General features: G+C 45.0%; 1 protein-coding gene across 1 annotated transcript; it reads right to left on the bottom strand.

Moving 5' to 3' along the window:
• Positions 1–19261: 19261 nt before the first annotated feature.
• LOC137418744 (tissue factor pathway inhibitor 2) lies at positions 19262–52624 on the bottom strand. The gene is made up of 5 exons (XM_078786539.1): positions 52309–52624; positions 48194–48391; positions 38351–38533; positions 26179–26352; positions 19262–19869 (listed from the first exon to the last, which is right to left on the bottom strand). The coding sequence occupies exons 1-5, from the start codon at positions 52385–52387 to the stop codon at positions 19763–19765; spliced, it is 741 nt and encodes a 246-aa protein (XP_078642665.1). The 5' UTR covers positions 52388–52624; the 3' UTR covers positions 19262–19762.
• Between the last annotated feature and the right edge of the window lie 19465 nt (positions 52625–72089).

Below are 72089 nucleotides of genomic sequence, written 5' to 3'. Positions count from 1 at the left end.
TCATCTGCTGCCATTTCTCTAGGCTCATCCTGACATCGGAGTTTTCCAGCAGGACACCGCTCGACTCCATGCTGCTCGCCTGACCACCAACACCCTCCAGGAACAGGGTGTTGAAGTGATGCCTTGGATGCTTTATTCCCTGACCTCAATCCCATTGAGCATTTATGGGATGAGCTTGGTCGACTGTCTTGCATCGAGGAGATCAACGGCTGTCAATCGGCAAATGCTCATTTAAGGCTTTCAGGAGGAGTGGGACAGACTTCCCCAGGACTGCATCAGATGCCTGGTACAGAGCATGCGTCGGAGGTGTACAGCGTGCATCACAGCTCAGGGAGGACACACACGATATTGAGGACTGCTGTCATTCTGTCCTTGACTGTTTGGAGTGTTCTGTCCATTCCTGTGTCATTTTGTTTTGACTGTATTCAGGTGCGTGCCTTTGTATTGCAGTGCTATGACTTTTGTTGCACCACCTCTTGTGATGTTCATGCTTTTTGTTTTTTGTGATTGAGGCAACCTCTTGTTGCTCCCGCCAGGGAGTAATGCATTCGATCGTGTCCGTCCGTGTGTGTGTGTGTGTGTGTGTGTGTGTGTGTGTGTGTGTGTGCGTGCGTATGTGTGTTCGAATGTTTGTGTGTTCGTGTATTTGTGAACAAGATATCTGGAAAAGTTCTGAACGGATTTGGATGAAAGTTGGTGGGATGATTGCCCTTGGGATAAGGAAGAATTGATTAGTTTTTGGTGAAGCTCAGGATATTATTCCGGATCCAGGAATTTTTTGAAGGATTTTTTTACCATTGGAAGATAGGGCTCCAACTTGACCCACGGCGGGAGTATGCGCTCTACTGAGTGGCGTTCTAGTTTATTGACATGTGTTTATTAAAAATAGCTGAACTTTATCTCTGTGTTGAAATATTTTTTCAGCTTCCTAGTTCAAAGGATGGCTGAGATATCACCCAGAAAAACAAGAAAACAAACAAGTACAGATACATTCAAAGTACACCGTCCCCATGCCAAATAATTAAATAGTCTCTAGCGCGGCAATACTGCCGTGCATCTCATAGAGACTGTATTTGGAGGGGGAGGTGTACAATAATTAATTGATTAATTGCATAATTACAATCAATAAAAGATTGTCATAAAATATTTTCTTAATCAATTGGCTAATAGCATAACTAAACCACTTGTGCTTAATCCGAAGATGTAACTTTTAGAAATTTAATTAAATAAGTCATTAATAAAAAATAAAAAAAATTAAGTAATTAATAAAAAAATAATTATTAATCGATTAATTGATTAATCAACAAATCAAAAATACCCTTTACAGCCAAATCACTTGGTCACTGTCATGTCCAAATATCAGCGTCCTAGCTCGAATGGTGCCTAAGATATTGCCCAGATGAGAAAGAAAAATAAATAAATGATTAAGAATGAAAATAAATAAATAATAATCATAAATAAATAAAAAATAGTTAATCAATTGGCTAATAGAATACATAAACCACCAACATTAGAATTTCCAACCAACATTAGAATTTCATTAGAATCTGTAACTTAAAAAAAATAAAAATAATTTAGTCATTAATGTAATAATTAAATAATTTATTGATTAATTGATTAATCAATAAATCAAAAATAGCCTTTACAGCCAAAATCACTTGGTCATTGGCATGTCCAAATATCAGCTTCCTAACTCAAAAGGTGCCTGAGATATTGCCCAGAAGAGAAAGGAAATGTATAAGTACTTAATAAATCGATAATAATTAAGATACTTATCAATTAATTGTTCATCAAAAAACAAAAAATACTGTTTTTGACAAAGTACTTGCTCACTATTGTGCCCCAATTTCAACTTCCGAGCTCAAATGATGGCTGAGATATTGCATGGACAAACAAGAAAACAAACAAACAAACAACAAGAGTGAAAACTGAGGACTCCCTTTCAGCGTGCATCATTGCCGAGCTCCCTTTGGTGCCCGGCGATGACGTCATGCAGAGCTTGGAGATGGAATAGGAAAGGAGCGGTGCACAACAAGAAACCGGAGTGAAAACGGAATACTCCCTTTCAGCACTCGTCATCGCCGGGCTCCCTTTGGTGCCTGGCGATGACGTCATGCAGAGCCTTTTGATGCAATAGGAAAGGAGAGCAATAGCTAGTAATTAAGTTCACTTGCCTGAACCATTGTATGGAGGGTCTCCAATGACCTTGTTGTAGCATTGGTATTGAGCCAAATATTGTTCATAGCTCATGGTCGTTCCAAGCAGGAACTACTAAACAAACATCATAACATGAGTTCTCAGCTCAGTCAAACAAATCTGTAATTGATGTCAGTTTTTATTGAATGCAGACAATGAGTTTACTCGCAAACATCCAATTTCAATCAACATTTGAGGGACAATATAACATTTTATTTCAGGCAAATGTCATTGAAGTCCTAGATTTAAGTGATTTCCATTAGATCTTACCTTATTAGATAGAGGAGCAAACAGGAAAATTGAATATGCACACATCTCTTTGGTGATCAGGTGCAGGACAACCACACCATGTATTCACAAACTTTGAACCCGCAGGGCAGTTGAAAATTCAACATGGTTACATACATGAAGCAGTACTGCAAATCACATGTCGGTTTAACTGAGAGCCAATTCAGAGAGGTGGTGGCTGAACCCTTACAATCCAGGGTGGCCCATAAGTCTGGAACCATCCCATAATGAATATATGAATGATCGTTTTGAGGCCATTTTTCCCCACTAAAGCAGAGGTTAGCCTTGCGGGCCCCATGACAATCATGGTTCCCTGTTTGAGGCAATGTTTTTATGGCCGGATGCCCTTCCTGACGCCAACCCTTGGTCATGCTCTTACGATGCGCAGGGATACGGTGTACCTATTCTTAGTTGGGGTACACACCCTGATCATTCATCCCAGTAAGCTGGTACTAAATTTGCCGACCTCGGAAGGGTGACAGGCTGAGTGAACCCCCCTGGCGTTAATTCAGCGATCGATCAGGTTCGAACCCAGAATCCTAGGATCCCAAGCCGGCACCCCAACCGCTAAGCCAACACCAGGCTATATCCCATAATCATGAATCATAATCATGAATCATGATCACAAAATCATGAATCGCTTATTTTGCCCTATGGTTGGTTGCAGACTTATGGGACACCCTATATATTTAGTATCAGGTTGTGTGCGCTAGTCATCGGGGGACACGGTAGTTAAGAAAGGTGGCCGAACACGAGCTTTGCAGGTGATGAGATTCGTATTTTTTATTTACATATGTATACAAATATTGCACACACACACACACACACACACACACACACACACACACACACACACACACACACTTATATACACACACAAACACACACACACACACACATGCACACACACACATACACACACAAGCACACACACAAGCACACACGCACAAACACACACACACACACACACACACATACACACACACACACAAACACACAAGCACACACACAAGCACACACGCACAAACACACACACACACACACACACACACACACACACACACACACACACACACACACTTATATACACACACAAACACGCACACGCGCACACACACACACACACACACACACACACACACACACACACACACACACTTATATACACACACAAACGCACACACACACACACACACAAACACACACACACACACACAAGCACATATATACACATACACACCCACACCCACACATGAAGGTGGATATTTGGACACCTGGGAGTGCTCTGTTCCACCTTCTGAAACCCGCATTTGGAAATGACAACCAAAGGGAAACCACGTACGCTTCACGGTTCTAATTACTCCTGTACAGGTGGCCACTCCATAACATGCCACTTCATCCATTCAGGGTACAGGAATTTCTGCGAATCGGCCATGAAAATTGAACTCACTCGAGTAAGAGAAATGAAATACGACATTGCACACTCGACCGGAAAGCCACACGATTGGCTTATACACGTATTGGGCCTCCTCATGCGATGGCGCAGCTCTGCTGTTACATTAATGGTTAAGTTGCTCGCTGAAGATCTCAAGGTCCTGAGTTCGAGCCCCTGTGACGCCGTTGAATAAACACCAGGTGGGTTGACTCAGCCTGTCACCCTTCCGAGGTTGGCAAAATGAGCACCAGCTTCCTGGGATGAATGAGCCATTTGAGTATCCTGCGTCGGAGTGGCGAACCGTCCAGGATTGTGAGCAATAGCCTAGAAACTGCTTCGGCAGCTCCTACGCGCCTCACAGTGTGAAAATTAGCCGCCATTTGGATCAAGGTGAGAACATTTTAAGTGACGTCACTGGCAAAATCGAAAAACGACACTCAGGGGGAAGAATGGTGTGTTATTTATTATAGGATGGTGTGGCCTTGTCTTATAAACTTTGAAAAGCTGTGAAGATATGAAACTAGACATTGCTTGCTTGTGGATCAATCACCATTATGCTATGGCCTATCTTAAAGGTTACACCATTATTGTATCGATAGGCCTAAGTCGTGCCAGGTAAATGTCGGTCACGTGTGGGTCATAATAATGGAGCGTGGCAAATACTATAGATTTGTGGCGCTCGTGAAAAGCTGAAAAAGGCAACATTGTATTCGCCAAATCGAAACAGCCATTCTGCTTATCTTGTTTCAAGGCTTTAAATGAGAAAACAATTCTTGCTGAAAACAAAATCGATGAATGAGATGAATAAAGTGATTCTGCTCGATCTAGAACATTATACTTATAACAACAGAATGCGCTTAGTTTTGCTCTGTTCTACCTGTATCTGTTCTACCAGGATGTCACAAAAACGAAGTAGAACAGACTCCAGTTTAGAGATAGTAAGGTTAATGGGTACAACGGTGATGTTTGTCATCCGTGTTCCTCCCATTCCTAGTAAATGCAGACAAATATTCAATAGTCCATGTATTTCGCCTCGAGATTGGACTTAAAGTAATATCGATACCTAGGAATAACCAGAGTAGCACTCGGTAGAGCATATACCTCTGCAAGGTGAACAGTTTACGTTTTGTAATCCATTGATAGGCCGGATCTGGATTCGGACCTGAACCAAAATCGAATCGGCTTGTTCTTGTCACATAACCAACTCGTCCACCAAGTTTAGCCCAAATCCACCCACAACTTTTTGAGATATTGTGCTATATATCGTTTTTCCCCCTATCTCTCAATGGTAAAGAATCACTTGAAAAATTCTCGGATCCAGATGCGGATCCGGATTGTCACCAAAATCTAATAATTTTGTCTATGTCGCACATCCAACGTTGCCAACAAATTTCGTCCAAATCCGTCCATAACGTTTTGGGATATCGTGTTCACAGACAGACACACAAACAGACAAACAGACAGATGAAAAATCGCTCATAGAGCGACACTTGGCAAAACAGAACAAAGTAGAATGGCACTCCTTTTTACCTCAAAAATAGATGGTGATTGGATTCAGTGACTTGATGTGCAAATCGTCTTCAAAGTTTAAGTTAATCTGATGAAAATTGACAATTTTAGAAATTTGGTCTATGTTGACATTTTGGCCTATGTTGACCTCAAAAATAGTTGGTGGTTGGTTTCACTAACCTCATATGAAAATCCTTTTCAAATTTCAAGTCAATCAGATGAAAATTGAGGATTTTGCAAATTTGAAAAAATTGGTTGACCTTTGGCCTATGTTCAGCTTATGACTTATGTTGATCAAAAAAATAGTTGGTGGTTGAATTCAGTTAGCTGATATGAAAATCCTATTCAAATTTCAAGTGAATCAGATGAAAATTGAGGATTTTAGAAATTCGAAAAAAGTGGTTAACCTTTGGCCTATGTTGACCTTTTGGCCGACATTGATCTCAAAAATAGTAGGTGGTTGAATGCAGTTGGCTGATATGAAAATCCTATTCAAATTTAAAGTGAAACGGATGAAAATTGAGGCTTTTAGAAATTTGAAAAAAGTGGTTAACCTTTGGCCTATGTTGACCTTTTGGCCGACATTGATCTCAAAAATAGTTGGTGGTTGAATTCAGTTAGCTGATATGAAAATCCTATTCAAATTTCAAGTGAATCAGATGAAAATTGAGGATTTTAGAAATTCGAAAAAAGTGGTTAACCTTTGGCCTATGTTGACCTTTTGGCCGACATTGATCTCAAAAATAGTAGGTGGTTGAATGCAGTTGGCTGATATGAAAATCCTATTCAAATTTAAAGTGAAACGGATGAAAATTGAGGCTTTTAGAAATTTGAAAAAAGCCATTGACCTTGGGCCTATGTTGACTTTTTGGCCTATGCTGATCTCAAAAATAGTTGTTGGTTGAATTCAGTTAACTGATGTGTATATCCTATTCAAATTTCAAGTGAATCGTATGAAAATCGAGGATTTTAGAAATTTGAAATTGTTGTTGACTTTGGCCTATGTTGCTCTTTTGGCCGATGGTGATCTCAAAAATAGTTGGTGGTTTAATTCAGTTTGCTGATATGTAAATCCCATTCAAATTTCAAGTCAGTCAGATGAAAATTGAGGATTTTAGAAATTTGAAAAAAGTGGTTGACCTTTGGCCTATGTTGACCTTTTGGCCGAAGCTAATCTCAAAAATAGTAGGTGGTTGAATGCAGTTGGCTGATATGAAAATCCTCTCCAAATTTCAAGTCAATTGGATGAAAATTGAGGATTTTAGAAATTCAATAAAAAGTGGTTAACCTTTGGCCTACGTTTATCTTTTGGCCAACGCTGATCTCAAAAATAGTTGGTGGTTGAATTCAGTTTGCCGATATGTAAATCGTATTCAAATTTCAAGTCAATCGGATGAAAATTGAGGATTTTAGGAATTTGAAATGGTTGTTGACCTTTGGCCTATGTTGACCTTTTGGCCTATGCTGATCTCAAAATAGTTGGTGGTTGAATTCAGTTAGCTGATATGTAAATCCTCTCCAAATTTCAAGTGAATCTGATGAAAATTGAGGATTTTAAAAATTTGAAAAAAGTGGTTGACCTTTGGCCTATGTTGACCTTTTGGCCGAAGCTAATCTCAAAAATAGTAGGTGGTTGAATTCAGTCAGCTGATATGTAAATCCTATTCAAATTTCAAGTCAATCGGATGAAAATTGAGGATTTTAGAAATTTGAAATGGTTGTTGACCTTTGGCCTATGTTGACCTTTTGGCCTATGCTGATCTCAAAATAGTTGGTGGTTGAATTCAGTTAGCTGATATGTAAATCCTCTCCAAATTTCAAGTCAATTGGATGAAAATTGAGGATTTTAGAAATTCAATAAAAAGTGGTTGACCTTTGGCCTTCGTTGACCTCTTGGCCAACGCTAATCTCAAAAATAGTTGGTGGTTGAATTCAGTTCTCCTATATGTATATGCTCTTCAAATTTCAAGTCAATCGGATGAAAATTGATGATTTTAGAAATTTGAAAACATGTGGTTGCCCTTTGGCCTTTATTGATCTTTTGACCTTTTGACCCCAAAAATATATAGAATTTTGACGGACCACGAATTCCACCATTTGGTAAAGTTTCGTGAAGATCCGTTTAAAATTGTGTCCTGTAGGCAAGTATAAGTGAGCGGACAGACAAGCACACACACACACACACACACACACACACACACACACACACACACACACACACACACACACACACACACACACACACACACACACACACACACACACACACACAAAGCGGAGTGATCAACATACTTGGGAATTATTTTATTTTTTTTGCCAAGTAACAAACACAAACACACACACACACACACACACACACACACACACACACACACACACACACACACACACACACACACACACACACACACACACACACACACACACACACACACATAAAGCGGAGTGATCAACATACTTGGAAATTTTTTTTAATTTTTGCCAAGTAACAAACACAAACAAACACACACACACACATACACACAAAAACACACAAACAAACCGGAGTGATCAACATACTTGTCCAAATTTTTTTTGCCAAGTAACACACACACACACACACACACACACACACACACACACACACACACACACACACACACACACACACACACACACACACAAACAAACCGGAGTGATCAACATACTTGTCCAAATTTTTTTTGCCAAGTAATAACACACGCAGCCGAGCAATATACTTGAAAAATATTTTTCTCTCTGGATTAGATCCAAGATGGCTGTCTGGTGGCCATTTTGTAACTTAAATGTATCCCCAACCATTTCTCGTACATGGATGGACCAATCTTGTTCAAACTTGGCACAAAGACAATATATGAGAGTATGCATATGCAGAAGAATTTGTTTTGTAATCCGACCAAAGATGGCCGACTGGCGGCCTTGAACTCCGGACAGCAAAATGAATAAAACCGCGGCGGGGGCTAACATTTTATGGCTTTTTTCTCCTTGTTCAGCAGGAGATTGAATTTGAACCCCTTTCTCTCGGAGTGGACGTTCCAAACATTATGCGCACATTGCGTTTCAATCTGTGTTGCTTTATTTATTCGTATGCAGCCTGGGGCTGTTTGGCTGCATCATTTTTATGGGGGCGTGGCTGTGCCTCTGATGCAGTGCCCCTGTTACCAATGAGCTGGTACTCATTTTGCCGACCTCGGAATGATGACAGACTGAGTCGACCCCTCGGTGTTAATTCAACGGCTCGACAGGGACTCAAACTCAATACTCTAGGATCTCAAGCTAGCCACCTTAACCGGTAAGCAAACACCTTGCGATAGGCTGTTATAGTACGTGTATTTGCTCGCGATAGGCTGTTATAGTACGCGATCTGTGCCTTGTTGATCCACCAAGCTAAGAGTGTTAATACACACACATAAACACGTCACATACACACAGACACACGTCACATATATATATATACACACACGTCACATATACAGACACACGTCACATATACAGACATACGTCACATATACAGACAGACACACACACACACACGCACACCACATACACGAACACACGTGACATACACACACACACACACACGTCACATATACACACACACAGGTCACATACACGCACACACGTCACATATACACACACGTCACATATACACACACGTCACATATACACACACGTCACATATACACACACACACGTCACATGTACACACACGTCACATATACACACACGCGTGCACACACGTCACATACACGAACACACGTGACATACTGTTACGCAACTGTGATTAACACCACAGTTACGGATGGCCGATTTGCGAGACTTTAACTCCCGAGGCGAACACTCAATGGCGGACTCAAGTTCAACACAAACGCGCGGAATGGCGGGACACAGCGAAGGCTCCGCAACCTTACCTATTAAAATCAAACACCCAGGAAAACTGCGTTCAGATATATATATAGAAAATAATATAAGGATTTATTATCGAATAGTAATACAGTGAAAAAGCCGCGCCGGTAAATCTAATAACTCTAAATCGGGACGTCCCCACACGACTGACAGCAAACACGATACGAGGGAGATTATGAATACAAAAATAACACGTCCCGTCGGTCAAATGTACGCGGATGCGGCTTATCTGTCTTTCGTCGTCTTGGTGGCGGCCGTCCAACACCGCTCCTTTTGGCCTGATCGCACACCACCAGGTCCTTCGCTCCAAGCTCCACGAGGCCCCGCTCCAAGCACCACGCGTCCGACGCGTGGCCAGCAGCTTCACACGAGGACGATCTCCACAAGGCCCGTGCACCAATGGTTCAACGGAGGGCTCGACTTGCAACGAACTGCTGCGAACTGCCGCGTGCTCTGTGTGCTTGGTGTGCTAACGAACTCTCCACCAACTGCCTTCGGGGAGCTTTTCCACCAACTGCCTTCGGGGAGCTTTTCCACCAACTGCCTTCGGGGAGCTTTTCCACCAACTGCCTTCGGGGAGCTTTTCCACCAACTGCCGCTTTTGATCGCTCATCGACGTGTGTCCAACTGTGTCAACTGCCTGCTCCAACGAACTCCCTGTGTACTCTCTGGACTGCCTGCGTCTGCCCGCGTCTGCCCGCGTCTGCTCGCGTCTGCCCGCGTCTGCTCGCGTCTGCCACGAAATGGCGTCCGACCGTCCCATATATTGGTCGCCGATCACTCACATTGGCGCACTCCTCAGCCAATCATAGCCTCCCAACTCGCCCAGGTCACGCCCTCTGCGGCATGCGACTCCTGACATCTCCCGTCCGCGACCCCCCCGCGGTCGTTTTGTAACACGGGCCAGCGAGGTTGGTAGGCCTTTGAGGTGCGAACGGCGGCGGCCAACCGTGGCGGTGTTTTTGGCCTGGTTTCCTGTCTATTTATTACGAAGTCAATGTCAGGGAAAGGGAATTATTTAATGTTGCGCTAAGGACCTAACTAATGTTTATGTGGTTTGCAGTGCCATAATGGACAAAGGTTTGACTACCAGGTGAGACTCACAGGGGCGTTACCTTTAATCCCTCACTATTTAACACTCGGACCTCCAGGTAGATCCACAATCATACATCTTACCCCGACAAACGCCTAAACATCGATAACTTATTACATGTAGAGTCCCTGTCACGACAGCCGAATACCTACCTATTCAGATCTACCTAGCTCTAGATATTGCTCTACCAAATTCATAACACAGCCCCCCCCCTGGAACCGTAGCTCCTGCAAGGTTCACCGCAGGCGCTACCATTCCAGCCTTAACACTTACTGTCACACACTTAATTAACCTATGAAATAAATCAGGAGGGCTGTGGGAAGTGAGTCGGACTACCTACCTACACTTCCTTAACATGCTGAACCCCTTAACCATCATGCAAGTATGTACATTTTCTTCATTGTTCCTGTGGAGGGAGGAAACAACCAACACACAACACTAACTTAACCACAAAACTTAACCATCTTTCCAAACTCAAAACTCTAACCTTTGTACATACCCCGGTCTACAGACCGCATCCCCCGGTGGATGCCACAAGACACAACCTTACCTGCGGGGCCATCCCCAATGCATCCCCCTAAATTTCCACGGGCCTGTCCAGATGTTACAGGTGAGTGACACGGCTCGGTGGATTTCGCCCACATTCATGCAACACAGACCCCTTAACCACTCATTCTCATTCCATAGGTCATCAAGGCATTTCAAAAATCAACAAAGCACTTATTTCAATACACCCCCTGCAGGACCATGGCATTGATGTCATTCACGTGTGTGTGCATTCCTCAACTAGGCAGCAGGGAGGTACCGCACAAAAAGATGGTGGGGGCGCATCAGGCTGTGGTGCCCGCAGTCCCAAAAACAAGTCAACCGACTTACAAGTTCATTGCCCCCCCCCCTTTACCTCTTGGCCCCGTGACAGCCCAACAGCCCCTTTCCGCCGTTACCTCGCCGGTGAGGGTCTCCACACACACCAGGCTCCTTTGCCTCCTGCTTTCACGCAGCAACACGGGTCACCGGGGGACTTCCTCACCCCGCGGCGCCCAACCAGACCCTCCACCGACGAGCTCCAATTTCCAGTTACCACCGGCTGCCAGGGGTAATTGCCGCAGAGGGGGGCCTGCAGGCATCGCTCCTCAGAGCTTGCTCTGTACCTGCGGACACACACACCTTCCCCACCCACAAGACCCCAAAACACACTTCCTCCCCCGCTGCCATTCAATTCTCCACACAACTCAGCACAATTCAGTACAATTCATAGATGGTGTAAAAGGTGTTACAAGGCTTGCCATGGCCTGCCAATGTGAAATCCCATTCACAGTTCGAATCATTGAATCCTTACACATTTCCATTAGCACATTTCCAAAAAGCACAATTATCGCCCCTCATTATCTCCAATAATCATCACTCACTCTCCAGGTTCCACTCTCACGACCACATCAAAACACCTAACCACAATACAAAAACATACGCCACCCACAAGACACTGTGGCTCCCATTCCATCCCCTCACCGGCCATGTCATCACTCTCACCCGCCTCCCAACTCCAATTTACATGTCCCCAATTTCCAAAGCAAATCCTGAAGCCTGGGACAGTACTCCTCAAAACACTCACCTCAAGTGCAGGTAGTTGCAGGTTGGTCAGGTCCAAGAGTGTCATCCACCCATACAATTCCCAAAATTTCACATTGGGCCTACCAAATACTTCCAAATTTCTCTTTTGTCCCCACTACACTGGCAGGTATGTGGATCCGCATCCAACGGTGATCATCACTACACAACTACCTGTGGCCACGACAGCTCTGCACCTCTACCGTGCAAGGGTCACCGGGACAAGGTGAGCAGTCAAAACGCCAACATGGCCCATGAGTGTCCATAAGGGCGCGACCCACCATCCATCCTTCGGCCCCCCTGCGAGGAACACAGCTGCAGCAGCCCCAGCTGGCCAATGTGGTGAGCACTTGCTGCCACAACACACACTACCGCACACACAACCTCGGCCCTGGGGGGCACGGTCGCAGTGCGTGGCATCCCTACAGCCACGTCCCCTGCACCTCCCCATCATCCCCCAGTCCGACTACAGAACTGCAGCCCCCCAGTGCTCACCCACACTTAACCACACCAAGGTTCAGTCAACAGCCATGCTCCACCAGGAGACCCACCCAGAAGACATGGTCCACACACCTCGGACACACACAGCACCACGTTGACCCAAAGACCACACAACTGCATCCCCATGATCCCGCGTCCCAAATATCAGCACAGTTGCCCCCGCAACCAGATGAAAGCTGTGTCTTGCTACCCTATTAATTTCATCACAGCCTCCAACACTTTGGTCTACACACCTGGATCAATAATGGCGTCACTGTACAGTGTCCACCATGGCATTTCAAAATCCACCCTTAAATTTCCATCTAACCCACAGATTACCCATGCCAACCATTTGTCACATTTCACTAACCTCACCAAAGAAGGATGCTTTGCCATACACATGCCAGCCGAGCATGGCCCATATGCTCGGCTCGTTACACATCTCCCGATTCACATCCCCATAGCTCTCTTCCCAACCCGAGAGTCCATAAATCATAACGGAGCATCTGTGGAAGGTCACTCACACCATCACGTTCCACAGATGCCCCAATGGTTGTCCGGCAGGCTATCTCCATCCCTGTCCATTCGGTTTGACCCGCGTCCATCGACCAACACGGCATGGCAGGTCATCACATGCCAGTTGTCCCAGAGTCCCTGGAGGAGAGTGCCAGGCCGCATGCCCGGGTGGTCACCACATCAGTCCCAAGTTGGCCGTCCGCAGTGCCACCACCAAAGCGCGACCCACAACACCTCCCCCTAGTGGTCCTCAATATTTGCCATCCCAGGCTTGAGAAACCACCTCGGACCCCCCCTGGAGGTCTTAACCCCCACCAGGGTCCGGTGACCCTGCCGGCCCGAGCCACCAGCTCGGACGGCGCCCCGACGGACAAGGGACGCCACACTCCACCAGACCCCCCGTGGGACCCAGGTCGTACCTCGACACCCAAGGCTGGACCCCACGTCCAAATCTCGCCATCACAGCCCCCCAGCTGGCCGGCATACCCAAATTTTGAAAGGGGCAACTTTTGCCCGAGGTCATCACCCATGACCTCTCCATGTCCAAATCCCGCAGCCCGGGGACCAATCCAAACCATGGCTGCTCCAAATCAAGTTCCCATTGTAATTTTATTTTAAATTTTCTTTTACAAATTTTCATTCCCACTGCCAAACCGCAGCTGCAGGGAACAACCTCTACCACCGGTTGTTCTGCCCCTCCCTGCAGTTGATCCAAATTCCCTACAGGGACCAAATCTCCAGAAGCTCTATCTCCCGATCCTCCAAGATCCAAATCCAGCCCGGAGCCAACACACTCCCCCAACTGGTTGTCCAATTTTGGAGCCTCTGTTTCCAAATAGCAGTGTACAGTGAGCGTCCCCTCGGTCATTCCAACCACCTCCTCGGACCAACTCACCTCATCACCCAGGCTCCTTTGGGCCTGAACAAGCTCTACCTCCATGGGACTGTCACAGGTCTCCAGCCGCTGGATCAAATCATCCTCATCACAAATCATTCCTGGCCCCGCCAGGTTTTGATCAATATCCCCAATAAATACCTGGTCCGGCTCCATTGCACGGACCCCCAAAAACTCTACCCCCTCTTGCTCCGCACCACCGCCCTGGTGCTGCACAATTCCAAATTCATCCCCTGGTTGGGGTGTTGTGACATCCACACGGTCCCGATAAACAACCAGGCCAGAATGTGGGAAACATTCCCCATTACAACTCTCACATTCCAAATTTCCTTCCCCGCTCACCTGTGGACACTCCACGTTTACCTGCAGGCATTCCCCATCTACCTGTACACATTCCCCATCGAACTGTGGACATTCTCCGCTCACCTGTACACTTACCACAATTGCCATTTCCCTTTTTAATCCTTTAATTTGGTCACTCATGTCCTTCAGTCCTTCCCTCCATTCCTTCCCCTGCGACTCCATTTTATTTTCCATCTCTCCCATCTCCTTACTTATTTTATTTTCCAGCCCGTCAATTTTGTCATTCAATTCCCGACTGGCTCGCTCACCCTGAGCATCCATTAATTCCTTAAAAAATTTCATTAAAGCCTGGTCGTCTCTCGGGGCCGTCCCATTTGTTCCCGACTCCCCGGTAGGGGAGGGGCATAAGTTGGTGCTCGGGACGAGGGAAGCTCCAAGGCTCACCTCTACATCAAATTCCCCTATTTCCGGCTCACTCCCGACGCTGACGGAGGCCTCGCTGCGTACTTCCATTTCGTCGACCTCCGACATCCGCTTTTCGGAAGGTCGTTCCCCGCGCGCGTATTTATTTTAATAATTCCTGAAACACAATTTAAATTTGACGAAGACGCGATATCGCGCTCCGTTTGCCCAATTGATTATCAAATTTCTCCGCCTCAACTATAACAATTTTGCGTTCGAACGTCGGGCGCAATGTACGCCCGACCGTGTCGATGTCGCCCCGCGGACAAAAAAATTTGTCCGACCGTGTCGATGTCTCGCCGCGGACAAAAAAAATTTGTCCGACGGGTTCAAATCCTACACTCCCGACACCACTTGTTACGCAACTGTGATTAACACCACAGTTACGGATGGCCGATTTGCGAGACTTTAACTCCCGAGGCGAACACTCAATGGCGGACTCAAGTTCAACACAAACGCGCGGAATGGCGGGACACAGCGAAGGCTCCGCAACCTTACCTATTAAAATCAAACACCCAGGAAAACTGCGTTCAGATATATATATAGAAAATAATATAAGGATTTATTATCGAATAGTAATACAGTGAAAAAGCCGCGCCGGTAAATCTAATAACTCTAAATCGGGACGTCCCCACATGACTGACAGCAAACACGATACGAGGGAGATTATGAATACAAAAATAACACGTCCCGTCGGTCAAATGTACGCGGATGCGGCTTATCTGTCTTTCGTCGTCTTGGTGGCGGCCGTCCAACACCGCTCCTTTTGGCCCGATCGCACACCACCAGGTCCTTCGCTCCAAGCTCCACGAGGCCCCGCTCCAAGCACCACGCGTCTGACGCGTGGCCAGCAGCTTCACACGAGGACGATCTCCACAAGGCCCGTGCACCAATGGTTCAACGGAGGGCTCGACTTGCAACGAACTGCTGCGAACTGCCGCGTGCTCTGTGTGCTTGGTGTGCTAACGAACTCTCCACCAACTGCCTTCGGGGAGCTTTTCCACCAACTGCCTTCGGGGAGCTTTTCCACCAACTGCCTTCGGGGAGCTTTTCCACCAACTGCCGCTTTTGATCGCTCATCGACGTGTGTCCAACTGTGTCAACTGCCTGCTCCAACGAACTCCCTGTGTACTCTCTGGACTGCCTGCGTCTGCCCGCGTCTGCCCGCGTCTGCTCGCGTCTGCCCGCGTCTGCTCGCGTCTGCCACGAAATGGCGTCCGACCGTCCCATATATTGGTCGCCGATCACTCACATTGGCGCACTCCTCAGCCAATCATAGCCTCCCAACTCGCCCAGGTCACGCCCTCTGCGGCATGCGACTCCTGACATCTCCCGTCCGCGACCCCCCCCGCGGTCGTTTTGTAACACGTGCCAGCGAGGTTGGTAGGCCTTTGAGGTGCGAACGGCGGCGGCCAACCGTGGCGGTGTTTTTGGCCTGGTTTCCTGTCTATTTATTACGAAGTCAATGTCAGGGAAAGGGAATTATTTAATGTTGCGCTAAGGACCTAACTAATGTTTATGTGGTTTGCAGTGCCATAATGGACAAAGGTTTGACTACCAGGTGAGACTCACAGGGGCGTTACCTTTAATCCCTCACTATTTAACACTCGGACCTCCAGGTAGATCCACAATCATACATCTTACCCCGACAAACGCCTAAACATCGATAACTTATTACATGTAGAGTCCCTGTCACGACAGCCGAATACCTACCTATTCAGATCTACCTAGCTCTAGATATTGCTCTACCAAATTCATAACAATACTATACACACACACACACACACACGTCACATATACACACACACACGTCACATACACGCACACACGTCACATATACGCACACACGTCACATACACACACACGTCACATGTACACACACGTCACATATACACACAGACACACATGCGTGCACACACGTCACATACACGAACACACGTGACATATACACACACACGCACACGTCACATATACACACACACACGTCACATACACACACACACGTCACATATACACACCGACACACACACGTCACATACACGAACACACGTGACATATACACACACGCACACGTCACATATACACACACACGTCACATATATACACACACACACAGACACAAACACACGCGTGGCTCTGTAAAGCATCAACGCTTTCTAAAGAATTCTGGAAGATCATCAACATCAACATCAATCATCATCATCATCATCATCATCATCATCATCAAACATCAAACTCATCATCAGCATCATCAAACATCAAACTCATCATCATCATCATCATCAAACATCACAATCATCATCATCATAAACATCAAACATCATCTAATGCGATAGCCTAGACCTAGAGGCCAGAGATAAACTCACTCATCTCCGAGGTGTTTCACCCCATCTCCTCCGGTTTGAATCTCGACATAGCGATAGAAAGTCACCCTGATACTTGACGCGATACATCAATGTGTATGTCATCCCTCGGATGGACAATAAGTGGGTCTGGGTGTCCCATTTGCTAGTATTAGTTGGTGGACATTAAAATCCCACGGTGTCCCCCACAACGACGAGGTGAGTTGTTGCCGACACATGAAACAACTTCCAAATTACGATCACGATCGAAAGGCGAGCAAGATGTAAAAGATTTAGCACAAAAACATTCCTTGGCTGATGAAGTTAGAAGTGGAGGTTAGAAAGTTTGCAAAAGAGATCTTGATACCTGCCGATAAATGTAAACAAACAAATCAAGAGTGGCACACAAACATTTACCTGGAGGGAGCAGACAACCATTTACCTGGAGTCGAAGAAACTGAGACTCTTGGTTCTCTCGATCTATTCAGTTGCTTTTCTCATGTTCTGCACCCACAAAGTCTGGGGCATTGAAGGTAGGCAAATATACAGGTGAATGAACCTCGGGACGAGCAAAGGTGAAATGAAATGGGAATATCTGCTGAAATCAAGCATTTGTCAGATTGAAGGTCGAGAGGAAGGAAAAGCTAAAGGGTGGAGCTAAAATAGATAGAGAATAGAGTGTTGGAGCAAAACGAGAAGATGGAGGGAAACAGAATGGTTGAATGACTTTTGGCATCCACAACACAATGCATATCATGGACTCTTAGGCTTTTATTCCAATCAGGTGGCCCTGTCCCGGAAATTGGTATCTATAAATGTATTTATTACAATTTTATGCATGATGGGAAACAAAGGCAATGCCACGCAAAAATATCCATTGGTTCATTATAAAAGGCACATGCAATGCCATGGGAATTAAACTCCGTTGAATCAGTTATCAAAATGTGATTATTGCAATCTGCAAACCATCCACACCCCTACAAAAACCCATACACGATGATATCTATGATATATTCCGTTTCTTTGACGACAAGTCTTCAGCTGTCATTGGAATTTCAGTTCAGTATATATATATATATATATATATATAATATATATATATATGTGTGTGTGTGATTCATTTCAGTCTAAAGGGGTAGTGACTGAGCGCGGAAGAGAAATGGAGGTGTGTGTATGTGTGTTACAGGAGTGGGTGTGGTTTTGCATGAATGTCTTTTTGTTTGAGTGGGCCATGTTCTAAGGGTAGGTGGTCGGTTTTTTTTTTTTTGTGTGTGAGTGAGTGGATGAGGGGCTGTGGATTCTGGGAGTGGAGCTGGCTTTGTTATTGTAGTCAGTGTTCTCACTGGCTGGGGGTGGGGGTATGTACGCATCCAGGTGAAGCTGCTGCATGTGGAGGCATATGTGCCCCTGCTGGCCCACCTTAGCTGACCGTATCGAGGTTGAAGGGCCGAAACGGGATGATGCTGAGGACCTCGACTGAGGACCCGGTCAGTGAGGCACAATTGTGACCAGGTGTGTTTTGAAATTATATATATATATATATATATATTTATATGCAGATTGCTGGGTACATACTCAGGAGAGTCTGTAGGAGGAAGGTGGTGTCGTGTTGCAGAGATGGCTTCTAGGGGTTAAGAATGTATAGCTAGGAATAGTTATTTCCTTTGTTGCATGTTTTAGCGTAAGAGTGAAGTAAATTAATTTCAATAGAATATGCATTGATATTTGTAGAGAAAGCCTGTCGTTTCCCTTCGTACTGTTTGTGTTTAAAATAGCTTCTTCCATAATCCTCCTTTAAAGTTTTGTCCTTTGTAAGCTGTCCTAAATATTCTTTGAATAGTAGTGGCCTTGCAGATCGACTGAGGCACAAGTTTTGGTGCGGTTCCGCCATTTTCAAACCTTCAGGGTGAGCCAAGAAGCTTAGGGGCATGGCCTTGGCTTGATTGACGCTGGGCCCACCGACTAGCACAGAGCAGGCAGGGCCAAGCGATGTCACAGGTGGGGCGAGAGCCGAGGGATTAATACGTGGAGTGGCCAGAAATCTGGTCCGTCTTAATTGGAGTTTGGTGGGAGAGGGACGTGCTGCTCCGTGCATGAAGAAGGTGGAGTATTGCTCAAATATCACACAGGTAGTACAAGGTGGAGGTGGCATTATTTGAATATCACAAACACAAAAAGGAAAAGCGAAATAAACAATAGAGAACGCAATAAGCAGAAAAAAGAACCTTTATAAAAATATCACCTGCAATAAATGTCCAGGTCAAATATTGCAATCCATTCTTATTTTTAACCACCTGGAATAATTAAGGTTCAGGAAATAATACATTGAATGTTGCTATAGCCAAGTTTTCTATGCATCAGATTACTCAAGGACCTTTTCAAGTTATGTCCAAGTGCAATATGATGCTTTCATTATGAACCAGGAGAGCAGGGAGCTGTCAGAACAACAAATAGGAGTTTAACAAATCTTCATCTCCAGTTCGGAAATCAACCTTAACATTTCCAAACTGCGATCATACTCTGACAATCCTCAATGGAGACATAATTGACCGTTCAATCAACGAGGATACACGATACAAGGTAAAGTCGCATTATAATAGCAATAAATGCAAACAGTGATGAAAAATAAAACAAAGTGGAGTGGTGCAACTGAAAGCAATACACTTTTTATCATACGAGTGTTTGAGTGAATAAAAGATGCAACACTCTTCTTATTCCTGTTGCTGCATTCTCCTGAACATGCGCATTCTGTGTTGACGTCTTCGTTGAAGTCTTCGCCCACGTCGAGAAAATAGAGCCATGTTTCCACTGGGAATGTCTGGACAACAAATTAAAAACATACATCACATAAAAAACATTTAAACCACTTATGATGACCACGTTGTCTCTACTCGAGTCTAGAGGAAAATGCTTACTCTGGTCTTTCAATATAAATATGGGGCATTTATGGACCAACAGTGAGAGTGACGTGAAACTGCAAGCAACCTCAAATGAATGGACATAGTTTACGTAAATATTACCTCCAATGGAGTATAACAAATAAAAACATAATAATATGCTGAAATAAAAACAGACCTGGAAACTAAGAAAAAAATCACCGTTTTACACCAGGAGGGGTTGAGATTTTTTTGTAGAGTGATGAAGAATCTCTCTTTTAAAGAGGAAATTGTTGTATAGATCAACAGTGACCCACCCATTCTTCAAACTACCTTTTGGATGACTTATGCGCCGATTTATATTGTCTAGAAAGTCTGCCACATTGTGAAATACCCTCGGACCCTGCTATTCGCGTGGGACACGTTCCTGGAAAATCCGCGAATAGTGAAACCTGCGAATAGTGGGGCATTGTTTCAATGGAAAAAGGGGGGATAGGTTCCAGAGTCACGAAAATCCGTGAATAAAGAGGACTGCACCGCGAATAGGGAGGCAAAATCCGCGAATAGAGAGGCAAAATCCGCGAATGGTGAGGCAAATCCCGCGAATGTCGATGATAATCCACGAAGGTGGCTTTTGCGTTTGCGCAATATTGGAGGTCACGTCTTTTTGAAGCTGTCCATGCGCTCACGCTTTCGAAGTTAGGTAATTTTTCACAATTGTGTTTTTGTCGAAACTGTATCTATCTTTCGGTGTGTGTACCTATAGTGTGTCTTTAGTAAGATTCTCGGTGTTAATTTTTCAAACATGTATACAAAATCATCGGTTAATTCGTGTCGCGTATTCTGAGCCCTAGTAGGCTACTGTGTCCGACCTTGAGGCTTTGTTTTTCTCTCAGCGGTTCGTCGATTGCGCTGCAATTACTTTCGTTCTCTGCCTTTGTCCCAGTCTTTCACCCCATACTTCCTTGTTTAAAATCTCCACAAAAAAATAATAATAATAAGAATTTTTTTCCCCTTCTCTGTTCTTATTCGTTTATTCGTTGTTCTTATTTGTTCGTTCGTTCTTTGATCACGTTGTTCATGATCACGTGATCACGTTGTTAAAAATGTTTAAACTTTCCCCTGAAGAACTGTATTCTGTCGTATATTATAACACCTTTTTCTTCTTCTTCTATAAAAGGATGCTTTCGACTTGCTCACCAAATCTATTCATTCCAAAAAAAAATTCCATCTCTTACAGTTCCTCTTTTCTGCAATCCCGAAACTCTACTGCACTCCACCCCTCCTTCAGCGTCCTCAAACGTATTTTTGACTCGAAGGTCTCAATAAACTCATTTTGCAATAATTGTTCGTTTCCCATTAATCGTACACTTTTCAAAATCCAATCTCACCCCTCCCCTCCAAATCTTCCCCATCACCCCTTCCCTCCAAAACTTCCCCATCACCCCTCCCCTCCAAAACTTCCCCATCACCCCTCACCTCCAAATCTACCCCCTTGCCCCTCCCCTCCAAATCTTCCCCATCACCCATCTCTTTCAAATATTCCCCCTTGCTTCTCCCCTCCAAATCTTCCCCATCACCCATCCCTTTCAAATCTTCCCCTTTGCCCCTCCCCTCCAAATCTTCCCCATCACCCCTTCCCTCCAAAACTTCCCCATCACCCCTCCCCTCCAAAACTTCCCCATCACCCCTCCCCTCCAAATCTACCCCCTTGCCCCTCCCCTCCAAATCTTCCCCATCACCCATCTCTTTCAAATCTTCCCCCTCACCTCCAAATCTTCCCCATCACCCATCCCTTTCAAATCTCCCCCCTTGCCCCTTCTCTCCAAAACTCCCCCCACACCCCTCCCATCTGAGACTCTCCCTCGCTCCTCCCCTCCTAGACTCCCCTCTCACCCCTCCTCCTCAAAGCGTCCTCCCTGCTTCTTCCCCCTTCCAACTTTCACCTTCATCTCTCCCGACCTTCTGCCTCGCTCTTCCCCCTCCTCAAATAACACCTCACTGTGCCTCACCCAATCACCATCAAACCTTTTGTCCGCCCCATTCTTATCTTTCTCCAAGCTATTCTGAAATCTCTAACACACCTTCAACAGCTCTCCCTACCTCTTCCTCCTCTTCCACATCTTACCCTACCCCTCCCACCCCCTGTTCTGTATCCGATGCTCCCCCTTCCTCTTCATTAACGGTATGGACCTCAAACATCCGGGGCCTTCGCTCAAACTTGACTGATCTCTCCATACAGGTTGCTTCTGACAAACCAGACGTGATCTGCTTAACAGAAACTTTCCTCCTTCATGATGTCTCTGATTCCTTGGTATCTCTCCCAGGTAACTCCCTCCTCTGGTATGATAGACCTGAGCCTCGTCCTGGAGGTGGGGTTGCTATCTTTATATAAAACTCTCTTCCTCACTCGCCCTGCACTGCCCTCTCTCCACCTCACCCCCAGGAATATCTCTGGCTACGGCTTCCCCTTCGCTCCCACCTTTTGTTCATATGTGTGTTCTACCGTTCACCAAACAGAGATGACTCCATCTACATCTCGCTGTCTGATAATATGGACCAACTTCTATCTACCCACACCAACTCTCTCTTCCTCATATGTGGTGATTTCAATTGTCACCATGCCAGTTGGCTGGGTGTGGGTACCGCTCTCACCAGCCATGGCGCTTCAGCAAAGGACTTCTGCGACTCACTGGGACTGACACAATCTGTCAATTTCCCGACCCGGATCTCAGTCAACGGAGCATATTCTCTTCTGGACTTGGTTATGACTAACTTCCCTGATAATGTCTGCTGCTCTTCTTCTGCTCCAATCGGCTCATCTGATCATGTGCTTGTTAAAGTGGACGTGCGGACGTGGACCCACCTCTGACCATTCTCAGAGAGCCTCCTCAGCGTCGACGAGTCTGGCATTTCACTCAGGCCAACTGGCACGGTCTTCAAGCAGCCATCAATCATCTGGACTAGTCTCCCATCTCTACCGCCTCTGACATCAACTCATCCTGGGAATTCTTCCAAAGTAAATTGCTCTCTCTCATGCACAGATTTATCCCATCTCGTCTTCAGATGTCATACCCTTCCTCCCATCCATGGTACACGGAATCTTGTGGTGAGGCTGTTGCCCAGAAACAACTTGCTTTCGTCTCCTGGAAAGCAAATCCAAGGGAAGGAAATCTCATTTCCTTGCACAAAGCCCGAAACAAGTGTGTGTCCACCCTCAGGAGAGCCAGGAAAGAATATCTCTCCATTCTCAAGACCGAACTCTCTTATCTGTCTCCCTCTTCCAAGTCCTGGTGGCGTCTGGTCAAATCTGTTTCTGGTGTTTGTTCCCCCTCCATCCCCTCCCTCACCTCAAATGTCTACAGGGCTGACTCCGCACGTGAAAAAGCTGAATGCCTCAACTCTGTGTTTGCCTCTAAATCTTGTGTCCCAAACCCATCCCTCTCTGTACCCACCGTACCCAGTCGTACCCAGCTGCTCCTGGACTCTGTGTCCTTTCCTCCTGACAAGGTGGAAAAGTTTCTGTCAACCCTCGACTCTGATTCTGCAACTGGACCTGATGGCATCAGCCCACGGGTCCTAAAATCCTGTTCTTCCGCTCTTTCACTCCCTCTCTCTGTTCTCTTCACCCTCTCTTTTGCTCAAGGTCATCTGCCATCTGCTTGGAAATCAGCCAACATCACCGCTTTGCACAAAAAAGGTGCAAAAACAGATCCTAGCAACTACAGACCAATCAGCCTTCTCCCAATTATCAGCAAAGTCATGGAATCCATCATTGCTTCAGATATGAAATCTTTCCTCTTCTCCAATGGCTTGATCTCTGATCATCAATTTGGTTTCAGACCTGGTCACTCTACTCTGGACATGCTGCTTCTGCTTTCTCAACAATGGATGGAGGTCCTCAATGCGAAACAGGAAATTAGAGCTGTCTCCCTTGACATATCACGTGCCTTCGATACGGTCTGGCATCCCGCTCTGCTCACCAAACGCTCCTCCTTTGGTATCCATGGAAATCCCCACGCATGGCTGGCGGACTTCCTCTCTAGTCGTAGTCAACGTGTGGCCCTGAATGGGTTTCTATCATCTCCTCTTCCTGTTCAGGCTGGAGTTCCCCAAGGCAGTGTTCTGGGCCCTGTGCTTTTTCTGGTCTTCATCAATGATCTCTCTGACTCTCTTGAAAATTCTCTCTATCTCTTTGCTGATGACTCTACTCTCTGTCGCTCCATTCCTCATCCCTCAGATCGGCAGTCTGCAGCCTCCTCACTCTCTGCAGACCTGGACAAAATCACAGACTGGGCAAACAAGTGGAACATGTCTTTCAATCCGGACAAATCTCACACTCTTACGATGTCTCTCCGAAAAGACCGACTGGACAACCCTCCCATCCACTTTCTGAATAATCCTCTCCAAGAAGTTCTGTCACTCAAGCTTTTGGGTCTCACTATCTGCCATGATCTTTCCTGGGAAAACCACATTTCAAATCTATCCTCCAAAGCCAGTCGCCGACTGGGCATCCTCCGTCTTGCAAAGTCCTTCCTTGGCACACCTGAGCTCCTCACCACATACAAGGCTTTCATCCGCAGCTCAATGGAATACTGCTCTCCCCTTTGGGCTGGTGCTCCTGCCTCACACCTAGCTCGTCTTCACGCTGTTGAAACCAAAGCGTTCAGAATCATTGGGATCTCCCGCGAAGAAGCTAACTCCAAGGGCCTTTCACTCACTCACCGCAGGCAGGTTGGTGGTCTTTCCGTCTTCTACCGACTCCTCTCTGGCCTTGCCCTCCCAGCTCTCTCTGGGCTCTGTCCCCCAAATATTCCTACAGGTCACACAAGATCTGCCTGCAAACCTCTTATGGTTAAACTGCCAAAATCAAGACTCTCTGCTCACCTTCACTCCTTCATTCCTCTTTTCTCCTGCCTCTGGAACAAACTCCCTCACTCTCTTCAATCCCACTCCACCCTCCAGGTCTTTAAAACAGCTGTTCACCACCATCTCTTATCTTCCCCCATCCAAAACCTTGATCTTTTCTACCCCTGCTAATTTCACCCCAAATCCACTTTTTTGAAATACCAACGTCTGTCCTGGAAGTCCTTGGTGTCCTTGTGTTTTATACTTCTCCCACCCCCCCCCCCACCTCCCTTCCCACACATCCTCCCCCCCAAGCCCTATCCCTCCAGAACATCTCCCTGCTCTCAAATGTTGTGTTTGTGTGCTTCCCCTTCTCTCCCCATATTGTCTTCCGCTCCCTCTTTTTATATTTTGTTTGTCTGGTTGATTTGTTTGTGAAATAAATGTTAGCTCTTTCACGAGCCTCGATTCAGTATACAAAAAAAAAAAGGTTTCATTAATACCGTATGTGAAGCTAACGGCTTGTGAAAATTTTTCTTTGCACCCGGAAAAACCGGAAATTCGCGGAACACGGCCATAAATAGGGGGGGGGGGGGGGGGGGGGGAGGGGAACTACGAATTCGTGAAACACGGCCGCGAATAGAAAAAAAACCACGAGTTCGCGGGACACTTTTCCGTGAATAGAGAAACAGGTCGCATTTTATCACCCGCAAATACGCTGAACCTGGGAATAGCGGAACCGCGAATAGCAGAACCGCGAATAGCAGAACCGCGAATAGCAGAACCGCGAATAGCGGACCCACGAATTGTACATGTAAAGTGTTGAACATTTAGTGTTTTGAAATAATCATGTTCTCAGAAATAAAAGATAATTATTTATGTTTAGCTTAAGCAATCTGACAGCGACTCAGGAAATTGTGATAGAATATGGTGAATATGGTGATATCTGTTTAATTAGTGACTCTTTATGAAATCCAAAACTTCTCAAATCTAAGCCAATATATGTATGTATATTCTCACTCTGATGTACCATACCCTGTTACAGAGTGTCGGTGCTGCCAAAGCAGTTTATTGGCAAGGGTTATACTGGGTGGTTTGTCATTGCCCTCCCAGCAGTAGTTGGGGCAGGAATTTGTAATTTGTTCATGGTGCTGGCGATAGCTCGCCTACTCTTCACGAAGGACACCGTGGGATCGTTAACGTCTACCATCCCATGTCAGCAGATGGGACACAAGTTTAACACCCATCCTAAGGATGGCACACACATTGCTGAATTACGCTGCCTGTGAAACACCCGGATAACTGTTTTTAGCTGGGTCGGCGTTAAGGGGTGTATCATGTTTTTTCATTCAAATTTTTTGGAGGTTTCATTCAAAAAATATAGTTCAAGAAAAAGGACCAACCTTGCTTGCAGGTCGTTAGGCAGATCTTGATATTTTGGAAATTGTTGTTATTTCCTCCACAACCACCATATTTGAAAAGCTCACAGGTGCGTTTTTTAACATCAAAAAAGAAGCGGGTGAAGTTCCCCGTGCAGGCACCTTGATCTGCAGGGTCGCGGCAAGCACTCGAAATTCCTAACAGGTAACAACAGAAGTCAGTCTCAGAAGCACATTGCATACTTACAATATTTGTTTGAATAAAGTTAGGGAAGTCCTCAATGAGATACAACTCTCACCACAATTATCATGTTTGCTGTTATGCATCTTCACCAGATTGGTCGAGAGAAGTGGAGGGGACTACAGGTCTCAAATGAGAGAGATGGCTGGAGCAATGCGATTTAAATTGCAGTTTTTATGCGAGTGTACTTCTGAAGGGGTTATTATTTTCATACACAGCACACAGCTGCGCGGGGGCCTGATGTGTGTTAGAAGGTCTCATCAACAGTTTTCCTCCCCACCATACCACACCCCCTCTCCCCAGCATAGTAAAATTAAGTTATAACGTAATCAATTAAATTATATGGTGTTGATAAAGTAGCCATGAATGGGCCAAATGACCTCCTTTGTCCAAGTTATTTGTATTCACTTGTAAATACAGTACTAACCTTTTACCTCCACCACCAAAGGTGGATGGCGTTTTTTTTTTTTTTTTTTGTATACAGATCGAGGTCGTGAAAGAGCTAACATTTATTTAACAAACAAATCAAACAGACAAACAAAATATATAAAAAGAGGGAGCGGTAGACAAGATGGGGAGAGAAGGGGAAGCACACAAACACAATATTTGAGAGCAGGGACATCGGGAGATGTGTGGAAGGAAGAGGGCTTGGGGGGAGGGGGGGGGGGGGGAGAAGTATAAAACACAAGGACACCAAGGACTTCCAGGACAGAAGATGGCATTTCAAAAAAGTGGATTTGGGGTGAAATTAGCGGGGGTAGAAAAGATCAAGGTTTTGGATGGGGAAAGATAAGAGATGGTGGTGAACAGCTGTTTTAAAGACCTGGAGGGAGGAGTGGGATTGAAGAGAGTGAGGGAGTTTGTTTCAGAGGTGGGATAAAAGAGGAATGAAGGAGTGAAGTTGAGCAGAGAGTCTTGATTTTGGCAGTTTAACCATAAGAGGGTTGCAGGCAGATCTTGTGTGACCTGTAGGAATATTTGGGGGACAGAGCCCAGAGAGAGCTGGGGGGGGGGGGGGGGGGGGGGGCAAGGCCAGAGAGGAGTCAGTAGAAGATGGAAAGACCACCAACCTGCCTGCGGTGAGTGAGTGAACGGCCCTTGGAGTTAGGTTCATCGCGGGAGATTCCAATGATTCTGAACGCTTTGGTTTCAACAGCGTGAAGACGAGCTAGGTGTGAGGCAGGAGCACCAGCCCAGAGGGGAGAACAGCATTCCATTGAGCTGCGGATGAAAGCCTTGTATGTGGTGAGGAGCTCAGGTGTGCCAAGGAAGGACTTCGCATGACAGAGGATGCCCAGTCGGCGACTGTCTTTGGAGGCCAGATTTGAAATGTGGTTTTCCCAGGAAAGATCATGGCAGATAGTGAGACCCAAAAGCTTGAGTGACAGAACTTCTTGGAGAGGATTATTCAGAAAGTGGATGGGAGGGTTGTCCAGTCGGTCTTTTCGGAGAGACATCGTAAGAGTGTGAGATTTGTCAGGATTGAAAGACATGTTCCACTTGTTTGCCCAGTCTGTGATTTTGTCAAGGTCTGCAGAGAGTGAGGAGGCTGCAGACTGCCGATCTGAGGGATGCGGAATGGAGCGACAGAGAGTAGAGTCATCAGCAAAGAGATAGAGAGGATTGTCAAGAGAGTCAGAGAGATCATTGATGAAGACAAGAAAAAGCACGGGGCCCAGAACACTGCCTTGGGGAACTCCAGCCTGAACAGGAAGAGGAGATGAGAGAAACCCATTCAAGGCCACACGTTGACTACGACTAGAGAGGAAGTCCACCAGCCATGCGTGGAGATTTCCATGGATACCAAAGGAGGAGGGTTTGGTGAGCAGAGCAGGGTGCCAGACCGTATCGAAGGCACGTGATATGTCAAGGGAGACAGCTCTAATTTCCTTTTTGGCATTGAGGACCTCCATCCATTGTTGAGAAAGCAGAAGCAGCATGTCCAGAGTAGAGTGACCAGGTCTGAAACCTAATTGATGATCAGAGATCAAGCCATTGGAGAAGAGGAAAGATTTCATATCCGAAGCAATGATGGATTCCATGACTTTGTTGATAATTTGGAGAAGGCTGATTGGTCTGTAGTTGCTGGGATCTGTTTTTTGCACCTTTTTTGTGCAAAGCGGTGATGTTGGCAGATTTCCAAGCAGATGGAAGATGACCTTGAGCAAAAGAGAGGGTGAAAAGAACAGAGAGAGGGAGTGAAAGAGCGGAAGAACAGGATTTTATGACCCGTGGGCTGATGCCATCAGGTCCAGTTGCAGAATCAGAGTCGAGGTTTGACAGAAACTTTTCCACCTTGTCAGGAGGAAAGGACACAGAGTCCAGGAGCAGCTGGGTACGACAGGGTACGGTGGGTACAGAGAGGGATGGGTTTGGGACACAAGATTTAGAAGCAAACACAGAGTTGAGGCATTCAGCTTTTTCACATGCGGAGTCAGCCGTGTAGTCCTTTGAGGTGAGGGAGGGGATGGAGGGGGACCAAACACCAGAAACAGATTTGACCAGACGCCACCAAGATTTGGAAGAGGGAGACAGATAAGAGAGTTTGGTTTTGAGAATGGAGAGATATTGTTTCCTGGCTCTGCTGAGGGTGGACACACACTTGTTTCGGGCTTTGTGAAAGGAAATGAGATTTCCTTCCGTTGGATTTGCTTTCCAGGAGACGAAGGCAAGTTGTTTCTGGGCAACAGCCTCACCACAAGATTCCATGTACCATGGACAGGAGGAAGGGTATGACAACTGAAGACGAGATGGGATAAATCTGTGCATGAGAGAGAGCAATTTACTTTGGAAGAATTCCCAGGATGAGTTGATGTCAGAAGCGATATAGATGCGAGACCAGTCCAGATGATTGATGGCTGCTTGAATACTGTGCCAGTTGGCCTGAGTAAAATGCCAGACTCGCCGACGCTGAGGAGGCTCTCTGAGAATGGTCAGAGAGATGTCCACTTTAACAAGCACATGATCAGATGAGCCGATTGGAGCAGAAGAAGAGCAGCAGACATTTTCAGGGAAGCTAGTCATAACCAAGCCCAGAAGAGAAGCTGCTCCGTTGACTGAGATCCGGGTCGGGAAATTGACAGATTGTGTCAGTCCCAGTGAGTCGCAGAAGTCCTTTGCTGAGGAGCCATGGCTGGTGAGAGAGGTACCCACACCCAGCCAACTGGCATGGTGACAATTGAAACCACCACATACGAGGATGAGAGAGTTGGGATGGGTCCTATTGGGTAGATAGAAGTTGGTCCATATTATCAAACAGCGAGATGTAGATGGAGTCATCACTGTTTGGTGGACGGTACAACACACATATGAACAAAAGGTGGGAGCGAAGGGGAAGCTGTAGCCAAAGGTATTCCTGGGGGTGAGGTGGAGAGAGGGCAGTGCAGGACGAGTGAGGAAGAGAGGTTTTTTTAATAAAGATAGCAACCCCACCTCCAGGACGAGGCTGAGGTATATCATACCGGAGGAGGGAGTAACCTGGGAGAGATACCAAGGAATCAGAGACATCATGAAGGAGGAAAGTTTCTGTTAAGCAGATCACGTCTGGTTTGTCAGAAGCAACCTGTATGGAGAGATCAGTCAAGTTTGAGCGAAGGCCCCGGATCTTTGAGGTCCATGCCGTTAATGAAGAGGAAGGGGGAGCATCGATTATGTTTTCACCCCTGTCTGTCCGTTTGTCTTTGAACAAGATATCTCAAAAAGTTGTGGACGGATGCGGACGACATTTGGCAGAGAGGTAGCGTATGCGACAAGTACAAAATGATTACGGTAGATTTTGGTGAAGATCCGGATTCGGTTCCGGCTACTAGAATGTTTGTCTTGATTCTTCACCTTTGAATGATAGGGCCAAAAACGATATACAGCAGGATATCTCAAAAAGTTATGGACGGACTTGGACAAAACTTTATGGACAGGTTGTGTGTGTGACGAGGAAGAATCGATTCGATTTTGGTGAAGATCTGGATCCAGATCCGGCTAGTATAATTTTTTAAGTGATTCTTCACCATTGGGAGATAGGGCCAAAAACAATACAAAGCAGGATATCTCAAAAAATTGTGAACGGATGATTTTGATCAAATGTGATTATGTATTGTGATTTTCTGGTCAACTCTAGGATAAAAAACGTAAACTGTTCACCTGGCGGAGGTATGCTTTCTACTGAGTGCCTTTCTAGTTGTAAATGTACTCAACCGCTTTGTAAATCTTCCTATAATTTATTGGTACAATTTTCACTGATTGATGTAAGATTCGTGCATCATCAATGTTTTGTGGAAATGTCTACACTGCTTGTTTAGAGCTTGGCAAGGTTGCAGTTGGTAGTGTTAGCTGTCTGGTTCACTCTTGAATCGATTCAAATAAAATGCCATCTGGTGTTCATCACCAGGGGGCGGTGAATCTTTGATTCTGTCGTCGATGGAATGCGAAAGTAAAGCTGGCTTTGTCCTCTTGTATATTGTGTTGTGCACGTTAATATCCCAAAAATGTTAAGGGCCCTGTGCTGCCTGTGTGTACTAACATATACAACTGTCATCTTGCCAATCACCTATAACTATATATATATATATATATATATATATATATATATCTATATATATATATATATATATATATATAGATAGATAGATAGATATATATATATATATATATATATATATATATATATATATATATATATATATATATATATATATATATATATATATTGTTGCGGATATGGGATTTGGCCTCCATCCATATCCGCTTGTAAATATTCCCCTATTTCCCCAATACTCCCCAACTATCCCCAATCCCCCATTCCCTAGTCCCATTTTCTGTAAACAACACTCTGTAGAACCGACCTTCCCCTTTTTCCCCCATTAAATGTCGTGCCCAGGTTCACCGCATCTCACGTAGACAACTATAGGACATCTTGCTAGTTATTCTTAGTCTATGTCAGTTAAGGACTCGTTTCCATTAATTCTGACTCTTCGTTGCACCAGAATGTGATTGTATGGCACCATTAGTAAGTTTAGGACCTCCCAATACCTCCCCGCATCTCTTCCTCATGGAATAACAACACCAACAACAACAACAGCGGCGGCGGCGCGGCGGCGGCGCGGGGAGTGTGCGTCCTCACTCCGGCTTGGTTAGCCGCCATTGAACATGTGCTCCGACGGGGTTACCACGCAGGGGCTCACTGTCAGCTCCTCGTCAAGGGCGGAGCCCGGTAACCCCCCGCACCCAATAAGAAGCGGCGGACCGATTCCATCTGGGGCGGAGCTAATGAGCCGAGGGCGTGTCACTCCCCGCTGGACATGCACAGGAAGACGGAGGTGACGTCAGATGCGCGTCAGCTTGAAGAGAAAAGGACGCCACCTCCTAGCGCTGAGAAATACCTCCCCGCCTCTCTAGACCGGACCGGGTCGATTCTGCCCCTGAGCCAAGGTGCACCTTGAGCTACCGACTGCCTGCCCTCCCCTGCCATCAATCCCTGTGTGAGTCAGTCTTGTCCCGTTTGTCTGTGGTCTGTCGGGAATAAGATAAGACTGTGTCTAAGTGCTTATCTTTCTGTGCTTTACCTCTTGCCGTGTAATCTAACCGTTCTGCATAACCAATATTATATCCTCCTCCGGAGGTCTTGAGAACTGTACCCCTTGTGTCGTTGCCTTAATCCCAGCCGTTGTGTCCTTTCCTTCATTGATTTAGCATAGCGCGATTCGGCCAACGTTCGAGTGTAATCGGGTAAACTGTGCGAACACGGCGGCCATTCCGCTCGGCCCATCATAACATCTAAGTCGTGTCCGTAACAATATATACACAGTCACGTGAAAAAGTAAGTACACCCCATGTAAAGTTTTTACTTTTTCAACATATTTCAACATAGTTATTTGATCTTCATTTCAACAATATTGATAGATAATGGTGATATAATATAACAAATATCATGAAACATTTACATTTGTTGTCCATTGTATCATTTAAATAAACATCAATGCAAATTTCGCATGTGGAAAAAGTAAGTACACCCTTGGCTCTAATCGGTGGTATTGCCCCCTTTGGCAGAAACAACCTCAAGTAGGCGTTTCCTATAACTGTCTACCAGTCTCTGACATCGACTGGGAGAAATTTTTTCCCACTCCTCCATGCAGAACTCTTTCAGCTGTGCGATGTTTGAGGGGTTTCTTGCATGCACAGCTCGTTTCAAATCCCCCCACAACATCTCGATGGGATTTAGATCCGGGCTTTGACTTGGCCATTCTAGAACCCTCCATTTCTTTCTTTTCAGCCATTCCTTGGTGGATTTACTGGTGTGTTTAGGGTCATTGTCATGTTGCAAGGTCCACCTTCGGTTGAGCTTCAACTTTCCGACAGTTGGCCTCACATTATCCTCAAGCACCCTCTGGTACAATGAAGAATTCATAGTGGATTCTATGATGGTGAGCTGCCCAGGCCCTGATGCAGCCAAGCTGCCCCAAACCATAATATTTCCACCACCATGCTTTACAGTTGGTATCAGGTTCTTGTGGTCAAATGCTGTCTTTGGTTTTCGCCAAACATGTCTTCTGGTACTGTGGCCAAAGAGCTCTACCTTTGACTCATCTGTCCAGAGCACATTGTTCCAGAAGTGCTGGTCTTTGCCTAGGTGTTCATTGGCAAAGTTTAGTCTTGCCCTGATGTTCTTTCTGGACAGCAAAGGTTTCCCCCTGGCACACCTCCCATGTAGATAAAATTTGTGCAGCCTCTTTCTAATGGTAGACTCGTGCACTTTGACATCAACAGTGGCAAGAGCTACCTGTAGGTCCCGTGATGACATTCTGGGGTTCTTAGAGACTTCTTTCAGCATCTTGCGGTCTGCTCTCGGGCTGAACTTGCTGGGGTGGCCTGGCCTGAACAAGTTGGCAGTTGTTTGGAATCTTCTCCACTTGGAGATGATCTTCTGGACAGTCGGATGATTGATTTCAAATTGTTTGCAGATCTTTTTTAATCCCTTGCCAGACTCGTAGGCATCTATAACCTTCTTTCTGAAGGCCTCAGAGAGCTCTTTTGATCGAGGCATGGTGACGCCGCACACTTCAACAACAAAGAGCAAACCAAACTAAATGTCTGAGGTGTAAATAAGACAGGTTCCTCCAAGATCCTCTCTAATGATGTTCTAATCATCTGCACCTGAGCTGGTGCACCCGATTCTAATTTTAGGCGTTTGAAGTAGTGATAAATGTAGGGGTGTACTTACTTTTTCCACATGCGAAATTTGCATTTATGTTAATTTAAATTATACAATGAACTACAAAATGTAAATGTTTCATGATATTTGTTATATTATATCACCTTTATCTGTCGATATTGTTGAAATGAAGATCAAATAGCAATATGTTGATGTATGTTGAAAACGTCAATACTTTGCATGGGGTGTACTTACTTTTTCACGTGACTGTATATATATATATATATAACACAGTTTGTGTGTGTGTGTGTGTGTGTGTAATGTTACCGATAGACTCCTAAACGGAGAGGCTCACGTGCTTGATATTTGGCATAGACATGGCCATTGAGCCTGGGAAGAACATGGCCTACCTAAAAAAAAAATTATTTCATAATATATTTTTACCATATTTTTACCTCAGCGCATTTCAGCGAGGAATATTATACACGGAATCTGACCGGTGGCAGAGCAGCGCGCTGATTCGCTCAGAGCGATCACGTGATGTTCCATCCACGCCGCCACGAAGCGAGTTGGTCGAGTCGTGCTAACCAAGATGGTGACACGGCGGCTTCACTTTTCACGGAGTATGAGCGTTCTATATATTTTCATTTCAGTGCGGCCGACTCCCTCACGTACTTGATTTGTGGCATAGACATGGCCATTTGGCCTTCACGGTGTAATTTGTGCGAGGCTTTTGTCCGAGTGAGCTTGAGTCGAGAGGGCGAATGTACGGGTTGGGAATGTACGGGTCTCCCTTCCCCCGCCCGGCAACGCCGGTACTGGAGGGCGTCACAGGATCGGTGAGTCTCCAAATCCGCTTCGTGCTGTTGCGAAGATGCAGGACGATGTCGCGATTGTTGTGCTGCTCTCCGACCATGAGAACTGCAACGTCATTGTTGACTGGCCCTCCCCTTCCCTCCCCCTTCCCCCTCCATCCTCCCCTCCCCCTCCACCCTACCCCATCCCCTACTCCCCTCTCCCCCTCCCCCTCCCTTTTCCCCCTCCCCCTCCCTTTTCCCCCTCCCCCTCCCTTTCCCCCTCCCCCTCCCTTTCCCCCTCCCCCGTACCCCTCCCTTTTCCCCCTCCCCCTCCCTTTTCCCCCTTCCTCCTTCCCCTCCCCCATTCCCCTCCCCCTCCCCCTCCCCTCCCCCCTCTTCTCCCCCCCTCCCCTCCCCCCTCTTCTCCCCCCCCTCTTCCCCCCCCCCATCTTCTCCCCCCCCTCTTCTCCCCTCCCCCCTCTCCTCCCCCCATTTCCCTTCCCCTTCCCCCTCCCCCTCCCATCGCCCTCCCCTCCCCCTCCCCTCCCTCTCCCCCTACCCTCCCCCCTCCCTTTCCTCCTCCCTTCCCCCTCCCCCTCCCCCCTCTTCTCCCCTCCACCCCTCTCCTCCCCTCCCCCCCTCTCCTCCCCTCCCACCCGTTCCCCTACCCTCCCCTTCCCCCTCCCGGCAATGCCGGGTACTTCTGCTATATATATATATATATATATATATATATATATATATATATATATATATATATATATATATATATATATATATATATATATATACACAGTGGCCTACAAAAGTATTCACCCCCTTCCAATAATACCACATTTAGATGAATTACGAATTTTGCAGAAACAAGTTTTCCAAATGAACTTTTAAATTAATAACTGAAGAGATCATACTCAACACCTGATATAGTTGAAGAAGGTTACATGTCAGGAATACCAACAAAAATATGTACAAATTCAAAATCCACTGGTTGCAAAAGTATCCATCCCCTTCGGTCAGTACGGTACTTGATGAAGCACATTTTGTAGCAATGACTGTTAAGATTCTTTTTACGTAGGTCTCTACCAGCTTTACACTGTGAGATGGTGAAATATTTGCCCATTCTTCACGTAACAATGGCTCCAGTTCTGCCAAGTTTGATGGGGATCATCGATGGAATGCAATCTTCAAGTCTCACCTTAAATTTTCAATTGGGTTCAAGACAGAACTTTGAATGGGACAATGGGCTTTGTGCATCAGACCATTGCCTCACAGAAATGTGAATCTCCAACCCAGTTTAAGATTCATGGCAGACTCAAGCTGGTTTTCATCAAGGATTCTCCTGTACTTTGCACCATCCATTGTACCTTCTATCCTGACAAGTTTGCCAGTCCCTGCTGATTAAAATCAGCCCCATAACATGATGCTGCCACCACCCTGCTTGACAGTAGGGATGTTGTTGACATGGTGATGTGCAGTGTTGGGCTTGCGCCAGACGTAGAGCTTTAAATTTAGATCAAAAACTTCAATGTCTGTCTTGTCTGACCACAAAAAACTTTTTCCCACATGCTAGCAGTATCATTAAAGGGGAACCCAAATGCTCAGACCATCTCAATGCTAATCTATCCCTTGATACTCTACAATTAAAAGTCGAAATCTTTTTCATGATTAGCAGTGACGTCACCAAGTGAAAGCGACAGCCACTTCCGTATTTTCTAAGGATAACATCAAGGAACGATACATATATGTATATTTTTTGTATACAAGATCGGGGCTCGTGAAAGAGCTAACATTAATCACACAAAAAAATCAAACTGTCACATAAAACATATAATAAGGGGAGTGGTAGACAAGATGGGGAGAGAGGGGGAAGGACACAAACACAACATTTGAGAGCAGGGACATCGAGCGATCTGTGGGAGGGAGAGGGCTTGGGGGGGAGGGCTTGGGGGGGAGGGGGAGAGGTATAAAACATATGGACACTGCAAGGACTTCCAGGAAAGAAGTTGGAATTTCAAAAAAAAGTGGATCTGGGGTGAATTAGCGGGGGTAGAAAAGATCAAGGTTTTGGATGGGGGAAGATAAGAGATGGTGGTGAACAGCTGTTTTAAAGACCTGAGGAGGCTCTCTGAGAATGGCCAGACAGATGTCCACTTTAACAAGCACATGATCAGAAGAACCGATTGGAGCAGAAGAAGAGCAGCAGACATTTGCAGGGAAGTTTGTCATAACCAAGTCTAGAAGAGAAGATACTCCATTGACTGAGATCCGGGTCGGGAAATTGACAGATTGTGTCAGTCCCAATGAGTCGCAGAAGTCCTTTGCTGAGGTGCCATGACTGGTGAGAGGGTACCCACACCCAGCCAGCTGGCATTATGACAGTTGAAGTCGCCACATATGAGGAAGAGAGAGTTGGGATGAGTGGATAGAAGTTGGTCCATGTTGTCAGACAGCGAAATGTAAATGGAGTCATCACTGTTTGGATGACGGTACAGAACACATGTGAACAAAAGGTGGGAGCGGAGAGGAAGCCGTAGCCAGAGGTATTCTTGGGGGTGAGGTGGAGAGAGGGCAGTGCAAGGAGAGTGAGGAAGAGAGTTTTTGATAAAGATAGCAACCCCACCACCAGGACGAGGCTCAGGTCTATCATACCGGAGGAAGGAGTAACCAGGAAGAGATATTCAGGAATCAGAGACATGTTGAAGGAGGAAAGTTTTTGTTAAGCAGATCAAGTCTGGATTGTCAGAAGCAACCTGTATGGAGAGATCAGTCAGGTTTGAGCGAAGGCCCCGGATGTTTGAGGTCCATACCGTTAATGAAGAGGAAGGGGGAGCATCGGCTGCAGGACAGAGGGGGGGGGGGGGGGTAGGGTCAGATGAAGGATGAGAGGGCGAGGTAGAGAGAGCAGTTGATTGTGTGTCGGAGATTACACAAGAGTTACAAGAAAGGGAAGGATGAGGAGGATGAAAGGTTTGATGGTGATGGGATGAGGCACAGTGAGGGGTTGTTTGAGGGGGGCAGAGGAAAGTAGAAGGTTGGGGGAGGTGGAGGTATGAGGCGAATTTAACTGAACTCAAACGGCGAATACGGCGAAACGGGAGGAGATTTAACTCAAACGGCGAATAATTTTCGAATATCTGCAATTATGCCTGGTCGATGCGTCGTTGGTGGTTGTAGTAATACAATCCGAGATGGTTTCATGCTCCACCAATGGCCGAAATATCCAATTGATGCCAGAAATTGGACAAGGTTTGTACAAAGTGTGCATCGGGCCTAAAAAATGTTTGATTTTGTGTTCGGAATATTTTCGGGAGAACTGTTATGAAACAACAGAGATGGCTACATCTTGTGGTTATCTGCTACGACTGAGAGAGGATGCCACATATTTACTTATGTAAATTAGATATTTATTGTCTTCATGTTCAATTCTTTTGTAAAAATTTCTGGAAAAAAAAGCCACTTTGACATAATGGGATGTTATGTGTGGTTAAGTGAAAAAACTCTCGAATTAATCCATTTTAAATTCAAGCTATAACACAACAAATATGAAAAAGTGAAGGGGTGTGAATACTTTCTGAAGGCACTGGATATCAATGAAATGTGACGTGGTTGGAGGCCTTTGTTCCGTCATGTCTGCGGCGCAACAGCAAAACCAGTTTACATACTCGTATTTCCATCAAGCTAACGACTTAAAGTCATTGGGGGGATTTCGGGAGGAATGGAGATGAGAAAAGTGTGGCAGGCTCAGGGACATCACCAGCATGTTAAAAATAAAAAGGATTTTTTAACTTCGTTTTTTTGTTGTTGTTTTTTATACACGTATGTGTGTGTAGGAGGGTTGGGGGGGAGTGGGGCAGTGGGGGAGGGCGTGGTGGTTGTGTGTATGGAAATAAAAGTAATGAAACAATTGATGATTAAATTGAAATACAATTGAAAGAAGAACCACATAATTGATATACAAATGCACTATATAACCTCAACTGGATTTGCTTTAAAAAATAACGCAAAAATTATAACCTTTGTGGGGATCATTACAGCGATGAATGCAGGCTTTCATGTTGTGAAACCGGTTGCGGTTTCCACCACAACCACCATATACAAAGCCTTCACAGAGACCAGAAGACAAGTTGTAGAAGTAGTGCTGGAGTGAAGCACGACAGAATCCAGTCTCCGCTTTGTGCCGGCACACCTTGGGAACCCCTGGAAAGCAGCAAAAACATCAGGTACATGTATATATCACAAAATGGTTTGCTCTTCCTACTTCCTGTAATATGGACGGTGGTTTCATGGACTGAGGGCTGCTTCTGGGAAAATTGTAACTTTCCCATGCTATTTAAATCCCAAGTAACTTATTTGAAAAATCCTGAACTATGAAGGCATTTGATCATTGAAAAATGTTTTATGTGTCTTGATGAGAAGATACGTCCTCTCAAGCAACCACTCGTACCACACACAAGATGGGTTTGAAACAAAAAGGACAGCCGCAAAAAACGTATTATTATAAATGGCTCGTTGGTTGAACCTTTCACCAATTTTCCTGTTTTTGCAGGGGATTGAACGCTCTGGTTTCGATCACTTCAGTTAGCAGCAGTCTTCGTGTTGGTGTGGTTTAATTAATTATTTTTTAAATCATAAAGGCAGATATTCACATATAAGCGGTGTTACAAAGTAGGATAACCCCTGCTCTAGCGGGGAAAAATGGCCTTAAAACGATCATTCATTCATTCATTCAAGCAGTGCTACAAAGTCTAGATTGAATAAAAGTAACTCAGTGGAAGGTCTTGAACTGAGATTGCAAATACTGATGATGTTTCTTTATTTTTTTTAAGTGGAAAGTACAGGAGCAAGGTCGGACTCATAGTTTATGGGTTGAACAATATTGTGCTTAATTGAGAGATCTTAATTGTGTGCAAATGGGCTGAATTTGTGCTGCGACATAATGGTTTTTTTTCCTATCGTTGAAAAGCAACAACAGCAACCAATATCAATTTTCTCTCATCGAAAGTATATTGTTCATTCAATTAATCCTTTTTCCTTGGTCGTGTAAAGACGATGCAAAAACAAATATTTCCAACAAATGACAAATACAAATCTATAACTATAAGAGAGATGTGTTAGGGTTAGGGTTAGGGTTAGGGTTGTTAGGGTTAGGGTTAGGGTTAGGGTTAGGGTTAGGGTTAGGGTTGTTAGGGTTAGGGTTAGGGTTAGGGTTAGGGTTAGGGTTGTTAGGGTTAGGGTTAGGGTTAGGGTTAGGGTTAGGGTAGGGTTAGGGTTGTTAGGGTTGTTAGGGTTGTGAGTGTGCGTGTGGATGTGTGTCACCATTTTTCTCAGAGATGGCTGAATTGATCTTGGTCAAACTTTCCGAGGTTCATCAGTAGGTGCCGGGGAGTATTTCAAGCAAAAAATATTATCTTGAAATTTTTGAAAAACATCGTTAAATTTTTTGGGGATTTTTTAAAACCGCTTTGTAATGCCTAAGCCTTTGTAGCTATGTGAAAGGTAATAGTAAATGATCCCGGACACCATTCCTTAGTAGGTGTAGGGAAATGTTTTAGGTCCCTACACAATATAGGAATAAAATTATCAAAATTTTATTTCTTCAAAATGCCAAACAGGATTAGAACAGCAATAGGCAACACCGAGTACCCCAGCTAGTGATATATTATCTAACTAGCATAGGTACCCGGAATTGCTGATCAACGCAAGGTCTCGTTGCAGACAGGAATATTAGGAGAGGGGAAAGGGGTAGAGTACGGGGGAGAGAGAGGAGGGTTAGAGAGGAGAGGGGAGGGCCGCAATGGCTTGGTTTCATAACAACGTTGCATTGTGAGAGCTTCGTTTCATTACAATGAATGGGCCGTTGTGGGAGAGCTTCATTTCATTACAACGTGCCGCTGTGGTTTTGAACCGAGTTATTTTTCTGATAAGCATTTAATTGTTGTAAGCTGAATAACCACAACTTTAAGGTAATAAGGAGAGTGGGACATAAGGAAGGGGAGGGGAGAAGTGGGGGAGGAAGAGAACAGGGAAGTAGTGAGTAGGGTGCAGGTAGGGATGAGTGCTTCGAGGGTGGGGGAGAGGAGTCGAGTGTGGAGGGAGAAGGGTGGGCAGGGAGGAGGGGAGGAACGAGTGGAGAAGGAGAGGTGTGTGTGCGAGCATGCACACAAGGTTAGGATAACAGGCTCGGGTAGTAGATCCAGCAGGTCAGCCAGGGCAGATTGATGACCTTAGAGTCCAAAATTATTCAAGATGGTGCTGGCTCTGCCAGGTGGGCAGCAGTTCGAAAGCGAGGACAGGCTATGTAGTTTGCATGTGTGATCAATGGGGGGAGGATGGGGGGGAGAGAAGGGTTGAGGTGGTGGAGATGATGCAGAGAAGGAGGTTGGAAGTGTTGTGTGTGCAGGAGATCAGAAGGAAAAGAGACAGGGTGAGGAGGTTGGTAGGAGGATATAAGCTGTTGTAGGCAGGTGGGGATGGAAGGAGTAATGGTGTGGGAATATTAGTATTGGAATAGATGAGCAAGCAGGTGGTCAGAGTGGAAAGATGGGAAGGGCAGAGAGTTAAGGCATGGGTGGTGATACAGAGGCAAATGGTGTGTGTTATGTCAGTTTTTGGGCCACAAATGGAAAGGACTGTGGTTGAGAGGGAGAAAAAGTAGGAGGTTTGGAAAAGGATCGAGAAGATCAAGGATAGAGGGAGGCAGCCGGATGCAGGGTTGCTGCCCTTGGATGGGCAGAAGAAGAAAGTAGCAAGGAGAGCTGTGGATAAGGCAAGGACTGATATGGAAGAGGAAGTGTACAACAAGTTGGAAGAGGATGGTGGGTGAAAGATGTACTATTAATTGGTGTGGGACGTCTATTTCAAAGAGCTGTTGAACTGGGAAAGAAGAAACCGCGAGCTGGAGCTCCCGAGTTGTGTGGAGAGGAAAGTGAAGTTGGTGGAAATCACAGAAGTGGAAGTGCAGAGGGCATTGAAGACTATGAAAAAGGGAAGAGTGCCAGGCATTGATGAGGTGTGTGCAGGGATGATAATTGCAGTGGGAGAAGTCAGAATCGGTTCGACGAAGAGGCTGTTGAATGTATGTATGAGAGATGGTTCAATTCTGAAGGATTGGAGGTCGCTGTTAATTGTGCCGATTTGGAAGGGGAAGGGGGATGTTCAAGACCCGGGGAAATACAGCGGCATTACACATCTTTGTCATGTCATGAAGGTGTTAGAGAGGATTCTGGATGGGAGGATATGGAAGAGTGTGGAGTCGGAGATCTGTGAAGAGCAGCAGGGGTTTAGAAAGGGTAGGGGAATGACAAATGGGATGTTCGCATTGAGACACCTGGTGGACAACAGGTTGCAAATGCAAGGTGAAATGGCGTTGGGATTTGTGGACCTGGAGCAGGCCTACAACACTGTCCTGAGAGAGATGGTGATGGTGACACTGAGATGGATGGGAGTACCTTAAGCAGAAGTTAGGTTGGTGGAAGGGATGTACAAGGGAATGAAGGGAACAGTTTTGGTTGGTCCTGGGATGTCGGAGGAGTTCAGTGTGAACATCTGTTTGAGGCAGGGAAGAGCTCTCAGTTTACCATGGTGATGGAGCAAGTAAACAGGAAGGTAAACATAAAAGTTATTCTTTGGAGGATATTGTATGCGGACAATCTGGTTGTTGTGGAGAGTGGGCGGGAAATTCAGCAAGTACTGGGGGAGTGGAAGAAGGCATTTGAGAAACATAGGCTGAAAATGAGGATGAAGAAGATGGACTGATGTGGGTTGGGCAGCAGGGAAAATAAATGAATATCAGGTTGGAGGGGAAGGAGATCAGACAAGGAAATAGGTGGGTGGAACAGTGACTGGGGATGGTAAATCAGAGGCAGAGATGCAGAGGATTCAGGTGGGTGTGAATGCATGGAGGAAGGTGGAGGGAGTAGTGGCAGACAGAAATATTTCAAGGAGATTGAAAGAAAAGGTTCTGATGTCTTGTATAACTCCGGCTTACATTTAGGGTCTGGAGATAGTGGCACTGACAGAGACAAGAACAGAGGCTGTAGGTTTGCGAGAACAACTGTTTCAGGAGGATTGCGGGAGTGAAGAGGGTGGATAGAAAGAGAACAGATTAACTCAGGGAGGAGATTGGTGTGCAGATGAGCTTGACGGGGAGATTGGTGAAATGCCGGCTGAGATGGGCTGGACACTTGGTGCGGATAGGGGAAGAGAGAATGGCAAATAGAGCGGATAGGTTGAAGGAACAAGGTAGTAGGAAAAGAGGTAGACTGCGGTTGAGATGGGAGGATTGTGTGGATAGGGATATCAGTTAGGTGGGGGGTTGGGAACGTGGGTGGAGAGTGGACAGAGTTGACTGAGGACAGAGGGGGATCGAGGAGTATTGTGGCCAAGGCAGGGCAGAAGCTTGGTACCGTTGGACCTCACCCCTTATAAGGGGAAGGAGGAAAAGAAGAGAAAGTCAACACGTTTCACCAAGGAAAGACTAAAAATGTTTGGTTACGATGATATGGTCAACATTACAAGTGGACAGTCAGGCATATGATTTTTTTTACAATTTCTCAAATCTTTTTGGGGGGGGGGGAGGGGAAAGGGGGGGAGAGTAACTGGAAGGAGAAAGGCAACATTAGTACGAGAGTTCTTTACTCAGCCGAGTACCCCAGCTAGTGTTATATCCAATGGTTACTCTTTTGAGGGTCATGAAGTTTTATCTTTTGGTGAGAATGAAAACAGCTATGACATGTGTGAGTGGATTATGAAGTCAGCACCTGAACACTTCTTTTGTTTCCTTTTGACCATCGGTCCTTTTCATATCTATAAACTATTGATATGAGTTCTCTTTCAAGGAACTTCAATGCAGGAGGAAGCCATTAAGACCTTTCCTCAGCTCAATGGAATACTGCTCTCCCCTCTGGGCTGGTGCTCCTGCCTCACACCTAGCTCGTCTTCACGCTGTTGAAACCAAAGCATTCAGAATCATTGGAATCTCCCACGATGAAGCTAACTCCAAGGGCCTCTCACTCACTCACCGCAGGCAGGTTGGTGGTCTTTCCGTCTTCTACCGACTCCTCTCTGGCCTTGCCCCCCCAGCTCTCTCTGGGCTCTGTCCCGCAAATATTCCTACAGGTCGCACAAGATCTGCCTGCAACCCTCTTATGGTCAAACTGCCAAAATCAAGACTCTCTGCTCACCTTCACTCCTTCATTTCTCTTTTCTCCCGCCTCTGGAACAAACTCCCTCACTCTCTTCAATCCCACTCCACCCTCCAGGTCTTTAAAACAGCTGTTCACCACCATCTCTTTCTTCCCCCATCCAAAACCTTGATCTTTTCTACCCCTGCTAATTTCACCCCAATTCCACTTTTTTGAAATACCAACTTCTGTCCTGGAAGTCCTTGGTGTCCTTGTGTTTTATACTTCTCCCTCCCCCCCCCCCTTCCCACGCCTCCTCCCCCCAAGCCCTCTCCCTTCCACACATCTCCCTGCTCTCAAATGTTGTGTTTGTGTGCTTCCCCTTCTCTCCCCATCTTGTTTTCCGCTCCCTCTTGTTATATATTTTGTTTGTCTGGTTGATTTGTTTGTGAAGTAAATGTTAGCTCTTTCACGAGCCTCGATTCAGTATACATAAAAAAGAAAAAAAAGAAGAAGCCTGCACAATGGTTGCCAACCTATGGTTGTTTGTTCGTGCTCTATCCTTTTAAATGTTGAGTGTCAAGCAAGGAAGCAGCACTTACCATTTTTAAAGTATTTGGTATGACTCGGTCAAGCTTTGAACCACCGACTTCCCAGACTCAGCAGATACTCTAACCATTATGCCACTGAATATGATAAACTTTTATTTATGGTAGTATGCACAATTCCTATTTTGGTATTCATGATCCTATTTTGCCCGATTAAAAAGCAGAAAGTCGAAAACATGAAGCGGAAGAGAAGGAGCCAGAAAGCTGACCAAGATGGAGCAGCTGGGGAAATGTAGCACAATGAGAAAACGGAACAAAGTCCAATCATGTACAGACCCACTTCCTACATACACTGCCTTATACCCAAGTGGTATAGTACAATAGAAGAGGAGATGAAAATAGCCAAAGAGGACATAAATCATGTTTTGAGCATACACTGGTGGTACTAATAGAGAAGCCACAATTTTCTTGTGTAATGATTGGATTGTTGGTTTAAAAAGAGAACTGAATTTGATTATTAGACACATCCGCCTTCTTGCATTTAAAGTGCAGTCTTCTCTCGTACTGATAAAAGAAAATAAACAAACAACAGACTGTCTGTTACAAATAATGTGGTCCTCTACTATTCTATTTAATACATATGCAATACGACAATCTTTAACACAAGGAATTCCTCGGCCATGTTTCGTCCATAAGTAATTCCGTGCCCATTATCCTACTTTCTCTCACACTCCTCTGCACTAATTCCTCTCCTAGCATCTTTCCTTCTCTTCCTTTCCTAACTTTCAATTTACCCAATTCATCTCTGCTACCCCCTACCCCCTCCACAACACACAGTGCATATGTAAGAAATATATCCCTTTTGCACAATATAACTTTATTTAAAAAAAAAATCGTTTTATAGTGGACTATGGTTAAGATGAACATTCCTTTCAACAAATAGTAAGCATTGTTTTACTATTATGCTAGATATTTGTCTGAACTGGTAATACTCACTCCTTTTTGGAGCAAAATATTGTGTCAATACCCCCTCACTCAAGCAGGGATCAGTGGTTAACCACTTACAGTATTCCACACATTCAGGTGAAAATTTCAAGTTGTTTTCCTACTTTCACATGTGGATGGGGGAGCGGTATTTGGCAGCCATGTCCTGATGCTAGGCACTTTGAGCATGCATGCAAAATCTTATGGAGATTGGCTAAGCCGTTTTTTATTTTGTAAGGTTCATACATACATACATACATACATACATACATACATACATACATACATACATACAGTCGTACATACATACATACATACATACATACATACAGTCGTACATACATACATACATACATACATACATACATACATACATACTATATATATATATATATATATATATATATATATATATATATATATATATATATATATATATAATATATATATATATATATATATATATATATATATATATATATATTGGATACAAGATCGAGGCTCGTGTAAGAGCTAACATCAATCCCAAAAAAAAAAACCGACACATAAAACATGAAAGATGGGGAGAGAGAGAGGAAGCACACAAGTACAACAGCAGAGAACAGGGACAACGGAAGATCCGTGGGAGGGAGGGGGCTTGGGGGGAGGAGGCATGGGAAGGCGGGGGAGGGGGAGTGGTGGGAAAGGTATCAAACACATGGACACTGCTAGAAAATTCCAGGAAAGAAAGAAGTCGGGATTTCAAAAAAAAGTGGATCTTGGGTGAATTAACGGGGGTAGAAGAGATCAAGGTTTTGGATGGGGGAAGATAAGAGATGGTGGTGAACAGCTGTTTTAAAGACCTGGAGGGAGGAGTGTGATTGAAGGGAGTGGGGGAGTTTGTTCCAGAGGCAGGAGAAAAGGGGAATGAAAGAGTGAAGGTGAGCAGAGAGCCTAGACTTTGGCAGTTTAACCATAAGAGGGTTACTGGCAGATCTTGTGCGACCTGCAGGAATATTTGGGGGACAGAGCACAGATAGAGCTGGAGGAGCTAGGCCGGAGAGGAGTCGGTAGCAGACAGAAAGACCACCAACCTGCCTGCGGTGAGTGAGTGAAAGGCCCTCGGAGTTTGCTTCATGTGGGAGATTCCAATGATTCTGAAAACGTACCGTACCCTCCGGCGGTGTACCAAATTTAGACGGCCGAGCAACTGTTGGCAACTGCCGGGGTAATGCTGATGCTGTTACGGCCGATCGTTATTCTGGGTGCGAGCAATGGCGGATCAATGGAGGAAGAGACATTCACGGACAGAGAGAAAAGGAAACGTTTAACGATTTGATGTATTACTCCCACCAAGGAGTAATGCATTCGATCGTGTCCGTCCGTCCGTCCGTGTGTGTGTGTGTGTGTGTGTGTGTGTGTGTGTGTGTGTGTGCGCGTGTGCATATGTGTTCGTATGTTCGTGTGTTCGTGTGTTTGTGAACAAGATATCTGGAAAAGTTCTGAACGGATTTGGATGAAAGGTGGTGGGATGATTGCCCTTGGGATAAGGAAGAATTGATTAGTTTTTGGTGAAGCTCAGGATATTATTCCGGATCCAGGAATTTTTTGGGGATTTTATTTTCTGTTTTACTGCATTAAAGCTTTTATTCTTATTCTTAAATGATGTTTTTCTCCTCTAATTCCGAGATATATCAAAATTAATTCTCTGACAGTTAGGGCCTACTTTCTTTTTCATTTATTGTTTTGGGGAGAGGGGATGTTAAACAAAACGTATTATTCCAACTTGACCCACGGCGGGAGTATGCGCTCTACTGAGTGGCGTTCTAGTATACAAATATTTACAGTGTAATTATTCAATAGGAAAGAAAAAGGACGAGATGCAGGAACTTAGCTTATCCTCTGCCTTATTGCGATTACAACAAATAAACACCACATGGGTCCAGCACACATTCAGGGGGGAAGGGAGGGGAAAACGAACGTTCGAAACCTGTTAGCACAAAGGCCACGATGCTCCAGATGCCTCTCCCCGCGAAACCTTTTGCCCTGAGCTCACCAATGAACACCAGCTGGCAAATGGCAGTCCCTAACATGAACAGGTAATGGCGATCCCAGCACGGACAGGCAGGTGAGAAGTGTCGGGAACCGTGCAGAGTGAGTGCCAGGGATACGTACAGAGTGAATGTATCGGGAAACGTGCAGAGTGAGTGCTGGGGATATGTGCAGAGTGAGTGCATCGGGAACCGTGCAGAGCGAGTGTGTCGGGAACTGTGCAGAGCGAGTGTGTCGGGAACTGTGCAGAGCGAGTGTGTCGGGAATCGTGCAGAGCGAGTGTGTCGGGAACTGTGCAGAGCGAGTGCCAGGAAACCGTGCAGAGCGAGTGCGTCGGGACACGTGGAGTAAGCACATCATGATTTCATGCAAGGTAAAGTGATTGTCGTGCACTCGTGCAAGAAGAGGGAATCCAGCAGTCAGCAGAGAACAATGAATACGTGCAGATCGAGCAAAGTCCAAAGCGAAGAGGATAATGCAGGCACGTGCTAGGTGAAACCGGAAAAAAGAGAGCAAAAACACGTGTGCCAGCCGCCAGGCCTTTGGTCAGGGCCCTGGCAAGGGGTGGGCTGCTGTTTGAGGCTGTCTGGGCTCCCGATTGGTGGAGTCCATCACTCCGCCCTCTCAATCTCCCCTGAAATTCCTCAGGCCCTGATTGGTGGATATCCCAATGGTCTTTGGTCTGTCTTCTGTCCTACAAGACCCTGAATCAACAACTGCGGATGCAATACTGGTGCATCTGCCTGGTTAATTATCCCTAATAAGGGCTAATTATCCCTGCGTTTCCCTCCCCAATGCATAAAGACGTACTAACCCGAAATAAGGGGAAGGGGCTCGAAGTACTGGGGGAGTGCAATGATCTGCTATGAAATAACTATTCTAAGGGACCTGTATGGTGGTTGGCATTACATTTTAGTTGTTTCACAAAACCGCAACACTATCCCCTTTCCTCTCCCGACTCGGCCCGAGTCGTTCACACATGTGAAACACAAGCTGTGTTGGGCCATTTACCATTACCTTTAAAACGAACAAAACAAAACAAAACATTAAACATTGTGTGGCAGGTGTTTATCCACTAAATACTCGTATATATGTACAGCATCCAATCACCCCCAAGCAAAAGCCCCCATGTAATATAAATGTGACACACACACAATATAAATGCGACTCACTGCGAATATGGCGACATGCCATGCGGCATGATTTTAGGCTCTCAAAGTTATTCTTATTTCCCTCACAACCGCCAAACTCAAACTCGCGGCAGCGCTGAGTGTAGCGATCGTAGTAGTAGCGAGGAATGGTTCCCCGACAGGGGCCCTCGTCCATGTCCATGGTGCAAACTTGTGTAAGATGTGGTTCTGGGTAAACCTCTACATGAAAACAAAGTCACAAGTTGTTAAAAAGTGCATAGGTTTGCTTTTTCACGTTCACAAAAGTTTGCAAAAGTCCAGTGTAAATATTCAGTGAATCCGAGCCCCATTCTTGCTGTATCCCTCCATGAGGCTTCAAAGGAATTATAGTTTGCCGGGGGGGGGGGGGGGGGGCGAAGATTACAGATGGTGACAAATTAGATGAATGGTGATGAAAATCATGGCAAGGAAGTAAACCTGTGGCTCACAAAAAACGTTGTTCCATGCATGTTTCTAATGCAAAACTTTCTAGAAATAAGGCGATCTGGTACATGGTGGTCCATTACCAATGTAAAACAATGCATATCGCAACAGTACATTTTGAACTCTACTTTTTAATTCACAAACACCTGTAGAAAGTTAGCATATATGCGAGTAGGAAGGAAAGAAAAAGCAGACAAAAAAATTGCAATGCTTAACATGCGTTGAAAAACAACCCCCAAAAATTAAAAGTTTATAAAAATTTTAATTGACGACTCAGAAAAACTATCCATCATTAGGTCTTGGCAATTATTTGAGTAGCAAAACAATGCATTATTCATGAATCACCAAAGGGTGAGGCAAAAGGGGGCAATCTGCTAATAAAATTGCGATGTACGCATGATTTTATCATTACATATTGCACCCACTAACTTTGAGATTTAACACATTGTCCAGCAGATTGTGTGCATCATTCTCAGCCAGGTTGCCTGTTAATCGTTCTTTGACAGGTTGCCTGTTCATCGTTCTTTGCCAGGTTGCCTGTTCATCGTTCTTTGCCAGGTTGCCCGTTTATCGTTCTTTGCCAGGTTGCCTGCTCATTGCTCTCATGAGGTAATATGCCCATCGTTTTCCACCAGGTCATGCATGAATTGTTCCCCACCAGGTCACATGCCCATCATTTTCCATTTTCCTCCTTGAAAATCCAGGTTTCTCCTTGAAAGGCATAATGGACGTGCAGGATCTACAGAAGATGCAATGAGTGATATGCCCCAGTCTGGGTCTTCTAGCAAGCCGGAAATTTTGGATGCAGAAGTGTCATGATGTTAGGGTTCTGCATTCAAAATGATGGGGTGGTATTGTTGAAACCTTTCACACAACTTGATCGATATCCATGGCAAACTGATGACAGATAAATGCGTTAAGGAGATATTACAGCAACATATGTTGCCTACCCTCAAAAACATGGTTTCGGAATCATCTTTATGCACGATAATGCTCCTGCTCATAGGGCCATTCGAACAAGGACACCATGGCTTGCCATCTTGCCAGACTTAAATCCTATTGAACGACTCTGGGATATCATGAATCATTGCATGTGAACTTTGCGAAGACAACACACAGAGAGTCAATGAGTTGGGAGAGGAGCTGTTTCCGGCATGGAATGCCATTCCCCAGGCTCAGATTCGAGTGTTCATACGGTCAATGTGATGACTGACGGTGCAATGCAGTGATTGCTTCTAGAAGTGTGCATACCTGGTATTGAGATTGGTACTTCCATATTAGATCCCTTCATGGAAACATTCACCAGAATGCAGCATTATGTGATTAGGTAGGTCTCAATGAAATGGACAAGTAATCATTCAGCATTTATCTGTGAGAGGTTTGCACCTCAGCTGTGTCCCATGTTAAACTAGAAAGGCTCTCGGCGGAGCGCAAACCTCGGCCAGGCTGAATATTTTAAATTTTGTATCCCACTGATAGATTGGATCTGCATCCGGACCTGAACCAAAATCGAATCGGCTTGTTCTTGACACTGACCGAACTCATCCACCTAACTTTGTCACTAGCTGTCCACAACTTTTTGAAATGTCATGCGATATATACATGTTTTGGCACTATCACTCAATGGTGATGAATCACTTAAAAAAAAAAAAAATTGTCTCATCCGGATCCCAATCTTCACTCAAAATGAATAAATTCTTCCTTGTGACATGTGACACCCAAGCTGTCCACCAAGTTTCGTCTGAATCCATCCACAACTTTTTTAAATGTCATGTGATATATACATGTTTTGGCACTATCACTCAATGGTGATGAATCACTTTAAAAAATTTAAAAAATTGTCTAATCCGGATCCCGATCTTCACTCAAAATGAATAAATTCTTCCTTGTGACATGTGACACCCAAGCTGTCCACCAAGTTTCGTCTGAATCCATCCACAACTTTCTGAAATGGCATGCGATATATACATGTTTTGGCACTATCACTCAATGGTGATGAATCACTTAAAAAAAAAAAAATTGTCTAATCCGGATCCCGATCTTCACTCAAAATGAATAAATTCTTCCTTGTGACATGTGACACCCAAGCTGTCCACCAAGTTTCGTCTGAATCCATCCACAACTTTCTGAAATGGCATGCGATATATACATGTTTTGGCACTATCACTCAATGGTGATGAATCACTTAAAAAAATTAAAAATTGTCTAATCCGGATCCCGATCTTCACTCAAAATGAATAAATTCTTCCTTGTGTCATGTGACACCCAAGCTGTCCACCAAGTTTCGTCTGAATCCATCCACAACTTTCTGAAATGGCATGCGATATATACATGTTTTGGCACTATCACTCAATGGTGATGAATCACTTTAAAAAAAAAAATTGTCTAATCCGGATCCCGATCTTCACTCAAAATGAATAAATTCTTCCTTGTGACACCCAAGCTGTCCACCAAGTTTCGTCTGAATCCATCCACAACTTTCTGAAATGGCATGCGATATATACATGTTTTGGCACTATCACTCAATGGTGATGAATCACTTTTTAAAAAAAAATTGTCTAATCCGGATCCCGATCTTCACTCAAAATGAATAAATTCTTCCTTGTGACATGTGACACCCAAGCTGTCCACCAAGTTTCGTCTGAATCCATCCACAACTTTCTGAAATGGCATGCGATATATACATGTTTTGGCACTATCACTCAATGGTGATGAATCACTTTTTAAAAAAAAATTGTCTAATCCGGATCCCGATCTTCACTCAAAATGAATAAATTCTTCCTTGTGACATGTGACACCCAAGCTGTCCACCAAGTTTCGTCTGAATCCATCCACAACTTTCTGAAATGTCATGCGATATATACATGTTTTGGCACTATCACTCAATGGTGATGAATCACTTAAAAAAATTAAAAATTGTCTAATCCGGATCAAAATGAATAAATTCTTCCTTGTGACACCAAAGCTGTCCACCAAGTTTCGTCTGAATCCATCCACAACTTTTTGAGATATCCTGTTCACAGACAAACAAGCAGACAGACAAACAAGAAGGCATTAGGTGGTAGCCTGACAGGTATATGACAAAAATCGAGAAAACCTTTGACCTTGACCTTTAACAAAAATAGTCAAATAACATTGACAGCCTCACTTTTTTCCTTCGGAATCCTCTGGTAAAGCTTGACAAAGATAGCTGAAAGTGTTCGAGAGTTATTTCGCTCACTAATACAAACAAACAAACAAGATAGACCGACATATGATAACAGACAAGGGTGAAAACATAACCTCTATTCACCTTCGGTGGCAGAGGTAATAAATCGCATCACCAACAATCACGTGTTCAGTTTTTATGGTGGAGATATTTCAAACAAATGTTGTATCGTCCATAAGAGCTGGCTTGTCGAGGAGTGAAAGATACATGTGTTTCTTCATTGACTGGTGTGGTTTGAACTCCTATAGCTGCTCACTCTCATCAACCTGCACTCGGCAAGTTAAAATAAGGATGTACGTACTTTGTAGATGACTTGGCTTCTTAACACATGGCGTGAGACGATAGTCCAGAATGACACTGCCATACCATATAGTGCGTGCACGCCATTCGTTTTAAACAAACTTATAAAGTTTACTTATTACCCTCCCGGCGAAAGGTTTTCTTACTTGTATTTCGAGTTGCTTACCGAACTGAAGAGATAGCAGAGATTCCCATGCGAGCGATAACACGAGACACAGAGCGGGTAGTGCACGCAGACAGCCCATTGCACCGGTCCTTGAATGACACCGCTTTGTGCGAAACTGATTTAAAACAAACTCCGTCCACAACACAGCGGCCGGAAACGCGTCATCAGCCCAGGAACGTTCCCAAAATCCACTCTGCCCACGGCCGCGTGACGATTGATTTCACTTTTTGGTTTGCAAGTTGAAACCCTGTGATGGATGGAAGTGCGTTGTTTATTTTGGAGGTAACTTCAACAGGTCTCCTAACTTACACACAATAAAATAAGGTGGGGGCTAGATGTCCTTGTTGGGAAAGTTGGGGGCAAGAACAACTCCCTACGACCTCCCACTGAATATGTACATCCTCTTCGATTCCGATTGTTCGGTATACTGAACATTTTCATGTGTGATTTCCATTACGCTGTCAGACAAAGAACCCTCCTGTGCGGGCGTCCAAGAGAGTGAACATATCACTAGAAACGAGGTTATACGGAGAGGATGGGGTGGGGGTTTGGGTGGGTCAAAAATAACATCTTGACCCACCTTATTCATAAATACCGGTTAGACCAAGTATCCCCCCCAAACCACATTTGTGAAACCTATTCCATTTGGGAAAATGTAGACAGTGATAAAACAAGAGACAGTCAAAACAAAAAAAATGACGAAAGGAAATTTGAAGGATAGTGGGGAAACTGCGAGATAAGCCCTCTAAGATGCAAAACATTGGTAATTAGTAATATATTGCAAACAAAACAAAATATTGGTAATTATTAATATATTACAAACAAAACAAAATATTAGTAATTAGTAATATATTACAAACAAAACAAAATATTGGTCATTAGTAATATATTACAAACAAAACAAAATATTGGTAATTAGTAATATATTACAAACAAAACAAAATATTGGTAATTAGTAATATATTACAAACAAAACAAAATATTGGTAATTATTAATATGTTACAAACAATACAAAATATTGGTAATTATTAATATATTACAAACAATACAAAATATTGGTAATTATTAATATGTTACAAACAATACAAAATATTGGTAATTATTAATATATTACAAACAATACAAAATATTGGTAATTATTAATATATTACAAACAATACAAAATATTGGTAATTATTAATATGTTACAAACAAAACAAAATATTGGTAATTATTAATATGTTACAAACAATACAAAATATTGGTAATTATTAATATATTACAAACAAAACAAAATATTGGTAATTATTAATATATTACAAACAAAACAAAAATTTGGGAATAAGTAATATATTGTAAACAAAACAAAATATTGGTAATTATTAATATATTACAAAGAAAACAAAATATTGGTAATTATTAATATATTACAAACAAAACAAAATATTGGTAATTAGTTATATATTACAAACAAAACAAAATATTGGTAATCATTAATATGTTACAAACAATACAAAATATTGGTAATTATTAATATATTACAAACAATACAAAATATTGGTAATTATTAATATGTTACAAACAATACAAAATATTGGTAATTATTAATATATTACAAACAATACAAAATATTGGTAATTATTAATATATTACAAACAAAACAAAATATTGGTAATTATTAATATGTTACAAACAATACAAAATATTGGTAATTATTAATATATTACAAACAATACAAAATATTGGTAATTATTAATGTTACAAACAAAACAAAAATTTGGGAATAAGTAATATATTGTAAACAAAACAAAATATTGGTAATTATTAATATATTACAAAGAAAACAAAATATTGGTAATTATTAATATATTACAAACAAAACAAAATATTGGTAATTAGTTATATATTACAAACAAAACAAAATATTGGTAATTATTAATATATTGCAAACAAAACAAAATATTGGTAATTATTAATATATTACAAACAAAACAAAATATTGGTAATTATTAATATACTAGCCGAAACCGGTGGAACATCCACGGAAGGGAGGATGTGGTGTATGGATAGAGTGTACCATTATGGATGGCATAGGGGATTGGCTTGTCCGAGTAAGAGTTAGGAAGAAAGATGAGAATGAAGAGTGCGTATATGAACAACGATCGCCGACACCGGCACAAATGCATGCTCTGGATTGTCCACTCAGTGGATGGCTTGCTTTCGCCTTCGCCTGTCCAATCAGCGGACGGCTTGCTTCGCCTTTGCCCAGCAGACGCCAATGCGATGGCGTCGTAAGATGGCGTCGTAACGGCAGTTAATCGGATGCTGTTGGGCCCCAACGTCGGCTAATTCAGATTTTTCGAGTATGTCTGTACGTAATAAACAAAGAGCACGGTTCGTAGATCGTAAATCCATTAGTGCCGTGGGCATCGGGTCACTGGGTGCGGCGTAAAATAGATAACAAAGTCGAGACCTTACGCTATTATTATATAGATTACAAACAAAACAAAATATTGGTAATTAGTAATATATTACAAACAAAACAAAATATTGGTAATTATTAATATATTGCAAACAAAACAAAATATTGGTAATTATTAATATATTACAAACAAAACAAAGTATTTGTAATTATTAATATGTTACAAACAAAACAAAAAATTGGGAATAAGTAATATAATGTAAACAAAACAAAAAATTGGTAATTATTAATATATTACAAAGAAAACAAAATATTGGTAATTACTAACATATTGTAAAGAAAACAAAATATTGGTAATTATTAATATATTACAAACAAAATAAAATTGGTAATTATTAACATATTACAAACAAAACAAAATATTGGTAATTACTAATATGTTACAAACAAAACAAAAAATTTGGAATTAGTAATATATTGGAAACAAAACAAAATATTCGGTAATTATTAATATATTACAAACAAAACAAAATGTTGGTAATTAGTAATATATTGCAAACAAAAGAAAATATTGGTAATTATAAATATATTACAAATAAAACAAAATATTGGTAATTATTAATATATTGTAAACAAAACAAAATATTGGTAATTAGCAATATATTGCAAACAAAGCAAAGTATTGGTAATTATTAATATATTACAAACAAAACAAAATATTGGTAATTCGTAATATATTGTAAACAAAACAAAATATTTGGTAATTATTAATATATTACAAAGAAAACAAAATATTGGTAATTACTAATATATTGTAAACAAAACAAAATATTGGTAATTATTAATATATTACAAACAAAATAAAATTGGTAATTATTAATATATTGCAAACAAAACAAAATATTGGTAATTATTAATATATTACAAACAAAACAAAATATTGGTAATCTTCTTCTTCTTCTATATATATGTAAAAGAAAGTTTTTGTTTGTTTGTTTGTCTGCACGCGCTAATCTCCTGAACGGTGAAAGATACGAGGAAACCTCTGAAAGAAAAAATGTCGGTATGGGCCCTGGGAAGGTTATAGGCTAGGTGGAGAGGCCGGTCGAGGCTGCCTCGGCCGGGCTGGGCCCATTTCGCAATAAATCTTCTTCTTCTTTCAAAATCCTCGTGAAGCACAACTTATTCACTTAATAGGAATATCTGACTGATTGCAACACATGCTTTCAAAATTCTTTCTCGCAGGGCCGGACAGAAGAAAGAACAAGGAATCGTTGAGCACTAACTGATACTGGGCTTGTGTCAGACCTATGTACGGAAGATAAAATTCATTCAAAAGGACCCCAGGCAATGCCGGGTGCATTCAGCTAGTTATTAATATATTGCAAACAAAACAATATATTGGTAATTATTAATATATTACAAACAAAACAAAATATTGGTAATTAGTAATATATTGCAAACAAAACAAAATTTCGGTAATTATGAACATATTACAGACAAAACAAAATATTGTTAATTAGTAATATATTGCAACCAAAACAAAATATTGGTAATTATTAATATATTACAAACCAAAAAAAATTGGTAATTATTAATATTGTTACGGACACGGTTTTTGGATGTTATTTTACCGAGCGGTGGTGTATTTAACCGCGTCCGAACAGTTACTCCCCGATTAGAACCCGATTCCACCCGAACGTTGACTAATCGCGCTACAGATATTCAATTGGGAAACCTCTAAAGCGACCGAAAGAGAAGAAGAGAGAAGAAAGACAGAGTTTGGAGGAAGAACAGATTTATTATACACACACAAGCAATATTTTAGAGCGACCAATATTATTTACAGCAATAGATGGAAAAGAGCAGTCACACAGTGCATTGTTAACTTATTCTATTTCATTTACTTAATCCCCAAGACAAACGAGTAGGACAGGACGTTCACACTCACACGGTGGATATTGCAGGCAGGTAATGGCTCGAGGTTGATTGCTTGAGAGGAAGGCAAGGTCGGAGGCAGCAGCTTTCAACCCCTCGCGGTTTTGGCGGGAAAACCTCCGTCGCGTATCCGCGGCCGTCACGCGCTGGCTCGGCACACCTGCTCCTCTTCCTGGGGTGGAGCCGTCTCCCTCCGTTCAGCGCGTCTCTCCAACGACAGGGGATATTGCAGGCAGGTAGGTAGGGCTTGCGGTGGATTGCGCTCCTCTTCCAGGTCATCCCCCAGCGTATCTCTCAAGGCCTCTCCGTAAAGCAGTTCCTTACATTCGCTTTTATCACCTCCGGCGGAATTAAGCCGCCGGCTCCGAGGGCACGCCTACCGGGTCACTCACCGCGGTGTTGATTGGCTGTTAGGGCCGGTTCACTCCTGCCCTCTTCTGACGAGGTGGAGCCACGCCTTTCTTCTCCAACCTTACCTCGTGGCCAATGGTGGTTGAAGAGAAAAACCGACCAAAATGCGGAAGGCAAATGGAAGGGAGGTTTTGGGGAAATTGGAAGGGCCTACGCTTATTTTGTTTGATACAATGCAAAGTCAATCTAGTGGAAAACACATACTTAGCCTACATGGAATAAGGAAATACACTATTTAAAAGATATATCGTGACCTGCGTGTATGTTCTATGAAATTAATTAGGAGGACGGCTGCGACCATTATTTACATTACCAGGATGTTACCATACCAAAACCATACTCTTCACATCCGTTACCCTTCCTCAAAACCCGTTACACTTCTCAAAACCCGTTACACTTCTCAAAACCCGTTACACTTCTCAAAATCGTTACACTGCACCCTCCTTTCTTCAGGCACGTCCTCGGGCCTACTAGACTTAACTGAGTGTGACATGTAGGTGTAATTCCCTCTACAATTAACCTGACCCTGAGTGTGACAATTTTAAAACACAAATAAGTATGTCCCCCTATTGCATTGCATCCTGTCTAACAGACTCAAGCCCACAGCTAACCGAATTACGGAATTATTCTGAAACTATACATTTACGGTGGGGAGCATTATTTACAATGACGTGATTTCTTATTTACAACGCAACCCAGGACCTGTGTGTTTTTTTCTTTTCTTTTTAGGGAACAAGAGAAAGAAATTCCTGTTGGGAGGGAGGAGACAGCACGCATTGCATCGATGCACCAGTACCAATACCACCAAAGCACCCAAAAGCACCCAAAAGCACCACAAAGCACCACTCGGTGCGCAGTCACCATGGTTCATAATAAACACAACAAAACAACTGGTGGTGGTCTTCTCCTTGTCTGCTGGGCCGATGTTCTTCCTGACGTCTTCTGGCTTCATGCGGCCTATTTGGACATAACAAAAAGCACAACTTGTGTTCGTTTTTTATTATTATTTAGGGCCTCAGGGGCCAACTAAGGGTGGTCCACCTGTTTGGCATAGGTGCCACCTTACCGAGGTCCGCAAGCAAGATTCCCTGGCCACTATGGCCGGTCTCCAACAGAGGTGCTCTGCCCCAGAACCTGGGGTCCATCAAGTGGTACTTGGCCGCCGAACAGCGGTCCATAAAGTGGTACATCAACGCAATGCGTGCTGGTTCTGGGAATCTCGGGCGCACAATGGCCACCTCACGCACGCTCCCCTCGGCACCCAATGGCGCACAGGTCATGTGGGAGACAAAAGAAAGACAATTGAGCGAGGGGTAAGGTCACAAGGGTACACGTCAATAAGGCAATGCAAGGTGAAATGCGTACGGAGGCCGAAGTGAGAAAGCTCGTCCCTACCGTACGTCACCCCCCTGTCACCTACCCTACCCTTGTTCTCACCCCATATGTACAAAAATCTACACATTTACAAATTCGTCACTACTGTCACGTCTTCCCCATATTTCCCCTATACCAAATTCGTCCCCACAATCCCTTTACTTCAAAATTTGCCATCACCAAATTCATCATCAATCCTCATAAGGAGGCAGAGATGGAACATCAAAGCACAATGTCACACCCACGTCATGATGCGTCTCACAATCCAAACATTTGCATCATAAAAAATAATCAAAACATGGCATGGTGTGGAGTACCTGTCACCTCAGGTGAGTGGATGCAGATGGTGCGAGGAGATCCTTCATCCTAACTATCCTCTAAATGACTTTAACACACTTTACACTACCCGGGGTCTTTCCCTGCCAATCCATTGGCCAACTTACACTATGGGTTCTAATAACCAATTCCCATTGGCCAAACTGTGGTGCTCCTCAATTTGGGGTCTCACTCCCCCGATTCATCTCCCGGTGCTCTAGCACAATTTCTGGGCTGCGACGTGTACCTCTCCCAACAGGTCTACCCACCTGCACACCTCCACCACTGTAGTTGCCACCCGAGCTTACCTAGCTCCTCACCCTAACCTAACTACCTGGGGACAGCCCCTCTCCTGGCTCTGTCACCCCATGGTGCCCTCTGGCACTGGGCTACCCGGGTCCGTCCTCCGGATCCTCGGGCCCCATCCACAACAACTACTACCGGCTCCCAGAGCCCACCTGCGGCCTCACCTGGCCGACATCCTTACAGTGGTGGAGTGCCCAAACCAACTACACACACTAACAGGCTACACGCCCAGCCATTTCCACAACACGAATGCACCCATCCAAACATCATTCTTCCAACCGCACCACAGATGCCAATATCCAACCACAATTTCCCTGTGCCCTCTACCTAACACTTACACTACCCGCCCCGGGTATCCGTGATGGGGGTCCACTCTTCCCCCATTCACACCTTCGCACCATCCACTCCACTCCACAATTTCCACCATACTCACTCCACGACCATCCATTCCAATACTCCAGATATTCCACACTACCATTTATTCCACACAGCCACATACACCTGTTCTTCATTCACCTGTCGTTGCACACCTGTGCAATCATACCTGGTGCCACCTGCACCCTCCTTTCTTCCTGGACCATTTGGTCAACACAACACGCAATCACCACTACTCCCTCATACACTGCTCCACACACCTGTTCAGTTGCACACCTGTGCAATCACACCTGTTCCATTCTCACCTGTTCAATCCTCACACACACGGCATCATCTCAGCTAACTACTCCCCTCTGAAACTTGCGCTTCCCAGTCGTCCCTTTAAACTATTGCGCTCCCACGTCATTATCATCCATACTAATCTACCTGTGTCCCCACTACAGGTATCAGTCACTAACTAACCTTAACGTCACCTAATGTCAATCTCTTCTAGATCCCTATCATTATCCAAGCCCTCCCTGGCTCGGTTGTCATAGCCACCCCATAAACTATTGCGCATTTGCCCCACTCTGTGAGGGATGGTGGATTTGCCATCCCACCACATCGGGGGTCTCTCACTACCAATTTCGCTCGTCCAAATCCAACAATTCAAAAATTTTCCATTTACTGCCAATTCCATTCACTTTTCTAAATTTCGTTTTAAATCACTATCACTATCACCATCACCCGTCTACTTATTACATCCTCTCGGTGCGCCAATTCACATCTACAGCCCGGCTTCGTACAGCCGAGCACTGAACGCGGATTCTTTTGTGCTGGCGGCTGGATGCGTCCCGCATTCGGGGCCGGGGCGGGGGCTTACCCGGGCCGAGATCCCACGCATCACCTCGGCGTGGAGCCATCCAATGTCCCGATCTCGACCTGCCGGCACGTCTCAACAAAACGTGGTCGCCATAGCGACCCTTCCTATCCAGCCGCCCGCTCCGCCTAGTGGAGCCCGGCCGCGGCCGTTCAAAGCGAGGCCCAGCGTGGATCGCGCACGGCGGTTCTTTCGAAACCGCCGTGGTTCGGATCCCCGCTGGTCCTCGCGGCACGCGAAGCTGCCCGACGCGCACCGAGGGCCCGAGTCGGCTATAAGTCGTTCTAACCTTTAACCCAGTTATCGTCGACGCTTCACCTGGATTCCTACAAGCATACGCTACCCCTTTCTTGCTCATACATGCAGCTGTTCCCATTCTCCTCGTACCTTTCCTGACACACCTCGGTACACCCATTCCACTCACAGCCTTGGTCACACACCTGACCACCGAACACTTTGGCACACATTCGTTGCTCGCACACCTCACCAATACACCGCTTCGCGCCCCCTCCTCGGTCACCTCCTCTGTGACAATCACAGGTGTGCCCTCATTCGCACACCCAACCACGTGCCTCACCACCAACTCCAGCGTGCATTCCCACTCACGCTCTACCATTCCAGGTGTGCATCCTTCCATCCCAGGTGTACATCCTCGCTCCCCTGTCACAACCAACTCACTCTCCTTGTCACTCTCAATACTCTCACCTCCATTCTTGACAGCGCACTCACCCTTACTTTCGACGGCACACTCTTTCCTCATGCACCCGTCCGTTACACACCTTTCTCGCGCACACCCTCCCGTTACATCCTCTGTAACACTCACCACAGGCGTACACTTCCTCGTTACATCCTCCGTAACACTCACCACAGGTGTACACTCTTTCGTTACTTCCTCCGTAACACTCACCACACCGCGCTTCCATGTACCCCCTCGCACACGCGCTCCGACCGGCTCACTCCTGACGGCACACTCACTCCTCGGCGTGCACTTTTTCCTCACACACCCCATGGTCGGACATTCTCGCACACCTCTTTTTTCGCACACCTGACCTGTCACACACTTCACCAACGGCCTTTCACGAACACCCGGATCCAAACCAATCCCCAAGCCGACTGAATCTCCCCTCACATCATGTACATTGCCACTCACCTCCGTACCTCGTCGCACCTCCTCCGCCACCTGCAAACTTTTTATTTGGTTAGTGAGCACCGCATCATGATTTGAACACAGACCTTGTACATATTCCATGACTTCCTCCTTTATCTCCCTCTTAGTTTCTGTCCGTCCCTTCTTAATTTCACTCACCTCTTCTCCCACTTCCTCTAATTTTTGTTTAACCTCTTTTATTTCTCGGTGCGTCCCCTCAAGTTCGTCCTCTAAGGCTACCGTGACCGTCTCTATGTGCATCCTCACCTGCCGGTCCTTTGTCTCCATTATCTCTGTCACCTCGTCCACCCTCATTGTCAGTTCCTCCCGTACCATCTGACATTGCCTCTGCGTCGCTATTAATTCGTTTTTAATTTCTTTTTGTGTCGCCTTTAACCCTCCTAGTACCGCAGTGTTCTTTTGAACCTGCTCCACTAACTTAGTTTGTCCCTCTGTCAGCTGCTCCACCTCCTCCGTCAGATCTTCTATTCCCCCTTGTAACTTAGCCGTATTATTCCTCACTTCTTTCTCTATACGCTTTTCGCCTCGCTTTACCTCCTCGCGTAGCCCCGAAACCTCCTCACTCACCCCTCGTCGTATTTCCTCCATCTGGTTCCCCATCTGTTCGATTTCCCGGGCGGATTGTTCCCCTATTTCCCGCAATTTGTCCTCCATCCTATTTTCTAACCCCATTAACCCATTTTTCACCTCTTTTATCCCGTTGTCTAACCCCCCAAATTTCTTGTCTAACTCCTCAAAATTTTTGTCTAACTTCCCAAATTTCTTGTCTAACTCCTCAAAATTATTGTCTAACCCCTCAAATTTAGCTTCTAGCCGTTCCCCCATTTCCCCCATTTTTCCCCTCATTTCCCCCATTTGGCCCCCCATTTGGCCCTCTAATCGCTCACTCTGAGCATCCATTTTTGCTTCTAGCCCCATATTTGCCATTAGTATGGTTGCATTAATCTGCGCCATGAGGTCCCGCACATCAATTCCCGCTATTTGCGCAGCGGGCGCGGCTACCCCGCGCTCGTGCGAGCCGCCCCTTTGTGCGTCTACCACGTGCGCGAGAGCGCCATTTTGCGCGTCTGACACCCCCTCAACCGCCTCCTCATTGCTCTCCTCCTCCCTTTCTTCCACATACATTTCCCCTGGTTCCTGGGTTACCCCTAACCCGTCTATCTCCCCCACCGACATCCGATCGCCTTGATTGTCCATGGCGCGATCTCAAAATTCGGGTTTTATAAAACAACACAATTTCGGCAGCTCGTAATTTTGACCAAAATTTTTTTTTAAAATTTGGGCCTAACAAATTTAGTCCCGGGTCCGAATCCGACTCCTCGACACCAATTGTTACGGACACGGTTTTTGGATGTTATTTTACCGAGCGGTGGTGTATTTAACCGCGTCCGAACAGTTACTCCCCGATTCGAACCCGATTCCACCCGAACGTTGACTAATCGCGCTACAGATATTCAATTGGGAAACCTCTAAAGCGACCGAAAGAGAAGAAGAGAGAAGAAAGACAGAGTTTGGAGGAAGAACAGATTTATTATACACACACAAGCAATATTTTAGAGCGACCAATATTATTTACAGCAATAGATGGAAAAGAGCAGTCACACAGTGCATTGTTAACTTATTCTATTTCATTTACTTAATCCCCAAGACAAACGAGTAGGACAGGACGTTCACACTCACACGGTGGATATTGCAGGCAGGTAATGGCTCGAGGTTGATTGCTTGAGAGGAAGGCAAGGTCGGAGGCAGCAGCTTTCAACCCCTCGCGGTTTTGGCGGGAAAACCTCCGTCGCGTATCCGCGGCCGTCACGCGCTGGCTCGGCACACCTGCTCCTCTTCCTGGGGTGGAGCCGTCTCCCTCCGTTCAGCGCGTCTCTCCAACGACAGGGGATATTGCAGGCAGGTAGGTAGGGCTTGCGGTGGATTGCGCTCCTCTTCCAGGTCATCCCCCAGCGTATCTCTCAAGGCCTCTCCGTAAAGCAGTTCCTTACATTCGCTTTTATCACCTCCGGCGGAATTAAGCCGCCGGCTCCGAGGGCACGCCTACCGGGTCACTCACCGCGGTGTTGATTGGCTGTTAGGGCCGGTTCACTCCTGCCCTCTTCTGACGAGGTGGAGCCACGCCTTTCTTCTCCAACCTTACCTCGTGGCCAATGGTGGTTGAAGAGAAAAACCGACCAAAATGCGGAAGGCAAATGGAAGGGAGGTTTTGGGGAAATTGGAAGGGCCTACGCTTATTTTGTTTGATACAATGCAAAGTCAATCTAGTGGAAAACACATACTTAGCCTACATGGAATAAGGAAATACACTATTTAAAAGATATATCGTGACCTGCGTGTATGTTCTATGAAATTAATTAGGAGGACGGCTGCGACCATTATTTACATTACCAGGATGTTACCATACCAAAACCATACTCTTCACATCCGTTACCCTTCCTCCAAAATTGTTACACTCCTCAAAACCCGTTACACTTCTCAAAACCCGTTACACTTCTCAAAACCCGTTACACTTCTCAAAATCGTTACAATATATTACAAACAAAGCATAATATTGGTAATTAGTAATATATTGCAAACAAAACAAAATATTGGTAATTATGAATATATTACAAACAAAACAAAATATTGGTAATATATTGCAAACAAAACAAAATATTGGTAATTATTAATATATTACAAACAAACAAAATATTGGTAATTCGTAATATATTGTAAACAAAACAAAATATTGGTAATTATTAATATATTACAAACATTTTTTTTTTTGGTAATTATTAATATATTACAAACAAAACATAATATTGGTAATTAGTAATATATTGCAAACAAAACAAAATATTGGTAATTATTAATAAATTACAAACAAAACAAAATATTGGTAAATAGTAATATATTGTAAACAAAACAAAATATTGGTAATTATTAATATATTGCAAAGAAAACAAAATATTGGTAATTAGTAATATATTACAAAAAACAAAATATTGGTAATTATTTATATATTACAAACAAAACAAAAAATTGGTAATTATTTCTATATTACAAACAAAACAAAATATTGGTAATTATTAATATATTACAAACAAAACAAAATATTGGTAATTAGTATTATATTACAAACAAAACAAAATTGGTAATTAGTGATATATTGTAAACAAAACAAAATATTGGTAATTAGTTATATATTGTAAACAAAACAAAATATTGGTATTTATTACTATATTACAAACAAAACAAAATATTGGTAATTATTAATATATTACAAACAAAACAAAATATTGGTAATTATTAATATATTACAAACAAAACAAAATATGGGTAATTACTAATATATTTTAAACAAAATAAAATATTGGTAATTATTAATATGTTACAAACAAAACAAAATTGGTAATTAGTAATATATTTTAAACAAAATAAAATATTGGTAATTATTAATATATTACGAACAAAACAAAATTGGTAATTAGTAATATATTGTAAACTAAACAAAATATTGGTAATTATTAATATATTACAAATAAAACAAAATATTTGTAATTGGTAATATATTGTAAACAAAACAAAATCTCCTCCCTCCTGGTGCATGCTTCTAAGGGAGGCGCCATCTTGGAACTGCTCTACTGACGTCATACGCTCAATGTTGCCAAATCTAAAACAGGCAAAACATGACTCTTGCCCATAGATATAACATATGTCGTCTACAACTACACACATTACATTCTCGAATTTATATCGCCATTTTCAGGTTACTTATAGACTGGCCCTCGCATATATATATATATATATATATATATATATATATATATATATATATATATATATATATATATATTGTTACGGTTCGCGGTTAAGGATGTTATGTTTGCCGAGCGGAGACCCTGCGACCTAACAGTTTCCCCGACTCACCCAATTCACCCAGACGTTGGCCGTATCGCGCCACAGCTATTCAATATGGAAGCCTCTAAAGCGACCGAATGTAAAGAGGAAGAAGAAGAAGACGTACGGAGGAATAACAGGTTTTATTAATTATTTTCACAAGCCAAAGCAAAGAGAGCAGTTGGTTATATACAGAAAATGGAAGGAGCAGGCGCACAGTGAAATCTTTAGCTTACCTATACAAGCTTAATTAATAAACCCCAGGACAACGTTAAAGACAGACGGACGATCACACTTACACGGGGAAATGCAGGCAGGAATGAATGGCTTGGAGATGGGTGGCTTTTAGAGGCAAGGAAGGTTCAGCGGGTACTGGGCACGGTCGGGCCAGAAGGCACCGCCGTCAAGAAGCCGAGCTTTGGTCCCAAACTGCGCGGGCGAAGTTCCTTTCTCTGTACTGCTGCCTCGTGCGCTCCTTGCGTTGCTCCGGGCCGCTTTTCCTGCAGCGCGGCACGTTTCACGGCGGCTCGGTCACACCTGCTCGTCTCCAGCGCCTCTCCTGGACCCATCTCCGTAAAAGCTCATCTCGTATCTCCTTGGGGAGCGTCCCGCGGCGGGTTATATAGGCCCCGCACTTCACCCTTTGCGAACCTCCCCCACACGTTCTCTCTCCGCCCTCTCAAGCCAAACCCCTCGTTCTGGGTTGGATGAGCGGGGCCGACTTACTCCTCCCCTCTATGACGAGGTGGAGACCCGCCTTTCTTCTTCGGCGTTACCTCGTGCGTAATGGAGTCAAATGCAGCAAAGTAGACGGCAGATGGAAATGCAGCAAAGTGGACGGCAGATGGAAATGCAGCAAAGTGCCTAAAGAGGAAATTGCAGCAAAGTGGCGAACCTGGCACTTGGAAGCTGCCATGGGGTGTCAGAGGGCCTACTCTTATTTAATTCGGTGCAATGAAGAGTCAAACTAGTGGGAAACACATCCTTAGCCTACACAGAGAATAAGGGACTAACTATTTAAAAGGATATATCGTGTCCTGTGTGTAGGTTTATGGAATTAACTAAGAGGACGAGCTGCGACCATTCTTTACATTACGAGGGTCAGTTACACACAACAAAACCATACTTTTCACATTCGTTACACTTTCTCAAAATTGTTACACTTCTCAAATCCGTTACACTTCTCAAATTCGTTACACTGCACCCTCCTTTCCTCAGGCCTGTACTCAGGCCTACAAAACTTTAACTTAGTGTGACACGTAGGTGTAATTCCCTCTACAATTAACCTGACCCTGAGTGTGACAATTTTAAAACACAAATAAATATGTCCCCCTGCTGCATTGCACCCTGCCTAACAGATTTGCGCCCACAGGATAACCGAATTACGGAATTGTTTTCAAGCTATACATTTACGGTGGGGAGCATTATTTACAGTGATGTTCTTTCTTATTTACAACGCAACCCAGGTCCTGTGTTTTTTTCTTTTTTTTCTTTTTAGGGAAACAAAGAGAAGGAAATTCCTGTTGGGAGGGAGGAGACAGCACGCATTGCATCGATGCACCAGTACCAATAACACCAAAGCACCCAAAAGCACCCAAACGCACCAACCAGTGCACAGTCATTACTGTTTGCAATAAACACACAAAAAAACAACTGGTGGTGGTCTTCTTCTTCTCTGCTGGGCCGATGTTCTTCCCGATGTCTTCTTGCTTCATGCGGCCTACTTGGACATATAAAAAGCACAAACCGTGTCCATTTTTATTTAGGGCTTCAGGGGCCAACTAAGGGTGGTCCACCTTTTTGGCATAGGTGCCACCTTACCGAGGTCCGCAAGCAAGATTCCCTGGCCACTATGGCCGGTCTCCAACAGAGGTGCTCTGCCCCAGAACCTGGGGTCCATCAAGTGGTACTTGGCCGCAGAACAGCGGTCCATAAAGTGGTACATCAATGCAATGCATGCTGGTTGAGAGGGTCCTGGCACACAAGACGACCTCCGCACGCTCCCTTCAACACCCAGTGGCGCACAGTCCTCAGGTGGGAGACAAAAGGGGGGGAAAGACAGATGAGCGAGGGGTAAGGTCACAAGGGTACACATCAAACAAGGCAATGCAAGGCGAAGTGCGTATGGAGAGCGAAGTGAGAAAGCTCGTCCCTACCGTACGTCACCCCCCCCCCCCCCCTGTCACCTACTCTACCCTTGCCCTTACCCCATATTTACAAAATCTACACCTTTACAAATCCGTCGCTACCATCACATCTTCCCCATATTTCCCCTACACCAAATTCGTCTCCACAATCCCTCTATCCAAAATTTGCCATCACCCAATTCATCATCAACCCTCATAAGGAGGAAGAGATGGAACATCAAGGCACAATGTCACACCCACGTCATGATGCGTCTCACATTCCAACATTTGCATCAATAAAATAATAAAAACCACCTGGCATGGTGTGGAGTACCTGTCACCTCAGGTGAGTGGATGCAGATGGTGCAAGGAGATTTTCATCCTAACTACGTTCGAAATGACATTAACATGCTTTACACTACCCGGGGTCTTTCCCTGCCAATCCATTGGCCAACTTACACTACGGGTTCTAAAAACCAATTCCCATTGACCAAACTGTGGTGCTTCTCCATTTTGGGGTCTCACTCCCCCGATTCATCTCCCGGTGCCCTTGCGCAATTTCTGGGCTGAGACGTGTAGCTCTCCCAGCAGGTCTACCCACCTGCACACCTCCACCACTGTAGTTGCCACCCGAGCTTACCTAGCTCCTCACCCTAACCTAACTAACTGGGGAAGGCCCCTCCTGGCTCTGTCACCCCACTCGGTGCCCTATGGCACTGGGCTACCCGGGCCCGTCCTCCGGATCCTCGGGCCCCATCCACAACTACCGGCTCCCAGAGCCCACCTGCGGCCTCACCTGGCCGACATCCTCACAGTGGTGGAGTGCCCAAACCAACTACACACACTAACAGGCTACACGCCCAGCCATTTCCACAACACTAATGCACCCATCCAAATACCATTCTTCCACCACGCACCACAGATGCCAATATCCAACCACAATTTACCTATACCCTCTACCTAACACTTACACTACCCTCCCCGGGTATTCGTGATGGGGGTCCATCCTTCCCCCACTCACACCTTCGCACCATCCACTCCACTCCATAGTTTCCACCATACTCACTCCACGACCATCCATTCCAATACTCCATATACTCCACACTCCATGTATTCCACATTCCATGTATTTCACACAACCATTTATTCCATACACCTGTTGGTGCACACCTGTGCACTCACACCTGGTGCCACCTGCACCCTCCTTCCTTCCTGGACCATTTGGTCAACACCACACGCAATCACCACTACTCCCTCATACACTGCTCCATACACCTGTTTAGTTGCACACCTGTGCAATCACACCTGTTCACCATACACACGGCATCATCTAATCTACCTGGTGCCCTGCTAACTTAGTGCTCCCCGTCTTCCCTTTAAACTAAGTACATACCACGTCATTATCATCCACACTACCCTCTCTGCGTCCCCACTACAGGTGTCATTGTCACTACCTAATCTTAACGTTACCTAAGGTCATTTTCTCTAGATCCCTATCATTATATCCTAACCCTCCCGGGCTAGTTTTCACTGCCATAAACCCCATAAGTCTAGTGCTCCTTTGCCCCCGGTTGTGAGGGATGACAGAGTTGCCATCCCACCACATCGGGCATCTCCCACTACCATCCCCCCAGTCCTCTGATGCTACGAGCCCCCGTCGCAAGAGGTACTGGGTCCGGCCTCGGCATCTAGAGCCGAGGCGATCCATGAGGGCGCCTGCTCGCCGGCATAAGGTCTTATCCGGTCGGCATGGACGATCTGAGGGGGGGCCCGTGGCCCCATTTTGATCTTAATGTCCACGTCACAGATTTGCGACAGGACGACTCCCGGGCCTTGCCAGGGGGAGGTGAGTTTTGGGCACCTGCCCTTCTGCCTCCGGGGATTAAAGAACCAAATCTTCATCCCCGGAGCGTATTGACTCCCCTGGCTCCGGTCGTCGTACCTGCGCTTCATCTTGGCCCCCACCAGATGGAGCTGGCGGCGGGCGAAGGCATGGACCCGCTCCATGCCTTCCTCCAAGTGACGTGCGTAACCCTCCCTCGGCGGTGTATCCGTGGTGTCTGGCACGGGACCGCATAGCAAGTCGGCGGGAGCCCGTAACTCCCGCCCATACATAAGCAACGCTGGACTGCATGCGGTGGCCCCGTGCTGGCTAGTTCGGTAGGCCATCAACAGGTATGGGTGATGTTCGTCCCAGTCATCCTGACGGGTGGTGGTGAACAATGCCAGTTGTTGGATCAATGTTCGATTGAACCTTTCCACCATCCCGTCAGATTGTGGCCGCAAGGGCGTGGTTCTGGTCTTTCGAATTGACAGGAGTCTGCACACATCTTTTAATAATTGGCTCTCAAAATTTCGTCCCTGATCGGTGTGCAGCTCCTGTGGAATCCCATGCCGACATACAAATCCTTCTACGAAGGCCTGTGCTACCACCCCTGCTTCTTGGTTGGGGAGGGCATAGGCCTCCGGCCACTTGGTGAAATAGTCCATTACAACGAGGATATACTTATTACCTTGGCGGGTGCGGGGCAGCGGTCCTAGAATATCCATAGCCACCCGCTCAAGGGGGGCCCCCACCTGATGTAATTGAAGGGGGGCCCTCATCCTCCGTGCTGGTCCCTTTTTGGCAGAACAGGCGTCGCATCTCCGACACCAGTCCTGTATGTCGCGCCCCATATTCACCCAATAGAACCTCCGGCGGACCCGAGATATTGTCTTTGTCCTGCCCAAATGGCCGCCGGAGCGGGTACCATGCACCTGTTGTAAGATGACGTTCTTGAATTTGTCTGGGACTATCACCAGCCAGGAAGTTCTTTCAGAGGGAACCTCCACCCACTTGCGATATAAGATGTTGCCTTTCAACTCCAGGGTCTGCCACTGAGCCCAATACACCTTTGTCTGCGCCCCGAGGGGGGTGACCTCTTCCCCCTTTGGTCTTTGCCCCAATTTGACCCATTGGAACACCGGCCCCAGAACAGGATCCTCCTGCTGGGCCGTGCTCCAAGCCAACTCTCCAAATTCCTCGTCCGCGGTTAGTGGCAAAATTGGCCCTCGCACCCGGGTTGCCCAGACGACGAGAATCGGGGCAGAATCGCCCAATTGCTCCCTCTCCTCGTGTCTCGCACAAAATTTGCAGTTTTCCCCCAGACAAGGACGCCGAGAGAGTGCGTCCGCATTACCATGGGCCTTCCCGGCCCTATGGGTCACATTGAAATCGTACTGCTGCAACTTTTCCAACCACCTTGCAATTTGGCCCTCCGGTTCCTTGAACCGAGGTACGGGTGGAAATGGTTCATGGCAGCCAGCATAGCCAATAAATCTTTGCGAGTGACACAATAATTTCGCTCGGGCCTACTTAAGGCCCGACTCTAGTAACCAATCACTCTCTCCACGCCCTCCTGTGTCTGAGACAAAACTGCGCCCAATCCTTCCTGGCTCGCATCCGTGTCCAGGGTAAATGTCCCGTAACTAGTGGGGTAAGCTAGAAGGGGTGCGGATGTTAGACACCCCTTCAATTTTTGGAAGGCCTCGTGGCACTCCCTTGTCCAATTAAATCTCGTCCCCTTCTCCGTAAGCCGGTGGAGGGGACGGGCCAACTCCGCAAATTTCGCCACAAAGCGCCGGTAGTAGGAGCAGAGTCCTAAAAATCTCCGCACCTCTTTGAGGGTACGTGGTGCGGGCCACTCCTCTACCGCTTTAATTTTGTCTGGGTCCGTTTTTACCCCCTCGCGGCCGATAACGTGACCTAAATAGGCCACCTCTCTTGCAAACAAGGTGCACTTACTCGGGTTCAGCTTCAACCCTGCCTGTCTGAGGCACCCGAACACCTGGTCCAAATTAGCTAACGCCTGGGGGAAGGTCTTGGCATGTACCAGGACATCATCCAGGTATACCAGGCATGATTGCCATGGCATGCCGCCTAGCACATGCTCCATTAATCTCTCAAAGGTGGCGGGGGCGTTACACAAACCAAACGGCATCACAGTGAACTGATACAGCCCCTTACCTGTGGAAAATGCCGTTTTCTCCTTCCCTGTCTGATCCATCTCCACCTGCCAATACCCACTCTTGAGGTCCAAAGTTGTGAACCAATTTGAGCCCGCAACGGCATCGAGGGTGTCATCAATCCTTGGCAGGAGATATGAGTCCTTGAGTGTCACGTTGTTTCGCTGGCGATAGTCCACGCAGAACCACGTGGTCCCATCTTTCTTTTTGACCAGCACAACAGGTGACATCCAAGGACTTCCCGAGGGCTCGATCACGCCTGCGTCGAGCATTTTTTCAACCTGCTCGTCAGCTTCCGCCCTCTTGCTCCAAGGGAGCCGTCGGGCGGCCTGACGAATAGGCTGGGCCTCACCGGTGTGGATGTGATGTTTCACCAGGCCCGTACGTCCAATATCCTCGGTGGACAAGGAGAAGAGGTCCAAATGGGACCCAACCAGTTTGCGAAAGGCCTCCCTCTGGGTACCTCCCAACTCTACACTACTACGATTTACCATCTCGCAAATGGGATCGGGCCAATTCCAATTACTTATTGAAGGCTCCCCCTGGGGCCGGCTCGGCTGAACATTCTCGCCCATCACTGACGCGACTTCTCTAACTGGGGTGCAGCCAGCTACCTTCGT

Source organism: Myxine glutinosa, chromosome 1, assembly GCF_964187855.1.
Source record: "Myxine glutinosa chromosome 1, kmMyxGlut1.1, whole genome shotgun sequence".
NCBI lineage: Eukaryota > Metazoa > Chordata > Myxini > Myxiniformes > Myxinidae > Myxine > Myxine glutinosa.
The sequence above is the reverse complement of the archived record's forward strand: the minus strand, read 5'-3'. Positions and strand labels throughout refer to the sequence as shown.

Coding starts and splice junctions, on each gene's coding strand:
- LOC137418744 (XM_078786539.1), bottom strand. CDS start 52,387: ATGGGCTGTCTGCGTGCACTACCCGCTCTGTGTCTCGTGTTATCGCTC. Junction 26,353..38,350: donor CTGTAATGATCCCCACAAAG/GTTATAATTTTT, acceptor GTTACCTGTTAG/GAATTTCGAGTGCTTGCCGC. Junction 19,870..26,178: donor CCTAACGACCTGCAAGCAAG/GTTGGTCCTTTT, acceptor TTTGTTGTCCAG/ACATTCCCAGTGGAAACATG.